The 72,089-nt window shown below is 40.7% G+C and overlaps 2 protein-coding genes and 1 long non-coding RNA gene across 3 annotated transcripts; 2 read left to right on the forward strand and 1 right to left on the reverse strand.

The window, feature by feature from the left end:
• The first annotated feature begins 883 nt into the window (after positions 1-883).
• Positions 884-34,296, forward strand: LOC133045718 (uncharacterized). Its single transcript, XR_009690327.1, has 2 exons — positions 884-992; positions 33,967-34,296. It is a non-coding gene; the product is annotated as an uncharacterized LOC133045718 (long non-coding RNA).
• A 17,594-nt stretch (positions 34,297-51,890) lies between these two features.
• C1H11orf71 (chromosome 1 C11orf71 homolog) lies at positions 51,891-58,774 on the reverse strand. The gene is made up of 2 exons (XM_061144987.1): positions 55,943-58,774; positions 51,891-55,247 (listed from the first exon to the last, which is right to left on the reverse strand). The coding sequence occupies exon 1, from the start codon at positions 58,603-58,605 to the stop codon at positions 58,207-58,209; it is 399 nt and encodes a 132-aa protein (XP_061000970.1). The 5' UTR covers positions 58,606-58,774; the 3' UTR covers positions 51,891-55,247; positions 55,943-58,206.
• Positions 58,775-58,827: 53 nt separating this feature from the next.
• Positions 58,828-65,430, forward strand: RBM7 (RNA binding motif protein 7). The gene is made up of 5 exons (XM_061144974.1): positions 58,828-59,028; positions 59,932-60,094; positions 60,761-60,848; positions 63,927-64,008; positions 64,624-65,430. The coding sequence occupies exons 1-5, from the start codon at positions 58,933-58,935 to the stop codon at positions 64,981-64,983; spliced, it is 789 nt and encodes a 262-aa protein (XP_061000957.1). The 5' UTR covers positions 58,828-58,932; the 3' UTR covers positions 64,984-65,430.
• The last annotated feature ends 6,659 nt before the right edge of the window (positions 65,431-72,089 follow it).

Below are 72,089 nucleotides of genomic sequence, written 5' to 3' on the forward strand. Positions count from 1 at the left end.
TTGATCTTAGCTTAGACTGTCTAGGTCTAATCTAGTTTCTCCAGGGCCTTGGCCTGTGGACTTGTGATCTTTTGTAGGAGAGAGGATCTGGTCCAAATGAAGAAGTGGGTGAAATCTGTCTCCTTTAACCCACACCATGCCACTCTCTTCCTTCTCCAGATACTGCCTACTCCTGACCTACTGCTCCCCAAGCCTTCATTGTTTCCCATGCAGCTTCCTTTTACTGTTATCAGTGCTGGACCCTCGAGGCTTTCACGATTAGGAAAAAATACATGAGTGCTTAACCAAAATAAAGTGTGCGAGGGCGACCAGCCTCCAATATTGTCTTAACATGGAAAACAAAAGCAAAAACAAAAAACAAAACAAAACAGCCAATCTGACTCCAAAAGAATTGACAAGTAACACGTGTGTTCAGAGGTGTCCTGAAGCAGCTGTGTGTTATACAGTACCGCATGGAGAAAGCCTTCCAAAGAATTCTCCTTTCGAATCTCCTCCTGCAGTCCCATTCCTCATGACAGCATATTTTCTCCTCTCTCTCCCTTTATCTTCCCAAACTTTTCTGCCCCCAGCGGCTGGCTCTCAGGCCTCCTGGCCCAGCCACCCCTCTGTGGGGATAGCTTTTCCTGCTGTAACAGGGAGGAGCCAAGTGACTCCATGGTGGCTGTGTTTCTTTGCCTTGAACCTTTGCTTTTCATTCATAATCATACATATTGGTCTGCCTCAGGGAACCCTGCCCCTCTGGCTGAATTGTTAAACCAAAGTGGCTTTGTTCAGCTTGCAGGGAGACAATCTGACCCAGCGCGCCTGTGATTGGCTGCAGAAAAGAAGAAATTGAAACATCCTATTTTGCAAGATAAATAACCTTTTTACTTCACTTCCTCACCTCCTTTCCCTCTCTGTTCTATAAAAGAAACTGGCATCTGGACCTCAAAAGAAGGCTTTTTGGAGACACGAGTCTACTATCATCTCGATCTGCCAGCTACCCCAATGAAGTGAGTATTCCTTGCCTCAACACGTCGTCTGTTGATTTATTGGCCTGTTGTGTTGTTGTGTTGATTTATTGGCCTGTTGTGTGGTGAGCAGAGTGAGCCTGGACTCGGTAACACGGCCTCCTGGATAGTCTTCGCTCTTTAGCCCCATAATCTGCTCCATTTTCTGGGCTTCAGTTTTGCCCAAGTCACAATAAAAGCCTTGGGGTAGGGCAACAGAAAGAAAAGTTCTGAGGTGGTGAGGAAGGTGATATATCACAAACAAGTGGAATGGGTCGCAGCCACGGTGTTATCTGACTAAGCTGGTTCTTCCCTAAAATGTGTGTTGGTGGGGGAGGTATGCAAAGTGTTTTGTTCCACTTAAAACCCTTGGCTCCTCTGAGCTGTGCTCAGATAGGTGAGTGGAGCAGGGACTTCGATGTAGAAAAACCTTCTACCATTCCTAAAATCAGCCACTGATCATGTGACTTCTAAGGTTTCAAGCTATTTTGCAAATGGATTAGTTCAGAAGCTGGCTCCGGACTTCGGTTCTAGTATTACCTTTAGCTACTTGCCCACATGTTTCCTTCGCTCTGACCTTGCTTGATTCTTAACAACCATTTTAATGTATCTTGCTGTCTTATGATGATGTTGTTCAGTCACTAAGCTGTGTCTGACTCTTTGTGACCCATAGACTGCAGCACGCCAGCCTCCCCTGTCCTTCACCATCTCCCAGAGTTTGTTCAGATTCATGTCCACTGAGTTGGTGATGCTGTCTAACCATCTCATCCTCTGCCACTGCCTTCTCCTTTTGCTTTCAATCTTTCCCAGCAATAGGGTTTGTGTTGTTTTTTTTTCCAGTGAGTCTGCTCTTTGCATCAGGTGGCCAAAGCACAGCTTCAGCTTCAGTCCTTCGAACACCCTCAGTGCTTATCTGAGTCATGCAGATCTTTTTTGTATAGTTCTGTGTATTCTTGCCACCTCTTCTTAATATCTTCTGCTTCTGCTAGATCCTTACTGTTTCTGTCCTTTATTGTGCCCATCTTTGCATGAAATGTTCCCTTGGTATCTCTAACTTTCTTGAAGAGATCTCTAGCCTTTCCCATTCTATTGTTTTCCTCTATTTCTTTGCATTCATCAATGAGGAAGGCTTTCTTATCTCTCCTTGCTCTTCTTTGGAACTCTGCATTCAGATGGGAATATCTTTCCTTTTCTCCTTTGCCTTTTGCTTTTCTTCTCTTCTTGGTTATTTGTAAGGCCTCCTCAGACAGCCATTTTGCCTTTTTGCATTTCTTTTTCTTGGGGATGGTCTTGATCACTGCCTCTTGTACAATGTTACGAACCTCAATCCATAGTTCTTCAGGCACTCTGTCTTTCCTGTCACTCCAAACAGAACGGCTCTAAAGACTTAGTTGTACTATCTTAGTCTCATTTCACTGGTAGGTACATTTGACTTGGCCCCAGGCTTCAGGCAGGAGACGGATTCTGATTCCCTTCCACCCAGAGGATGCTCTTGGCACCTTTCTCGCTGAATTGAACACCTGGCCTCCACACCTTCTTGCTGGCCCAGTTTTGCTTGTACTGCATTGCTTCAACTCCTGCCTATCTTTTTTTTTTTTTTTCAACTCCTGCCTATCTTTTTATAAAGACTTCCTCTATCTTCTCAAACAGAATGAAATGTTCCCTCTTCACATTATATTCCCTCCACATTATATATAATCTGTTACCCAGAACACATTTTATTATGACCATTTATGTACAGCGCCCATCTTCTTAACAAGACTGTAAGCACTTTGAAGGTAAAGATTATGCCCTATTTGTCTTGCTGTTCAGTGCCTGGCACAATGGCTATAGATTAGTGAACTTGAATTTGAGGGGTTTCAGGGCCTCTTAAGAAACCCAGTTTGTTACTGTAACTCAGAAGTGAGTCTCCATTGATATAACATGATGTTTGTGGAAGATAATTTACAGACATAACCAAAAGGCATGTATTTGGACTCTGAAAATGATGTTCTAATCTGTCTGTTTGTGTGCTAACTTGGGCAAGGCCTTTTATTTGCTCTCATTTTGCTCCTTTGAAGATATAATTGCTTCTTGGTTCCATATTTCTATTGCTCATTACACTGTTCCATACCATTTCATTCTGAAAATAAAACAAAATAGGATATTTAAAATTAATGATGTGGGGCACAGCATTTTTTTTTTCCTCTACCTCTAGGCAGAATTAGCAAATGACTTGAACACCAGCCATTCTTTTTATTGGAAGCATCTGGGTTTCATTAGAGTAAGAAAAATCACTGATTATCAAGGGAGAGGCCCCAGACCTACGTTTCAAAGGATCACTGGGATGTTTATTACTCCTGTCACCTCCTTCCCATGTCCAGCAGGTTTGGGGTGGCTACTTCTGTTTCAAAGCAAGTTGAAGAGGCATTGGTTTTGAAATTTGAAAATTCCTAGTATAAGGCATTCCACATTAGTTTCATCTTCAAAGATTAAAAAAAATGAGCAGTTTCTGGGATGACACATGCTCTTATGGCAGAGTTCTGTATCTTTTGTGACTGTCCTTGTTTGTGAAGAAACCAAAGTATCAGTGGGGTCTACTGATCATGTTTTTTTTTTTTTTTTAATGTTATTCAGCTTTATTTCTTTTATTTCTTTATTTTAATTGTAGGATAATTGTCATAGCGTGGTTGTTTTCACCACGCATTGCCATGGATCAGCCACAGGTGCACATGTGTCCCCCCATCCTGAATCCCCTCCCCACCCCACCCCTCTAGGTTGTCCCAGAGCACCGACTTTGGGTGCCCTGCTTCCTGCATTGAAACTGCACTGGTCACCTATTTTACACATGGAAAGGTCCGTCTAGTGAAGGCTATGGTTCTTCCAGTGGTCATGTATGGATGTGAGAGTTTCACTGTGAAGAAAGCTGAGCACTGAAGAATTGATTCTTTTGAACTATGGTGTTAGAGAAGACTCTTGAGAGTCCCTTGGACTGCAAGGAGATCCAACCAGTCCATCCTAAAGGAGATCAGTCCTGGGTATTCATTGGAAGGACTGATGCTGAAGCTGAAACTCCAGTACTTTGGCCACCTCATGCAAAGAGTTGACTCACTGGAAAAGACCCTGATGCTGGGAGGGATTGGGGGCAGGAGGAGAAGGGGGCGACAGAGGATGAGATGGCTGGATGGCATCACCGACTCGATGGACATGGGTTTGGGCAGACTCTGGGAGTTGGTGATGGACAGGGAGGCCTGGTGTGCTGCGATTCATGGGGTCGCGAAGAGTCGGACACGACTGAGCGACTGAACTGAACTGACTATACATTTCAGTGATATTCCCTTAAATCATCCCACCCTCACCTTCTCCCACAGAGTCCAAAAGTCTGCTCTTTACATCTGTGTCTCTTTTGCCCTCTTGCATATAGGATCGTTTTTACCATCTTTCTAAATTCCATATATATGCATTAATACACTTTATTGGTGTTTCTCTTCCTGGCTTGACTCTGTATAATAAGCTCCAGTTTCATCCACCTCATTAGAACTGACTCAAATGCATTCTTTTTTTATACCTGAGTAATATTCCATTGTGTATATGTACCACAACTTCTTATGAAAGTAGTTGAAGGTTTGTCCTTTCCCCCCAAGCACCATCACTAGCTTAAAATGGAATCTGCAAAAACACACAATGGAACCACCATATGAGGGGATAGAACATCCAGTGAGAGGTGTTACAAGGTTACTAATACTGCTACTAACAATAACAGTTTCTGACTTTGTCATGAGTTTACACACCAAGCCCTTTCCTTACCCTATTGTAGTGGACATGTGAGTTGGAGAGATGTTATTAAAGGTCTTTCTGTTTTCATAAGCTTGGTTCTCTCTTGCCTCCCAGCTGACTAATACAGGAAAATCTGACTTCCTCCTCTGGTGATCACCTTACCCTTGGAACACTTTAGCAGGACTAGGGGGAAACAGTGGAGTAGGTCTCCTTAACTTCTGCTTGTGTGTTGTGGTTCATGTTAATTATAAACCTGAAATTGCTGAAAATGCATCTCAAGTTGGCTTAAACATTAAAGGGCATATATTGATTCACATGCTAAAAAGCCTGTAAACACCAGGCTTCAGTTAAGGCTTTAACCACAGCAACTCATGTTAACACGGAGGAGCCCGCGGCACTTTTTTCTCCTCTTTGCCTTCCTCTACCTGTATTTCCCTGAGTGGCCACGAGATGGCTCTAAGTAGCTTTGAGGGTTAAGGATTTTCTTGTTCAAATCCAAAAGAAAAAAAAAAAGGATTCTTTGGGTAGTTTCAAAAGAAGAGTGAAGCCATTTTCTCCAGAATCCTTTAGAAAATGTGTCTTTGTTTTGACTGACTCTAATTAGGTCATCCCTGGACCAGTCATGGTGATGGGGGAGCAGTGAGACCTTCAGTCTGCCGAGGCCGGTCCCTGGAATCGTGTGGTCAGCTTCCCTGCATGGACGTGAGCTCTCGAAGGGGGAGATGGACACCCAGATAAAATCAGGGTACTGAGTCAGAGGGACTGGATGGCACGTGTTCCCAAACAGCACATTTCTTCAGGAAAGAAACATCTTCACTCCCTTCTCTGAGCTTGGAGGCAAAAGAATTTGGGGGCTCAGTCAGGACAGGAATGCGGCCCCCAGGAAAGGAAGCCCAAAGTAAGCCAGCCTCCAGTCTAGCCCAGGGTTTGGAGAGACCAAACCACTGACCTGTGTCCTCCCAGCCCACCTGGTTAGAAGCCCTCCTTAGGAGCACTGTGCCTTGGCCCGAATTCCTGTCTGCACGTGCTTAGGGCGTCATGTAGAGTAGAGTGGGTAGGCAGCTGGTTCCCAGTTGGTTCAGTGATAAAGAATCTGCCTGCCAATGCAGGTGACTCAAGAGACGCAGGTTTGATCCCTGGGTCAGGAAGATCTCTGTGGTGTAGGAAATGGCAACCTGCTCCAGAATTCTTGCCTGGAAAATTCCATGGACAGAGGAGCCTGGCGGGCTACTACAGTCCATGGACTCGCAAACAGTCAGACATGACTGAGCACCCAGGCAAGTAGTATGGTCAAGCATGGAAGTATGGCATGGAGATTCAGGATGTCAGCCACCTTCACACTATCATCACTAACCACGAAAGAAGCAGCAACAGATCAATACGAGTATTCACCAGTTTTATGGTAATAACTCAATCAATGAACTTTTTTCTTCATTTGTAAAATGAGGATAACAGGATCCTAGTAAACTCTTTGCTTATTTTCTGTTGAGGATTTCAGGACAAAACGTCTCTGCTCTTTGTCCTGTATTTTAGTCCTACCGCATAGTGGCTCAGAGGGTAAGGCGTCTTCCTACAATGCAGAAGACCCAGGTTTGATCCCTTGGTCGGGAAGATCCCCTGGAGAAGGAAATGGCAACCCATTCCAGTACTTTTGTCTGGAAAATCCCATGGATGGGGGAGCTTGGTAGGCTACAGTCCATGGGGTTGCAAAGAGTCGGACATGACTGAGCGACTTCACTCACTCACTCACCACATAAAATTGGGAACTTCCACCCCGTGCCTACCTCTGTTGGCTTCTCTTTCTTCCTCTGTACTAGCCCCTCCCAAAGGAAGAAGGAGTCACACATTTGATTGGTCAGCTATCTATCATTCATATAGTTTAACCAAGTTGGAAATAATATCCAGAGAATTATTTGTTCTTCCATTTAATATTATTTATAGACAGATCATACAAGAATAAATGGAAAAGGCCTATAGATAGGGTATGCATGAGTGCTAAATCATTTCAGTGGTGTCTCCTTTTGACCCCATGGACTGTATCGTTGCAAGCTCCTCTGTACATGGGATTCTCCAGGCAAGAATACTAGAATGGATTGTGATGTCCTCCTCCAGGGGATCTTCCCCATCCAGGGATCAAACCTGCCTCTTTTATGTCTCCTTCATTGGCAGGCGGGTTCTTTACCACTAGTGCCACCTGGGAAGCCATATTTCCTATATTTTGCAGAGAGAAAACAGGTTTGTTGCATATCCGTGATAGAAAGCTGTGGCCAAGACCACTCATACTCAAATCTCAGCCGGCCCTTCATCCTGGCAATAGGACCCACAGAAGGGTTTCTCTAGATATGGAGAAAGCACCTGGGGTGTCTGTTTAAAATGTAACTTCCAGGACTGTACCACATCTCTGAATCAGCCTCTCCAGTGATGAGACATAGCATTTGCAACTTTAACAAATATCTGGATAATTCTTAAGCATATTAAAATTTCAGAACCTCTGTTTTGGAAAGCTTAAGTCATAGAAGACAGAAAAAGTGTTCAACACTGTGAACTGGGGCTTCTGAGCCAGGCTAGATCTGCACAGACTTTACTCTGAATAGAAGCTGGATGAACAGCCGGATTCTTGTTTAATCAGAAAATATCATCAGGCCTGTCCTATTGCAACTGAACCAGTAGAAATGGATGCATTTGGTCCATGTGACTATCTGTACGTGCATCATGTGGTTCCTGGGTTTTGAGCTATAGGGAAAAAAGAAATGGCCTAAGAGAGGTTCAAGATAGCTGTTAACACCATCTGAGAAGCAAGTTATCCAGTTTAGTTGCACTAAAAATCACTCTACCTCCTGACATATATGAAGACCTTGTGTAGTCGCTAAGTCACGTGACCACATGGACTAAGGCCCACCAGGCTCCTCTATGAGATTTCCAGGCAAGAATACTGGAGTGGGTTGCCATTTCTTTCTTCAGGGGATCTTCCCCACTCAGGGATCAAACCCGGCTCTCCTGCATTGGCAGGCGGATTCTTTACCACTGAGCCACCGGCAAAGCCCAATATCTAATGGGGTATAAAAGTTTCATTCCTACTATATTACTGCCATGTTTGGCTACATTCTGGCCATGATCTTTATTGGAGCTTCCTTTAGGTGTATTGTGTATGTGTGTTTGGGGGAGGGTGGGGGTGTTGAAAGGAAGGGTGGGGAAAAAAGAGGCAGTAAGCTTTGAGTACACCTATAGATCAGCCTGATGTTTTGTAAACTGCTGGTTGTGATAGACTGTGGGTTTTACAGCAATTCAGTGACCAGAATTTTAAAATGGGGGTGGAAAGGGGTGAAATGCAGAATAGGACAGACTAGAATAGATCACCGTTTTAACCACAGTAAAGGAGGTGTGCTGCAGTTCATGGGGTCGAAGACTCGGACACGACTTAGCAACTGAACAACAAGAAGGGAGGGAGGGGTGGATAGTGAATCAGGATGTAAAATTTCTTAATTCTGATAGTGGTCAAAATGTTGAAAACTGCTGGGTTTGAGAAAAACTGCATTGATAAAAGACCAACAATTTAGAAGATTTTTATCCTTAGCCAAAGGGCACCATATTAGGCTTCTTGATTCCAAATCCAATGCTTTTTTTCTCTTACATTAAAAAAAAAAATCATTTTTGGCCGCACTGGGTCTTTGTTGCTGCACTTGGGCTTTCTCCAGTTGCTGTGCCCAGGCGTCTTATTGTGGTGGCTTCTCCCGTTGTGGACCACAGGCTCTAGGGTGCGTGGGCTTCCGTAGTTGCATCTCTCCGGCTCTAGAGCGCAGGCTCAATAGTTGGGGCACATGGGCTTCGTTGCCTCACAGCATGTGGAATCTTCCTGGACTGGGGTTTGAACCTGTGTCCCCTGCACTGGCAGGCGGATGCTTAACTGCTGGGCCACCAGGAAAATCCTGTTACATTTCAGTGCAGCATACACTTCCCTCAGTCTGCAGACTCTGTGCATTTCACTTCTAATGATTGAATAATGGGTTAATATAACTTTATTCTTCTATTCCCTACTACTATTGAGTATTTTGGTAATCTCACTTGTTAGCAATTATAAATAATTCTGCCATGAATATTTTTATAATTATAGGCTTGCTCTAATGAATTACTTATAGGGGATCCATTTTCTGCTATCTTCGTTTTTATGGCTCTTATTGAAAAAAAAAAAAAACAACCAATTTACACTTCTGCCAGCAACCATTTCCCACTAGTCTCCCAGGTACTAAATGTTATCATTTATCCTTATACTGTTATCTAATATGTGTTAAACGGTCCCTTATAATTGTTTTCATTTGGATTTCCTTAATTACTTTTGAGATGTTGGTTTATGTTGGCATTCCTGATGTACATACTGCCTATGTGTGTCCCAGACTTCGTCTCCACTGGGAACCTTGTTTGAATGACTCAATATTTTAAACTTTAAATATGCAGCCATATTTATGAGAAACTTTTATAGCAAACATTTTTCCTATTCCGTTACCTCTCTTTTTGCTTTAAATTTGAAGCATTCCCTTACATCAGTTTTACATTTTTATATACGTAATTCTATTCATCAATATTTTTTCCTTTGAATTTCTTCCATGATTTAGATCATAAAAAGAAACAATCTCCTTTCATAAAAAAATAACTTATACTTAGAAAAAGCATTCTATTTCATTTCTTATAACATGATTTTTAATTCTGATGTTACGTACATAGAATGAAAAATTCCTCACTTTTGTGGCATGTGAGGGTGTACATCATGAGCAGAATTGTTACAGCCTTTTTGCCGTTCTTCTAAATCAGTCATTCTCAATGAGTGGTCCTAAGACCAGCAGCATCATATCACCTAGGAACTTGTTAGAAATGTGAATTTTCAGGACCCGTTCCACACCTATGGAATAGAAACTCGGGGAGTAATCTATGTTTTAATAAGCCCTCCAGGTAATGCTTATTCACTATTCTAATTCAATCCTAAGGCATTTGTACTTGGGTGTAAGCGCAGTGCAGCGACAGTTACACTCACTTCTAACTTTTAATTAACTGATAGTAGAAATCAACTGCCTTTGCTAGGCAATGCTCTTGAAGCCCATAGAGTATCATTTCTTCAAGTTATCAAAATGTCTAACTACAATCTCCCCTCTACTTCCTCTTCTTATTAGTATAGCCAATTATATGCCCAAGCCTTCAATTTGCAATTTTGCTTGTAACCATCCTTCACGCAACACCCCTATTACTTCTTGATACATTTTAAAGTTTGCATGAAGCTGTTCTTGCAGCTACCCTCTTGGGTTATTAGCTTTAAGATATTATGTGTATTTTTATCTTTGCTCTTGGAGAATTTCTCAGCTGTGCTTCCTGATTATTTCCTGCTCTCACGGGTCTATGCCTCGTGGTTTCCCTGCTGATTTTCTTCTTTCTCTCAGGGTCAATTTTCAAGCACCACTTAATAATAAATATAAGATTGGCAGAGATAACATCCTTAAAATATTGTTCTAAGATATCAAAGGAAATTTCAGAATTTTTCAGGAAGAAAATAGGAAATATCAATGTTGCTAACCAAGAATGCCACTAAGTATACAGGAGGATTTTCAAAGGGCAGGATGTTGATGGTGTCACAGGAAGTAATCCAGGTATGGTTCTGGTTCTAGATATTCACAAAATATAGGAAGTAATCCAGGTATGCTCCTAGTTCTAAATATTCACAAAATACATATAATCAATTTATCTGGAGTTGACCAGGCTCTGGAGGAGCTGATCAGTAAGCATAAGTATCCAACTGCCAACACTATTGGAGACATTCTCTAGGACCATCCTTTTTCTGATCTATTTAATTGCCAGTTATCCCCATCTGTGAAGTCTCACCCTGATTAGTCAACCATTCCTGCAATGTTTGGCCTAAGCATATGCCACTCTTCATACCTCAGCTGGTCTCTACAGTCCGAGATGGATGCAGGAGAATAGAACTATATTCCTGCCGGAGTCAGCTCTAGCTCCATCACCCGGTGCATTGGAGAGGGCTTTACCCAAAGAGTGATCCTGGGGATCAGGAACACCTCACAGTGCATCTCAAGCACTGGCTAGTTGAGCCTGGCGATGTTCAAACCTTGCCAGGCAGAGGGTGTTTGAGAATGTTTAACCAGACTGGAATCTATAAGTGGGATAAGCACATCCATATTCCATGCCTTGGGCAACCAATGAAGTTAAGTTGCAAACATCCCTCAGTGCTTTTCACAGCAATGATCCAAGCTTATCATCACTTTTCCCCAACTTGCTGCTATTCTGATTCCCTCAAGGACAATGGTTCAGACTCCATTCCAGACTTTCCCATTCTAAACCTCCAGAGTCGGGATATTACATTCATAGGGTCCCTTGGGTTGCAACCCACACAGGAAGAAGCCTTGGGTGTCTTCCCAGGAGAGTTCTGAGAGGCTGCGGATATTTATTACATATATCCACCCCAGAGCCACACCTACATGGAGGCAGTGAGGATCTGGGTGTTCTGGAGTCCCTGTACCTGATAAACAGGGCACAGTGGAGAAAGTCACTTTGGTGGGCAGGTGCCACCGTAACTAGACGATTAGCGGAAGTGAGTGCCCACTGCACTCTCTGATTCTGCTCCTCACATCATTACGGAGGCCTTCTGGATAATCTTCACTCCCAAACCATTTTAAGGGATTTTAGAACAATTTCCTATCCTTCTCTTCCAGCTACAAATCTTATTATTTGTAGCCAGAACCTATGACCTATTTTGGGGGGAAAGTGAAGAAATGGGTTGTTTCATGTTTGAGATATAGCAACATCCTATCAATTGGCTGCTTAGGACTTCAGGACTTCAGTTGGTCTGAGGGCCCCACATCTGAGAGCTGAGTTTGTATGTGACCCAGAGGCTTACTCAGGGATGGGGCCAGGTAACCGGAGCCACTGACTGGGGGCTGCGGCCTTTGGCAGCTGTGCTGGAAAGCTCACCTCTGCAGTATATGTATAGTTCAGTTCAGTCACTCAGTCATGTTCAATTCTTTGCGACCCCATGGACTGCAGCACGCCAGGCTTTCCTGTCCATCACCAACTCCTGAAGCTTGCTCAAATCCATGTACATGGAGTTGGCAATGCCACCCAACCAGTTCATCCTCTGTCATCTCCTTCTCCTCCTGCCTTCAAGCTTGCCCAGCATCAGGGTCTTTTCTAATGAGTCAGCTCTTCACATCAGGTGGCCAACATATTGGAGCTTTGGCTTCAGAATCAGTCCTTCCAATGAATATTCAGGACTGATTTCCTTTAGGATTGACTGGTTTGATCTCCTTGCAGTCAAAGGGACTCTCAAGAGTCTTCTCCAACACCACAGTTCAAAAGCATCAGTTCTTTGGTGCTTAGCTTTCTTTATGGTTCAACCCTCACTTCCACACATGACCACTGGAAAAACCATAGCTTTCACTAGACAGACTTTGTTGGCATAGTAATGTCTCTGCTTTTTAATATGGTGTCTAGGTTGGTCATAGCTTTTCTTCCAAAGAGCAAACATTTTAAAATTTCAGAGTTTTTACATTTTTCTCAATGAAATTAAAAAATATATATATATTTATATATATGTAAATTTATTTGGCTGCACAGGGTCTTCGCTGAAGCATGCAGGATCTTTTAGTTGCAGCATGTGGGATCTAGTTCCCTGCTGCTGCTGCTGCTAAGTCATCTCAGTCATGACCAGGGATCAAACCCGGGCCCCCTGCATTGGGAATATAGAGCCTTAGCCACTGGACAACCAGAGAAGTCCCATCTGCATGGAATAGTTCTGAGAACAAGAGGATTCTGAGAGCCCAGCAAGTCCAGGACCCTGAGCATGATAGTCCTTTTCTTAACTGGCACCTCAGGCAGGACTTTTCTGGCCCTCTCCTGAAAATTAGAGATTTAGGCATTCACACCATCTTTCTTATATATCACAGAATACTGACGTTGACTTACAGTGGTGACTATTCTGTAACTTCCCAGGTGGCACAGTGGTAAAGAGTCTGCCTGCAATGCAACAGACATGGGTTTGATCCTTGGGTCGAGAAGATCCCATGGAGCTGGAAATGGTATCCCATTCCAGTACTCTTGCCTGGAAAATTCCTTAGACAGAGGAGCCTGGTGGGCTACAGTCCATGGGGTTGAAAAGAGTCAGACATGACTGAGCACACATGCCTCAAAGTGACTAATTTCCCCACTCATAGTACTGAGTACCTGGACACCCATATCCATAGTTAAAAGACTACTCCATGGGCAGATAATCAGAGTTTATGGTTTGGATGATCTTAAGGGATTTCATTCAGATCATGAAGGCCTACTGAGGCCATTCCCACTCTGCAGAAAGAAGAGTGACAGGAATATTTGTGCCCACCAGACATGGTCACTCTCCTTTGGAATGTACCAGATGGACACTGACACCTTACTCTTCAATTGTCTTTCTTAAAAGCTAACGTCATTATTCCGATACTGATGAAATATTAATTGACTGGATTAATGCTGCTTATATTATAAACAATTTTGTTCTGTTTATATTCACGCATCCATTCATGTAGCAAGTATTTGCTGAGCTGCTTTATGTATCAGACACTACTGTAGGCACTGCTGATATGATTATGGAAAACTGAAGATCCCTGTGCTTGAGGGGCTTTTATTTTGTGTTTCATTTTCCTCAGGAAACATACTGTTGGCTTTCATTGGATCTGAGATTTTTGTCAGGACATCTCAAAATGATGTCAGAGATCACTTTTTGAGGATGACTATCCCCAGTTTGAGGTGGCCTCGACATGGACCACAATTTTGGAAAAGAAATTTTCCTTTTGTAACTGATATGAGCATTTTCTATTTAAACATTTTTTTCCCTTTGGCAGCAAGAGATTATCAACAACAAAAAAAATAAGGCAGAATTCACTAGTAGGGTTTTGTTTGGTGACATGTGGGAAGCATAATACTTAATTTCAAGGCAATATTATGAGTTTTCAAAGTAATTTGACAGTGTTTGGAAAGTCTTCCTTGAAAATGCTTATTCTTGAAATAACCATCCATTTCACATGGTAGATGTATTTCATGAGAAAAAAGAAAGAAAGATTTCATGATTTCACGCAAGACTGAGCAAGAGTTTTCCTTCAATATCTTAGCGCTATTCCCTTTTGTAAACATGTGCATTATTTTTGTGAAAATATCCTATCTACATCGTTGTGATGGTCATAGTTGGTTCCTTACTCAAAAGTATCCTCTTCATTCTTTTTTGCTAGCAGAATTATTTACTTTGGGTGGTTCCTGCTGAACTCAGAAGATGAACCCTAATTAGTCCATGATCTCAACTTCCTTAAAGGAGATTGGTTTAGGCATGAATATTTGATGTAATATGGCCAATGAGAGATGAGAAATCTGCATAGGCACTTCTGGGAAGGGTTTCTCAAAGGAGGTGGATGAGGAGAAACCTATTTTTTCCCCCTGCCTTTGAATATTATGAGATGAGGATAGGATGCTTGAAGTTTATATGTTGCAGACATGAGAGGACAGACTAAGGACAGAAAATAAAACCATATAGAGGACAGCAGAGCATTAAAATGAAAAGAACTTGGGTCTTTGTGGTGTCCTTTAACCACTGAACTAACCATCTTGGAATTTCTCTGAATTTACTGGAGATAATAAATCCCCTATAATTTGCGTTAGTCATCTCCAAAATGGATGGAAGAAAATAACAGAACATCTATTTCTATTTTAGCACACACATGAAAACAAAAAAACGTATTTAAAATAGATAGTTTGAAATTAGTCACTTTATTCAATCCATCATGTGGCAGACGCTGTGTCTCCAGACTGACCCTGGAGACAGGAGTGGGAGTTACACAACGTAGAGCGGTGATTTCTTCCACGTTTTCTTTGTTTGCTTGTTTGCTTCCAAAATACTGTGACATACTATAATTTACACATGCCCTGTTAAGTGGATTCAAGGATTGTATTATTCTAAATAATAGCACTTGTACAAAATCTTGGGAAAGCATTCTCTAAAATTAGTGTTTGGAAGTGTTTAAATTATTATGTATTCTGTTAATAAAAATCGTTCAGTGTGGGGCTTCCCTGGTGGTCCAGTGGTTGAGAATCTGCCTTTCAGTGCAAGGGAAACTGGTTCGATTCCTGTTCCAGGAAGATCCCACATGCTGCAGAACCACTGAACTCATGTTCTACAGCTACCGAGCCCAAGCTCTGGAGTCCGCAAGGTGCAACTACAGAAGCCCAAGCACCCTCAAGCCCATGCTCTGCGGCAAGAGAAGTCGCCGCTCGGAGAAGCCTGCGAACCACCGCTAGGGAGTCGCCCCTGCTTGCCACAAGCAGAGAAAAACCCGAGCAGCAATGAAGACCCAGTGCAGCCGATAAATAAATAAAGAATAATGAAAAGTTTTTTTAAACCTTTAAAAAGTTATGTCAGGGTGTTATCACCAGTAAGAACATAGTTACCCATCCTAAAATTCTTTAATGGAGCATTTCAATAGGTTTTGAATCCATTTGCTAAAAATTGAAACTAAAATTCCGGTTGGTTTAGAAGACCAATAGTTTTCATCAGGAACGGCAGTAATATATTGCCCAGTTTCATAGTTTGGATGTGGGACTGGAATAGTTTTTCATGCTTTAGAAAGCACAGCCAGTTATGAACATTTGTTAGGGATCGTTGTCTATACAGAGAGCCACCAGAACCTAATGTAAAAACAAACAACTTAAAATGAGACATCCACATTGAGTTTTTCACAAATTTCCAAATAATATTTTCAAGTTTCAAAAATAATAAAGCACTGTGCCTGCCAAAAATACTAGTAATAAAATATAATTATTTTTAAAATATTTATTATATTTTTATTTACATTGTTAGCAATTCTACCTTTGTATATGTTTATAAAATGTGTAGAATATTTTGGTATGGATAATGTATAGACTTTATAAATAGATACATATCATTGTATAAGTTGAATGTATTCTCCAACATTTTTTACTATTAGGCATGAATAATCAAAAGACATACAAAATACACACTGGTTTAAGCTACTTTTAATTAGGTCTTCTGTTACTTGCAGCCAAAATAGCCTCAGACAGTGCTTTACTTTCTAAGTGAAGCCATTTCTAATGGCTTTTGCATACACTTTTTAAAAATTAGTACTTTATTTCTAGAAGAGTTTTGTTTTTCAGTTACAAAAGATAGACCCGAAACTGCAGTGAGTTCCTATAGAGCTTCCTACATCCCGCATCCCACATAGTTTTCCTTATTACAATACCTTGCATTATTAGGATGTATTTGTTACAAGCCAGTATTGATACATTGCTGCTGCTGCTAAGTCGCTTCAGTCATGTCCAACTCTGTGCGACACCATAGATGGCAGCCCACGGGCTCCCCAGTCCCTGGGCTTGTCCGGGCGAGAGTACTGGAGTGGGTTGCCATTGCCTTCTCCAGATACATTGCTATTAAAGTGCAAAGTTTACAATAAGGTTTACTTTTTGTTTTGTACGGTCTATGGACTTTGACAAATGTACGGCATGTATTCACCGTTACAGTATCAGACAGAATAGTTTCAGTGGCTTAACATTCTTCTGTGTTCTGCCTGTTCACCCCTCCCTCCTAATCACTGGTGACCACTGATCTTTGCACTGTCTCCATACTTCTGCCTTTACCAGAATATCACGTAGTTAGAATCGCAAAGTATGTAGCCTTTTCAGATGCCTTCTTTCACTTAGTAATATGCACCTGTGTCTCTCCGTGTCTTTTTGTGGCTTGATAGCTCATTTCTTTTCATCACTGAATAATATTCTATGGTCTATATCTAGTAATATCCTATTGGCTAATACTAATTTAATAATAACACCGGGAACTTGGCTTGGAGCTCTGTGACAGCCTAGAGGGGTGAGTGGGAGGGAGGCTCCGGAGGGAAGGGATATATGTGTATTTGTGGCTGACTCACATTGGTGTATAGCAGAAGCCAATACAACCTTGTAAAGCAATTATCTTCCAATTAAAAATAAATTTTGAAAAATGAAGTGAAAAAAAATTTAAATGATATTTTCCTGTCTCATATTTGTCTATTGATGTACAATATTTATTTATGTACAAATTTGTTTATCTATACACCTTTGGAAGACATCTTGGGTGCTTCCAAGTTTTGGCAATTATGAATAAAGCTGCTATAAACATCTGTGTGCAGGGTTTTGTGTGGACCTATGTTTTCAGCTCCTTTGCGTGAATACTAAGGAGCATAACTGTGGGATAATATAGTAAGAGTATGTTTAGTTTTGTTTTAAAAAAAAAAAAAAAAAAGCACCAAACTGTCTTTCAAAGTGGCTGTGCCATTTTGTACCCCCACAAGCAATGAATGCAGATTCCGGTAGCTCACATCCTCTCAGCGTTTGCTGTCAGTGTTTGGATTTCTGCCATTTCAATGGGTGATTACGATATCTCAGTGTTCTTTTTAACTTGCAATTTCCTAATAGCATATGATGTTGAGCATCTTTTCATGTGCTGTTTGCCATTTATACATTTTTTTTTGGTGTCGTGCCTGTTCAGACCTTTTGCACATTTTTAACTGAGTGGTTTGTTTTCTTATTGTTGGATTTTAAGAGTTATTTGTATAATCTGGATGACAATCTTTTATTGGCTATGCATTTTGCAAATATTATTTCCTTCTCTGAGGCTTATCCTTTCATTTTCATTGTAGTATCTTTCATAGAGCAGAAATTTTCGTTTTAATGAAGCCCAACACATTGTTTTTTTTTTTTTTTTTTCTTTCATGGATCCTGCTTCTGTTGTTGTAGCTAAAAAACTGTCGACAAACTCAAGGTCACTGAGGTTGTCTCCTATGTCTTTTTTCTAATAGTTTTATAACTTTTAAATGTACAGTTAGGTCTATGATTCATTTAGAGTTAATTTTGGCGTGGGCTGTGAGGTCTGTGTTAGGATTCCTTTTTTCGTTGCATGCCAGTATTCATTTTGTCCCAGGGCCATTTGTTGAAAAGATGGCCATTCTCCATAGTATTTAGTTTGCTCCTTTGTCAAAAATCAGTTGCCTTTATTTGTGCACGTCTATCTCTGGTCAATCTATTCTGTTCCATCGACCCACTTGTCTATTCTTTCTCCAGGGCCATACTCTCTTAATTATTTAGTTCTATAGAAGTCTTGAAATCAGATAGTGTCAATCATCTGACTATGTTCTGCTTCAGTGTTGTGTTGACTATTCTGGGTGTTTTGCCTTTCCATATAAAATTTAGACTCTTTCTGTCAATATCACACATATACTTTTTGAAAGTCACAGTTCTGTCACAGAGGTATGGAAAAGATCATTCAATTTATTGGCTCGTAGCTGAGCTGAGTGAGGTCCTGGGGATTTAGGGACTTGCCCAGTGTCATGCAGATACTCAAGTGCAGTCTTCCTTGGCCGTGTTGCCAGTGTTTTTCCCACCACTGTATAGATATTGTTTACAGATGCTGTCTAGATAGCAGGATCAAGCGTGTGTATCTCCTGGCTTCAGAACGAGCTGATTGTCTACAGTATGCCTGGCCTGTGTGTAGAAGAGTACCTGGTATTTATCAGGGGCACAGGTCTCCCGCACAACTTCCTGCTTAAACAAAGCTACCGACAGTGCAGAGCTACTGAGGAAATGAGTTTGTAGTGTCCAGAGTGCAGGAAGTGGGGAAGTTGGCAGCCCTACATGCCAGGATGAGAGCAGTCAAGCCATTAGGATGTAGCTGTTTGAATCTTCCTTCAAAGACCAAACTTAGTTTGTGGGAACTATCACCGAAATACTGAGTCCAAGAATGTTGTCCGTACTGAAACACAGCTGTCCCTTGATCTTAAATCCCTGGCTGTTTCACAAGTGTATCTCTAAAGCTGAGTCAAAAATATTCTCTTGTAGCATGTTTGATGGGCTTCCTAGGCGGTGTTAATGGTAAAGAATCCGCCTGCCAGTGCAGGAGACCTAAGAGACTCAGGTTCTATCCCTGGGTTGGGAAGATCCCCTAGAGAGGAAATGGCAACCCAGTCCAATATTCTTGCCTGGGAAATCCCAAGTACATATGAGCCAGGTGGGATACAGTCCATGGGGCCACAAAGAGTCAGATATGACTAAGCATGAACACACACAACATGCAGCATGTTTGATATGTGACAAATGTCTCAAAACAAGTCTTAAAAAGTCTATTTTAAATTATTTTTTCTTGTTAGAAAAATAATCTGGTTTAAAAAAATTTAAAGTATAGAAAATTTTCTAAGTAGAAAAACAAATCATGTAAATTCTTATTACATGAAGATAACCTCCATTACCAATTTGGTGATTCCTTTCTACTATTTATTCTATCCATATATCTAGTATCTGAGGGTTGTTCATTTCAACTTTTTTCAATTATTTTTCATTGAGCCTCCACAGTTGAATGTATGTGTATCTGGATTATTCGGTCACCTTTTGTCACGGGTACTTCTTATGATATTGCATATACGTCATGAATATGACTTTCAGTGATTGCATTGTTCTCTATCATATGGCTCAATAATTATTTAACAATTCTGCTGCAGCTAGAAAATTTGCTGATATAATTGTATTCTCAAAACATAGCCTTGTACATATATCTTTGTCCATATCGCTGATTTCAAAATTGTTCCTCCTAAGTAAGGACAAGGTTGCTTTTTGTCTTAGAAGGCAGACCTCTTCAAAGATTTCATGTCAGTTTTGTCAAAATATGTGTGTTTTTTAACACATTAGTGCCATATTCTGCCCACTGTCTTCACCTCTGGAAACAACATGAGACATTTATCTTGTCTCTTTTCCATCAATTTGTTTGTTTTTATCCTTCTGCTAGTTCTTAGCTGGATGTAAGCATATTTCCCCCCTAGTTAACATAGTGATGTAGAATAGTGGCCTTTCAAAGGAGGTCCTCAAATGAAAACTAAACTGAAAACTGTCAAAAAAAAAAAAAAATCAAAGAAACTCGAGATTTGTCACTAATAAGGACCTGCCAGCCAGAATATGCCAGTGTTTTAGATACTTCTCTAAATATGGATTACTGAGATGACCCCAAAACTTTCTCTCCCCATCCCAATAAGTGAATTTCCTCATTTTGACATTTAGAAATCTAAATATAAGAAAGTGATAATGAAATGGGGGAGGATGTTCACCTATCTATTAATCTAGCTAGTTAGCTATCCATCTATCTGGATGAATCTTTTCTTTTGCCAGTTTAGTGACAGGTTTATGCCTGATTTATCAAATCTTCTGTTCAGTAAATTGGGTGAGTCATTGAAATCACCTAAGACATTATACCAACTATGTTTTTATAGCAATGTTTAAACAAATAAAATGCATCTCAGAGTAGAGTGATTGATTAATTGTACAGTGGTATAATTTGAGAATCAGCAAAAAGCACACCAACCTCAACATACCTCCCCACAGGCTGAGGCATGTCTGTGTTATTTATTCACAAAAAGGTGGCCCTTATTACAAGAAAAGAAAACTAAAGACTAAAATTCCTCAAGGATAAATGCAAAAATCCTCAAAAACATTAGCAAATCATATCTGGTAATAAACATAAAGGATAATATATAAAGAGAAAGGGGGGTTCAGTGGAAGAGTACTGAAGTTTAACATTTTAAATCCTCAGTGTAATCCAATGTAAACTGTTAATACGGTACCAGAATAAAGAAGATGGATTATGATTGTCTCAGTAGATGGAGAAAAAGCAATTAGCAAAAATCAGCATCCTTTTATTCACTTACATTTTGGCAGCCCTGGGTCTTTGTTGTGGCATGTGGGCTCTTGGCCCAGGTGCAAGGGCTCCTCTGGCTGCATCTTGTTTTGGTTGCTCTTAGGCATGTGGGATCTTAGCTCTCTGACAAGGGATCAAACCCATGTCCCCTGCAATGGAAGGAAGGGGACTTTCCCCTGCAATGGATTAACCACTGGACCACCAGGGAAGTCTCTGAATATTCATTTGTAATAAAAATAAAAATTGCTAGAAAATTGGGAATAGAAAGAAACTTCATCAGTCTGATGGAAGGCATCTGTGAAAAACCTATAGCTCAAATTAACTGAACTCTGAATACATTCCCACCAAGACTAAGAAAGGCAAGGATGGCTGCTCTTACCACTTCCATTCAACGTAATAGAGTTTCTCACCAATGCCAAAAGTCAAGAAGAAAGAAGAGACACAAACATTGGAAAAGAAGTGAAACATCTACTGTTTGCAGACAACATGATTGCTTATGTAGAAAGTCCTAAGGATTCAAAACTTAAAAACTGCTAGACCTAAAATGGGCTTCCCTGATAGCTCAGTTGGTCAAGAATCCGCCTACAATGCAGAAGACCTGGGTTCAATCCCTGGGTTGGGAATATCCCCTGGAGAAGGGAAAGCTACCCACTCCAATATTCTAGCCTGGAGAATTCCAAGGACTATATAGTCCATCAGGTCACAAAGAGTCGGACAGGACTGAGTGACTTTCACTTTCAGACCTAAAACATTATTTATGCAAGGTCTTAAGATAACAAGGTTAACACCTAAAATCAATTGTATTTCTATGCACTAGCAGCAAATAATTGAGAAAATTTTAAATACAATAGTGTCAGAAAATAAACAAAATACTCAGGGATAAATGTAATAAAAAGCATGTGAAATATCTATGTTGAAAACTATAAAACATCACTGAGAAATTAAAGAAGAGCTAAATAAAGAGATACAGCATGTTCATGGAGCAGAAACACAACAGTGTTACCAAGCCAGTTCTCACATGTTGGTTTATAGAGCCAATGCAACCACAAAGACCATTCCAGCAGTCTGTTTTATAAACAATAGGCATTCACAAGGTCACTCTAAAACTTATATGGGAATGCAAGGAATCTAGAACACCAAAACAAACCCAGTGATCTCCCTTTGGGTTTAAAGTCTTAATCCAGGTGCCCTAAGGCCTATCTATCTCAAAGTCCTTTTGATAATTTCTCCCAATAGGCTTAAGTGCCTACATTAGGTCCTTATGCAAACAGGCCTCCAAACAGTCCATCCTAGAATGTCAGAATTTCTTAACTGAATACATAGGTAAGGCTTCCCAGATGATAGGATTATAGAACCCTAAGAAACAAAGTGGACTTCTCCTCAGCCAATAGACTTTGTCAGAGAGGTTGGGTGACTTGTAATGCTCTATAACTGGAAGGAAAACTGGAATTAGGATGTCTTAACTGCCATCCCGGAATTAAAAGTCTTATCCATAAAGATGTGCTATCATTCAGGAATTTTTGTTGTTTGAAAGAAAAGAAACCCAATGCAAACTGACTTAAGTCCCAAATGGAATATACTGAAAGGATATTGAGGTAGTTCACAGAATCAAGGCACAATTTCTGAATTCAAGGATGCACTGGAGACCATAGGAACTAGAATTGTGGACTCACATACCATTGACAGGCTATGTCTCTCCACTCATTTGTGTTCTTTTCTGTCTGTGAGAGTCCCCCAGAAATTTGACACTGATGATAAAGTCCTGGAGATTACAGATGTGTTTTAAAACTAATGAGAGAGGATTCATGATTATTATTTTAAGCTAGTCAGAATTACATATATTTATATTGTGGTACACAGATTTCTTTCTCTTTTCTTTCCTGATGAGTATTATTGTTAGAAAATTTACTTTTTAAAAATTATTGTATATTATGTAACAACCTAAATGGGGACAAATTTGAAAAAAGGACTGATATATTAATATGTAAAAAGAAATCGTTGTAAAAGCATTCTTGATACTTAATTGTATGTTTTTACTAGGGCAAGTTATTGCCTTGATTTTCATCTGTCTTCCACTGGTTTACTTATTAGATTCTTCCAGTAGAAAGCATCTCTTCCAGCTTTGGATAAACCACTGCCCTCAAGTATCCCTGCGTCTGTCCTCACCAGCGAGGAAACGTACATTGACCTTCACTTTCTGTTGTTTAGACTTATAAAAACAATAGGTATATATATATATTTCACATGTATCCTGCCCAACAAGCCAACATATGCTGTGGGGGGATGATGGGAAAGGCAGTCATGTGTAATTTACTATACCCTCGCATGGCTGCATAAGAGCATGCCTTGGCTTAAAGAGCAAACTCCTGGTTACCAGTGAGGAAGGGTGGGTGGGAGGGATGGTTAGGGAGTTTGGGAAGGACATGTATACACTGCTATATTCGTCTCTTGGTTTTTTAGATCTCAGTCCCCCAACTAGGGAATTGAATCCAGGCTCTGGCAGTGAAAGCTCTGAGTCCTAACCACTGGACCACCAGGGAATTCCCATACCGCTGTATTTAAAATGGATAACCAACACGGTCCTACCATATAACACAGGGAACCCTGCTTAATGTTATGTGGCAGCGGGATGGGAGGGGAGTTTGGGGAGAATGGATACACGTATATGTATGGCTGAGTCCCTTCACCATTCACCTGAAACTATCATGACATGGTTAATTGGCTATACTCCAATACAAAATGTTGAAAAAAGAGCATGGCTTGGGCCGACAACATTTCTTTCAATGGAGATAAGGAGCCCTCATAGGCTCACTTGGGAGAATCTTTCCCTGTTCTGGGCTGGATGTGTACCCTTTTTTCTGCTCATGCATGTGTGTTATATTGGGAGGAAACGGGGTCCTTTGCCTGCAGTACAAGAGGGGTGTGTGCAGACCATCTCCCTGCCATGGGATGAGACCTGCCAACCACGGGAGACTGACCCACACTACTGAACCTGGTATTGCTCGGTCCGTTCTCTAAGTGAATAAAGCATCGTTCCATCCAGTGCCTGTGTGAGTCATCTTTCTTGGCAACACCACCAGCTGTGAACCGTGCAGTGGGTTGACATCCAGGACTGCTGCCCCCAGTGGCAGGGATCGTTATGCTCTTTGCCATCCTCCACTTAGTGGGACATGGCTCAGCTGGTAAAGAATCCCCCTGCAATGCGGGAGACCTGGGTTCGATCCCTGGGTTGGGAAGATCCCCTGGAGACGGGAAAGGCTACCCACTCCAGTGTTCTGGTCTGGAGAATTCCATGGACTGTATAGTCCACGGGGTCGCAAAGAGTGGGACACGACTGAGTGACTTTCACTTTCTCCTGGAGACAGTAACAGATGTCACTTGCTTAACAGTGGAGAATGTTGAGTGACACTTGACAAACACTGTCTTAAGGACATGTTTATTGTTCTAATCTCTCACCATTCCTAGTCCATGACAGATGTCCAATACATGTTGAGAAGAGCTGGCTGGTAACAAATACCACCCCAGAGATCCCACTGTGCCACCCTGAAGGGCAGTAGCCACACCCCTAGGATGGTTTCTGTAGCACCTTTCTAGGGACAGAGGAAGTTGCTCCCTCACCACGGCCCTGTGTCCCCAGGGACAAAAGGGGCTAACTGAAGGCAGCCAGCCCACGCTGACCACCACCGCTGCTCCGGGAGATGGAGTCACTGATCCAAAGAGGACAAGAATAAGGGGTCTAAGCCCTTCACCACAGTTGCATTCTCCATAACAGTCAGGACTGGATTTTTGTTTGATTATAGCCAGGTTCTGAACCAATGGTACATTCAGAAATTTGACCCAGGCAAATCTTGGAGGAGAAGGAAAGTGAAAGAAAGTGAAGTCGCTCAGTCGTGTCTGACTCTTTGCAACCCATGGACTGTAGCCTGCACCAGGCTTCTCCGTCCATGGGATTTTCCAGGCCAGAGTACTGGAGTGGGTTGCCATTTCCTTCTCCAGACCTTGGGCTTGAACCCGGGTCTCCCGCATTGTGGGCAGATGCTTTACCCTCTGAACCAGCAGGGAATCCCAGGAGGAGAAGGGGATGACAGAAGAGACCCTGATGCTGGGAAAGATTGAAGGCAGGAGGAGAAGGGGATGACAGAGGATGAGATGGTTGGATGGCATCACCGACTCCATGGACATGAATTTGAGCAAGCTTCGGGAGTTGGTGATGGAAGCCTGGTGTGCTGCAGTCTGTGGGTTTGCAAAGAGTTGGACATGATGGAGTGAAGGAACTGAACTGAAGGCATCTAATGAGGATGATCATGAAATCAATCAATTATCCAGTTTTCAGGACAATCTTTACTTGCTTGTCCAGTGGATTAAAATGAAAAGGTCTGAAACGCCAATTTTTATTGAAAGTTCTACACTGTCTTCTACATGAGTGCAAACAGAGAGGATATGCATGCCTCCCCCTTCTTTTTTTTTTTTATGCCTCCCCCTTCTTAACTCTTTAGATTTGTTACTTGAATACAGCTCTGTTTATGCCTGTGTACCTCCCATTTTCTTTTTTTCTAATAACTTAAAATATTTTTTATTTATTTGGCTATACCGGGTCTTAGTTGTGGCATGTGGAATCTAGTTCCCTGACCAGGGATCGAACTCTGTCCCACTTCACTGGGAGTGTGGACAATTCACCACTGGACCACCAGGGAAATTCCCCTCATGTTTTAACTCAAGCCTATCTTTTTTCTTCCTACCACAGATGCATGACTTACTTGCTAGAACAAACCGTGGAACCAGTATACAAACGCCTTGCTAGAGGTTTCCACAGAAAGACAGAAAAAGCTGTTTCCCTGCTGAGGGCAGATGTCAGCCAGCACCGTAACATTCAGAGAATGTGATGGAAATTGCATATACAGAAAAGTGTGCTTTTAGGGTATTAACTAGGGTGACCTGTTCTTTTAGGCTGTTCAGATAAATAACTGTCATTTTCAATGGTTTCAGTCAACTGCTCTCTCTATCATTTTGTATAATTAGGGACAGCCATTTTCTTGAGGGTGGTAAAACATGCAGACACTCCGGTTTTCCTGTTCTTTCTCCCCAGCCCCCAGCCTCTGCCCCAAAGAATAGCTCCATATCTGTAGCCCTCACAACGTTAATGGTCTTTGGACAGAATTAGTCACCGAGGCAGCAGCGTCAATGTGGAAACACGGGGAGCCCAGCAGAGAGACAGGCACAGATGACATATGCAGTCAGCACCTCAGACGGAGGAAAGATGAGTGACAAAGCTGTTTGCTGGATGTCTTAGCTGTCCATCACTCGGTGCCAAAATGCCCTCTCAGCTACCCAGCCTCTTATTTTTTCCACCAGAGAACAGAGGCCCTAAGGATGCAGAAGCTTATGTGTTTTGACATGTCAGAGGAGAAAGTGATGAAATAAAATTTTCCTGCCACACAGGGTGAAGGAAATTTAAATATGTAATTGTTCTCAGCTGCTTTGTTCTAGACCTGCCCTTTCATCTACTGCTCTTAGAAATGACTTCATTTAACCAAACTCTCCCCCTCCTCCCTCCACCATGGGCATTTTCAAAGCACCAGCCACATGGCTCTGCTTCATTAGCGCCTTTGTGTCCCAGCATCGTTGATGCTATCGGTTATAGCTCTGGGAGTTGGGTTTGTTCATACATTAACCATCATTAGGAACAAACAGCAAACAGCCTCCCTCAGGAGCAAAGCCCATTCCTGCCCTGACAGTTAGAGCCTAAGAAACAGAGCCCTTCTAGAATACTGTTTATGCCTGGTACAGAAGTTTGCTTTTACTCTAGCTCTGGTGTATTCTCCTGAGTTTACACGAGTACCTAGACCAGTGGAGAAAGAGCTGTTGATTTTTATAAGAATCACGAACAGCATCCTTGTCACAACCAGTACCCTGGATATCTCAGAGTTTTTACTTTTCACGCTTTTTAGCTGAGTAGGGTTGTCATCGTGTCATGGACAATCTTGTCTGTGGTATCTTGAAACTAAGTAAAGACTTGGTTCTCAATATTTCCATTCATACAGCTATATATATATTTTTAAAAAGAGCATATAGATTAAAAAATTGATCTCCTGTTGCAGGTCTGTAGTCTAATAAATGATCGATTTTGATGATAAAAATCAAACCACTCTATTGCTAACATTTGAGAGATGCGGTTGAAAGCAATTCCAAAAGCAGTTACTTTTCGAGTGAATTTCCTGTGGTTCTATTTACCTGAGTGCTGAACTTCTGAGAAGTCCCAGACTATGGATATGGCACCAGTGAATGAAATCCTTCAGCTGGTTCGCTTTCCCAACTGCCCAAAAGTCACATTGCCTGGCAATCCATCAATTCCCGAACTGCAGTTCTTTTTGGTAACGAACTCATGTTTCCTTTGTCCTTGATTTCTTAGGGCAAGGCCAGTGATAAAACAAAAAGTTTCTAAAATAGTGGATTACCTGAAACACACCCTCATGTGGCCAAAAATCTCACTTCCTATCTTTCCAGTTTAACTTTGATCATCTGTAAATGGTGGTTGGGAAGATCTTCTGGAGGAGGGCATGGCCACCCACTCCAGTATTCTTGCTTGGAAAATCCCATGGTCAGAGAAGCTTGGCGGGCTACAGTTCATGGGGTGGCAAAGAGTCGGATACGACTGAATGACTAAGCACAGCACACGGGGTGGTGGAACACTTTTATCTGTGAGCTGAACTGCCCTGTTAAATAATGACCCAAAGGATGCGGCATGCTTCTTTTCTAGTTCGATACCTCAAGTACCGTAATGACGGTAGGAGCAAACCTGCCTTCGGTCAGCAGTCCATATCTGCTCCAACTCTTCCTTACATCACAGCCTGCAGGCAGAATATGAAAGATGTCCTTAGGGAGAACCTTCCTAGCCCCAGGGAAAATTCTGGGTTGGTGCAGAACCCTCTCTGCAATTTACCAGTTGCTGGAGTAACTCTCCTCCCCAAGGAGAAGCCAATGCTTGGGGACAAGTGAAGTTTATGTTCCCGGTCACAGTGTCACAGCCTTATCCTCTGGTGGGTGTGGTGTTCACCTCAAGTCTGTGACGTTTTTCCTCGCAAGGCTTGATTTTCTGAGGTTATCTGATTCATCTTAGATTTGATGTCCACAATTCAACTAAGCTATTGGCAAAGAGTGATCTAGACTAGAAGTTAGCAAACTTTTTCTCTACGGGACCTAACAGTAAATATTTTCAGCTCTGTGGGACATGTAGCTTCTGTCACTGCTACTCAGTTCGCGTGTTGTAGTGTGTAAGTGGCTATAGACAAGGAATGAGGGTGGCTATATTGCGATTAATCTTATTTGCAGAAATAGGCAGTGAGATGGACTGGGCCCAGGGGAGATGGTTCACCAGCCCCAACTCTATAGAAGTTGTCTCTAATGTTCTTGATTATGTTTGCTATCAGTTGAAACAAAGCGAAACACTCATTCAAACCTGAAACACTTAAGAATATATACCCACAGTAAATGTTTAGTTATGTATTAAATTATATGTAAGGACAAATTTGCTAACATATTCTGAATATTATAAAACATACACAAAAATAGAACTTTAAAAAATGAGACATAGATACAACAGTGCTTAATTGTGATGACTGCATATTATTACCCAAGATCTAAAAGTACAATATATAGGGAGGGCTAGGTTCATAGTTAATGACAGAGAGTGGACTTAAATCCATAATGTAAATGGTCTTCCTGGTAATTTCAAAATTGCTTGGCTAACTTATTAGATTCAAACAGATCTTTATTTATATCTTGTAATGTTACTGGCAAAGAGTTAAAATTATTTTTCATTTTAATAAGCTTATATTGTTTGTGCTGTGTTCCAAAAATATTATTTGCCATAAAAGTCCTGTGGGGGTGCATACTGTTCTTATCCCATATTTACACTTTTGAAACCTATAGCACAGAGAGTTAGGTAAATTGCCCAAAGTCACACTTCTGCTAGGTGGCTGGCTCCAGAATCCTTGTTCTTATCTACTGAACTAAGCTGTCTCTCCCACTTTTTTACTGTTCCCTTAAACTTTCACTTTTACAATTAAACTTCAGTCCACATTTTGTTTCAGGGATACTTGAAAGCTATTTGTCTATTTAGGGTATGGTGACCTTAGCTAACACTAGACAATATAGTCCAAAAATCCACTTAATCAGACACATGCAACATACTAGAGTATATTGTAACCTAATAAATGGGACAGGATGAATCCCTCAGTTTAAGGAATTCCTACTTTCCCTCTAGGAAAACCAGAGAAATCTGTTCATTGACAGATGGACTAACCAAGGAAGGTTCAATTTGTGTTGGTGGTTGTGTTCAGTCTAAGCTGTGTCCGACACTTTGCAACCCCATGAACTGCAAAATGCCAGGCTTCCCTGTCCTTCACTATCTCCCAGAATTTGCTCAGATTCATGTCCATTGAGCCAGTGATGTCATCTAACCATCTCGTCCTCTGCGGCCCCGTTTTCCTTCTGCCTTCATTCTGTCCCAGCATCAATGTCTTTTCCCATGAATAAGCTTTTTGAATCAGGTGGCCAAAGTATTGGAGCTTCAGCTTCAACATCAGTCCTTCCAATGGATATTCAAGGATGATTTCCTTTAGTATTTACTGGTTTGATCTCCTTGCAGTCCAAGGGACTCTTAAGAGTCTTCTCTAGCCCCACAATTTGAAAGCATCATTTCTTCAGCACTCAGACTTCCTTATGGTCCAACTCTCACATCCATACACGACTACTGGAAAAACCATAGCTTTGACTATACGGACCTATGTTGGCAAAGTGATGTCTCTGTTCCATTTGCATATAAAGAATTACTTTTTTTTTAGATATATAAGTTCTAACATATTCTTTCCATTCCTTAGTGGAAGATCTTCCACACCTTCTGGAATATGCTATCTGGGTTTGTCTAAAAGACTGACCTTATGTTTTAATTATTTTATACTGTGTCCCTAATAAAATGTTGATCTTGTTTATGCTAATAAACATAACGAAGACTAATCTATAATAGCTATGATAGCCATTATAATTATTTGATATATAAGGTTACAATTAGATGTCATTGAACTAATCTTTAGCTGTTCTTAATCATTCTGTAAGCTTAAAACTGCTTCTCTGGACTTAAAGAGAAAATAATCTTCAAAGCTCTGAACTTCACTGCAGGGCAAAAGTTTAATGTGTAATATCCCATTCAGCAATATTCCTCTTTCCTTTAATATCTCAGTCTGTGAACTGATGCTTACCACTGTCTCCATCAGTGGTTCCCAAGTTTTCATGCAAATCAGGGTCACCTGAAGGGCTTACTATAACACAGATTCCTGGGCTCTGGCCTCAAATTTCTCATTCAGTTGGTCTGGGGTGGGACCTTAGAATTTGCATTTCTAATATCTGGGACCACCCAGATGGGGCTGCTGCTACTGGTCCATGGAAACACTGCTCTGGATAACTATCAGCCATGCTCATTCCAGGAAGCAGAAATCGTCTTTCTGTTCTACACATGATTTTCTATGACATGTGATTTTGCTATTACTCAGAAATCTTGATCCCATATCCAATCCCATATCCCTAGCTAGACCACTTAGGGCTTATCCTTGCTGTGAGCTTTTAACCCATGCCAATTCGCTTCAATCCTTACTCAACAACTACCATACTCAACGACTACCACCAAACCTACCCTCAATGATTCTTGGCTTGTCCTAGAAGAGAGGCTGACATTAATTGTGAGAAGAGTTCAACAAAGTTGAATCCTTTTTCTTTTTCTTTTTTCACTCTATATTCTTTCTCTGACCAATTTCATATGATCACTCCCACGTTTCAACTATCACCTTAAATATGATGATTTTTCAACCATAAGTCTTGGCTCTGACCTCTATTATCTTCATTTTATGGATCAAAAAACAGGTGCTCAAGTGCACAAAGCTATCAAATATCAGCTGTCAATATCAGGGGTACGAAGTCTTACCTATTTTCTATTCTCCTTGTAGCCCATCACAGCACTTTCTTAAAATACAAAGTACTGGAGTGGCACTCAGGCCTCAGAGCTATTCCTCCAGCCTTGTTTCCCTACACGTTCCTCTACAACCCTCAGCTCCGTTACTCATCATTCTCTGGCTTTACTTTCCTGCTTTGGTCCTACAGTTCCCTGTCTAAAATCCAACAAATTTTCACCCCCAAAAACCCTTCACATACCTCAGTGTCAAGCTTAAGAATGACCTCTTTCACCCACACCCCAAGTTAGGATGAACTATTCCTTCTTCTGTGTAGCTTACTTAGAACTTACACTATTCCACCCTGCTTTATACTAGCCATTTATATGTTTATTTCCACATAGTCATCTCTTAATTCAAGGACGACCATCTCATTTAATTTTTCCTTTATTTTCCTCTCATCATTTGTAACAGTGATGTTAATTTGAATTGCTAACAGCTGCAATAGCAATCATGGTAAGTAAGGAATGGGGCTTCCCTGGTGGTTCAGTGGTTAAGAATCCGCCTGCCAATGCAGGGGACACAGTTTGATCCCTGTTCCTGGAAGATCCCATATGCTGCCGGGCAATTAAGCTCGTATGCCACAACTACTGAGCCCACACGTTCAAGAACCTGTGCTCTGCAATGAGAAGCCAGCACACAGCAATGAAGAGTAGCCCCCACTTTCTGAAAATAGAGAAAGCCCTCAGGCAGTAACAGAGACCAGCACAGCCAAAAATAAATAAGTAAAATTAAAAAAATAAAATAATAAATTAAAAAAACTCATGGTAGGAATGTTAACAAAACTTTGCTATTGTTACACAACAGTTTCAGCAATACTTGAAAACTAAAGTCTCTTATTTAAAAATACAGTATCAAAAAATAAATAAAAACATTGTATCAGCTTAATCTGTTTTTTAAGATTGTATTTAATACAATTTAATAACATTGTATTTCTTAATTTGTTGACATATTCTGATATAATATGAGAGCTTCATTTGAAATATCTATTTCTATTCAGCTTGATGCTCTGTGTGATAGACTCATTTATTTTGTGATAACATCAAAATCTGTCCATTATCCCTTAGAAATAAAATGCTTCCAAAGGAGGCCAGGGGTAGGGTTAGAGGGCAATCACTTTGTTTTCTCCTCTCCGAAGGTATTCCCTTTGTTCCTGGATTTTGAAGCAGGTCTGCTTTGTTAGAGATGTTAGGTGATGTCCTGGCCAGTTTAGAGCTAACCTAGGACTCAGTTATATTTCATGATAGGGAATCAGTAAGTGCATCTCACTGCCCTCACCATTTGGACAGCTTGAATCCAGCCCTTATTTATTTTGGAGCCTTTGAGAACTGACATAAAATCAAATTCCATACTTCTGGGCAAGCAGAAGGAACCCAAAGAAGAAAACAGAGAAGAAACTAAATGAGCCCCGTGGGAAATAAAGCCAGAGTGGACATTCAGTCCAAGTGGCAGAAATAACTTTCTTCTTAGAGGAAAAACTATTTAGAAATCAGTCAGTCACGTGTGGATGATGAACCAAAATGGTTCTAAATGTGACTGCTTTAATAAAGAACAGAAGAAAATTTAATAAGGACTTAAGAACACTTAATGAGGATGGAAGAAAATGATTAGGAAATAATTAAAAGGAAAACAGTGTATTCTACAAAGCAGAGAAATGTGATGAAAAATTAAGTGATCATTCTTTCCCCTTGGGCTTTTTCATTTTTTTCCAGGCTGGAAAAATATCCCTGCTTCTGCCCATACTTTGAAATATCTAGAACACTGAATTTATTGATGGAAAGTGTGCTTACCAACGAATCAGAGAAATTCTAAAGGGAAAAGAGTGTTGTACATATCAGGGGTACCCTAGAGACTCAGCTGTTCATAACTCTGCATGAACAGGGGGAAAGTGCTATAGTCCCATTAAAGAGCAACATAGTTGTTTAAAGAATGAACAAAAAGCAGCATTTCTTCATTAGTGTCATTGCAGGAAGCTGATGCTGTGAAAGCTGGAGGCCATCAAATGGAATATTGCAGCAATAAACCAGAATGAAAAAACGAAATGCTCCATTCTCTTGTCAATCTCACATGCTTGTCTCTTTCTTTTTAATATACTCGACACTACCCTGTTCAGCTAATGCATATTTGCAGTTTTGTTTTGTGCTCACTAATTGTGCTACAGGCGCTTATTCATTTGACAGAATTTGCTTTAAACGAAAGGAAACTGGCAGGTTGGAAGGAAAAACCCAATGTTGCCAAATCACCAATTAAGGAAACCGCCAGAGGGAAAACTGGTCCTGAGACTTGGTATCTGTAAAAATGATGTAAGGATGCCACACTTCAGAAGACGTTTTAAAGAGACACTTAATGAAGGACGTAAGAGAGGGGTGGCTGGCTAATGGATATGACTGCCAAATGTAGACCATGAAGATGGATACAATGGGGTACAGTCATATTTACAAAAATCTGGACAAGGAAACAACAAATACATCCAATTGTGATGCAGTTGACAGGTAGACTGATTCTCCCTCCATAACTGGAAGAAGTCAGCCTTATGATCAATTCTGTTCAAAACCCCTGTGACGGGATGTCACCTTGGTAGACAGTGCGTGTGTGTGTGATCAGTCAGTAGAGACACGAAAGTGAAGGGGCCACATGGCTCTGGCCCACCTTCTTGGATCTCATAATCTAGCAAAGGAGTAGGCAGGCACACGGGTTAATTGGATGAAGGGTGAAGCATGAAAGTGACAGCTTTTCCCACCGAGTCACCTGCCAGTATCAGGGTGACTGCTCCTCCTCTGGTCTCCCTCACCCTTCTTTCCTACAGCATCCTCAATTTTGTTCAATTTCTCCAGTATCCCCCAGTATCTGGCTCCTCCTGGAGAGGCAGCATCCAGTCCTTCATGTCTTGGAATTGCTGAAGAAGCTTTTATTCCTTCCTTCCTTCAAAGTCTTAAATAAATACATTTCTCTTTCTCTTGCTAATATGATCACTTCTATGGATTAATTTCAATGAACTGTTTCACATTTGATAATATACATGTTTCAATGCTATTCTCTCAAATCATCCCACCCTCACCTTCTCCCACAGAGTCCAAAAGACTGTTCTATACATCTCTGTCTCTTTTGCAGTCTCGCATATACAGTTATCATTACTATCTTTTTAAATTCCATATATATATAAATTCCATATATATATATGCATTAGTATACTGTATTGGTGTTTTTCTCTCTGGTTTACTTCACTCTGTGTAATTCAATGCCTGAGACAGGGTGCTCAGGGCTGGTGCACTGGGATGACCCAGAGGGATGGGATGGGGAGGGAGGTGGGAGGGGGGCTTAGGATGGGGAACACATGTACACCCATGGAGGATTCATGTCAATGTATGGCAAAACCACTACGATATTGTAAAGTAATTCGCCTCCAATTAAAGTAAATAAATTGAAAAAATTAATTTCAATGAACGATTATGAGCCACATCCTTGTCTCTTCATTCAGTTTTACAGAAGGCCCTCTCCCTGAGAAAGTGTGGAGGAGGAAGGGATGAGAGAAGCCCCACCTTGCCACAGATAACAGGCACCAGAATAGTGGTGTGAATATAGTTCTGGGAAATGACTGAGAACCTGGAGGTAGCATCATGGAAGACTTCATGGAAGAGGTGATGTTTGTTGAGTGGGATACTTGTGCTCACCACTGGGCTGTATACAGTCAAGTTATGGTTATGTACACAGTTATGGCTGTATACAGTCAAGCTATGGCTCCTGTCCTGAAAACATTCTGAGTCCAGCCAAGGAGATAAACATGCATGAAATAAAGAACAGAACAACCTATGGTTGCATGTGTGATACAAATGCATTGAAATTTTTGGAACTGAAATTTATTTTTCCATCTCTGTGCTACATAAGACATTTGAAAAACAATCAGGACTAGGCAAAAGCAACTTAGCTATTTGTTCTGGAAGAGACTTGCTTCTGTAACTTAGCACTGAACAAGTACAATAGCTCACTTTTCAAGATGAAAACCTTGCTTGTCGATACTCTAAGGCTCTTGATTTGTGGGGTTATCAATCAAAAGCTCTTGTGTCATTAACTCTCCTCAGTCCTAACTAGTTCTCTGCCTTGCAAGACCTGCGTTAAAACATCCAGCCCTGGCCCTGAAACACTCAAAATATCCTTCCCTGACTCCCTGCTCTGAGATACAACTAAGATACTCAACGTGGTACTTCCCTTTAGTGAAGTGAGTTCAGTAAACTTAGTTTTTCCAGTGGCCTTTTTGAGAATTGACAGAATTTAATAATTTTCCATAAAGACAGGTATCTAGGTTATCTGGTAATTTCTGTAGCCATACAGTTTGTATATAAATACTTCTTTATCTCAGGGTATCTGAAGATGGAGCCTAGAAATAAAGCAATGTTGTTGTTTAGTCACTAAGTTGTGTCTGACTCATTTGTGACCTCATGGACTGTAGCCCACCAGGCTCCTCTGTCCATGGACTTTCCAAGGCAAGAATACTAGAGGAGGTTGCCATTTCCTTCTCCAGGGGATCTTCCTGATTGAGGGATTGAACCCATGTCTCCTGCACTGCAGGCAAATTCTTTTTGACTGAGTTACCTAGGAAGCTAGAAATAAAACAATAACAGTGACCAAAAGGTCACATGGCTAAAACATTAATAAATCACTGGACTATGGTAAAGCATTCATCTTAGCGGTACCCAGAGACTGGTGGGAGTGGCATTTTTGTTTCCTGGGGGCACTAATGAACTGGAACTGAGATTTAAATTACAGCTTTGGGTGAGGTTTTATTTATTTATTTATATTTTTAAATTTATGGCTGAGGTTTTACAACCTTACCTTATTCCTTAATCTCTAGTAGCCAAGATTCCTCCTGGAGAAAAAGCAAAAGCTTAAGACATGTCAGTGCCTGGGAATCAGATGTACATTCAGTTATTCGACAAACTAGGCATAGAAGGACTCTCCAAGGTGGCCAACTTCCAGATAAAGGGAGGGAACAAAACTCATTGTCAAGGCATGTGCAGGGGGATATACAGCCCTTGGTTCTTGGTCGTACCTGGGCCCCATCATTCTAGGAGTGCATGTATACTCTGGGCAGTGCTTACAACTACAAACCATCTTACTGGACTCAGCAAGAACTTACTGGGGCCCAAACAACTCTGCTGTGGTGAAACAGCCCGACTCTTGGCAGGTCAGGGGGCTTAAAGGCTCAGAGGATCAGGAGCTATGCCAGCTGGGCATCTTTACTTTGGCAGGGCAGAGGCTCCCAGAGAGGGTACTTGTCAGAGCAAGAGAAATCAGAGAGGCTGGCCCTAAAACCTGAACACATATAAGACACCCTAAGCTAACCTGAGAAGGTAAAGAGACAGTCATCCTGCTGTCTGATTCTCTGTGTCTGATCACATCCACACTCGGGGGGCTGGGACCACAGCAGGCAGAGTATTCATCACCTCAGTGCTTTTGTGCTTGAGAGTCAGGAAGGAAGGCAGAGGAACTGGACACAGTTCTGTCACTACCTTGTATTTTCCCCACTGGCTGCACATATTGAAGTTAATTACACACCCTAGTTTTTTTCAGGGCAGTGCTAATTTCAAATGATCTGCCCCACTGTCCAGGGAGGGCAGTAGGGATAAAGAAAAGAACTGAGGAGCCCCAAAACTATTAGTACGATAGCTCCAGTGCTACTCCTAACCAGCTATGTCTTTGAGGAAGTCCATTTCTCTCTCTCAACCTGCTGCAGAAAAAGGAACTAATATGAACCATATGGAACGATGACACAGATTTCTGGCTTTAGTGTCTCGCTTTTCCCCAGAGTAATCAAAGTGTGATAAGGCACAGGGCTGACTGGCTAGTGGACCTTTCACCACCTTCTGTGCAGAAGATGTGACAGCATTCTCCCCAGTGATGTGTGACAGAAGTGATGAGTCCCCTTCCCACCCTGGTGCCTTGAGACCAGACCAGGCGAGGTCGCATTTCCCTTTTCCATTGGCTGCACGCCTGACAAGGTATCCACTCAAAACTGGACAAAGAAGACTTCCCTGACAGTCCGGTGACTAAGACTCCACGCTCCCAAAGCAGGGGGTCCGGGTTTGAACCCAGGTCGGGGAACTAGATCCCACATGCTGCAATTAAAGACTCCATATGCCACCACAACAAAGACTGAAGATCCCACATGCTGCAACTGAGACCTGGGGCAGCCTAAATAAATAAATATTTTTAAAAAACAGAAAGCCAACAACTGGACAAAGAAACAAGATGGAGAGGACCCAGGGCCCAGAATAATTACAGGGAAGAGAGCGGCCTACCAGTTCAGTTTATGTGAGGAAGAAACAAGGCGTCTTGCTTGAGCTACTACATTTTGGGGGGTGGATCTCATAGAACTGTCAGAAGCCAAAGAAAATAAAGGATGTGACATCCCCTTGTAAACTCACGTGTTTTACAGAGGGATTACTGCAGCCACATAATTGAATGAGCCATCAGTGGAAAAAAGAATTCTGAAAACTGAGAATACTCCAAACTCGGAAAAACTGCCAAACTGCATTATCCAGCATACCCTTCCTACATGGAGCAAATTAAACAAGGGTAGCAGGCCCAATTTTGCTGCCTGAATGTTTGGTATCCATCCTGTCTTGGACGTAGTGGCCACAGAGCCCGAGTAGCCACAGCCCTGCTCTCTGCTTCTGCGCATGCTCAGGCTCCTAGGCGAATGGCCAGAGTTCACGTCCATCCCTCCGCGAAGTGGTCTTAGGACTCTGGATCGTGCCTGGGGCCTGCCCTCCACTTCCAAGCTCACTCACAGATACAACTTAAGCAATTAAACAAGATCGACCACCAGAATCTCCCAGTTCCCTTCGTTACAGACCTTCACCAACCCCCTCAACATCCGTGAGAAAGCGGAAAGCAGGTGTAGCGCTCTTAACCTGACAGCAAACAGATGTTTGAGGACGGAATGAGCCAGCCCACGGGGGACCTACGGGAACAAAACAGAACTCAGCACAGCTGCTCCACAACTGCATCTGACCGGGGCTGCCAGGCCCACTGTCCACCTAGAGAGAGTGTCACTGCTGCCCCGTCTTGGGCCAAGACACTTGGCGGTTCGACTGTCAGAGATTAAAGACTGTATTTCCTAGGAATTATCTTTTCAGAAGATGCAACAAGTCCTGGGGGAGGGGCCCCACGTGTTTCATTATTACTTGCGCTGCTGAGTCACAATGGAGGCTTTGAGCCCTCACCGCGAGTGGCACAGAGAGCCTCCAGCTACAGGTGACAGAACTGGGTGGGTGCCTGCGTGCTCAGTCGCATCTGACTCTTTGTGACCTCACGAATTTGTAGCCCAGCAGGCTCCTCTGTCCATGGGATTCTCCAGGCAACCTACTGGAGTGGGTTGCCATGCCCTCCTCCAGGGGAATCTTCCCTACCCAGGGATCTAACCCGCACCTCCTGCAAGGGCTCCTGCATTGGCAGGCGGATTCTTGACTGCTGAGCCACTTGGGAAGCCCCTTGACAGAACTGGAGGACAGAACTTTCTCTCCCATCCTACAGCCCAGGCAGGCCCTTTCCATCTTACTGCACTTGGTCCCCAGAGCTGAAAAGGACAGAAGCTGAGAACATTAATTGGGTCCAATTTCTGAAACCCTCTTTGTTTACTGCAATTTAACCTCCTGAGGAACTGAGTTTTGCTTCAGGGCCTTCTCTGCCTGTCTGATGGCCCCTGTGTTACTGTCTGCTCGTCAGGTGTTCCCCTTTGTCACTGAGCAGTACAAATGACAGAAATTTTCCAGGAGCTCCGGCAATGTGAAAACGCTGAAGAGGGAAAAGAGCTCAGGCCTCAGAATGTAGTGAAAGACCATTGTGTTTCTCACCCTGGCACAGCACTGCTGCGGCTCTGTCCAAAAACGTTGTACACAAACTTCACCTTTGATTCACAGGCCATCCACCTACTGACGAATTTATACCAAACAAGGCACAGTCTGAATGCTTTAGACCAATTTTGGAAGCAGAAATCTTTTTCTTTCCCTCCAACTTTCAATGTGACACAGTTAGGTTGGTTTCTGATCTTTAAATTCTTCCCCTGCTGTAGGCCTCGATACTCCTAAACACCAGTTTCTCCTCCCAGCCTATGATCATTTGACCTTTCTTGGAGGAAAATGTCATTTACTTCTTCAGAGAGAAAAGGAAGATCTAAAAGCCTATTTCTAACTTGTACTTTCACCGTATTCCATATCAAGATAGAAACTTCCTTATCAAAGGACCATGTCAGTCAGACAACCTCCTGCCTTGACTTGAGGTAGGTGCCCTGAAGGAGAAATTCTGGGAAAGCAGAACCTGAAATAAGATCAGTAATAGGTAGACCTGGAGACGGAGCCCAGCTTGGATACTCACTAGCTGTAACAACACAGGCTAATCAATTCGTGACTCAGTTTCCTGCTCTGTAAAGCGGAGATAAAACCCCCTTTCTCAGGGGTTTGCTGTCATAATTAAGAGAAATAGCACATACTAAGTGCTCGGCTGTTGTTGTTTAGTCACTAAGTCATGCTGACTCTCTGACCCCATGGACTGTAGCCTGCCAGGCACCTCTGTCCGTGGAATTCCCCAGGCAAGAATAGTGGCATGGGTTGCCGTTTCCTTCTCCAGGGAACTTCCCGACCCAGGGATCAAACCTGAGTCTCCTGCATTGGCATGTGGGCTCTTTACCACTGAGCCACCAGGGAAGCCAAGTGCTTGACACTAAATAATTATTCATTCCCTCATTTTCCAACACTCTGTAGACTAAAAAAATTGGAGAGGTTAGTAGCTTTCAGACTGTGGTTTCTTGAAGTATCATCCAGGACTGTTTCCATTATAAAATACAAAGTGACATAACAGGGAATTCCCTGGTGGTCCAGCGGTTAGGACTCCACAGTTTCAACTGCCAAGGGCCTGGTTCAGTCCCTGGTTGAGGAACTAAGATCCCATAGCCTTGTGGCACAGGAGGAGATAGGAGGGGAAAGGGTGGCTTTAGAGAAGAGATCACATTCTCACACACTCCCCTTCAGCACTTGGCTTCATGCAGTGGACACTCTAGTCTCAGGAGGATCTGGTCATATGAAAACAAGATAGTGATAACAGGCGAACAGAGTCAAAGCATAGTAAACTAGACTTGGTTTTGACTGAAGGCAGTATGGATAGAAGGTATCAACGATGACTTCCAGGGGACTTCCCTTGGTGGTCCAGTGGTTAAGATTCTGTAGAGGGCATGGGTTTGATCCCTGGTTGGGGAACTAAGATCTCACATACCACAACTACTGAGCCTATATACTGAACTAGAGAATCCTGTGAGCTAGGAAGATCAAGCACAGCCTAAATTAAAACAAAAACCAAACAAAAAAAACCCAACCATGACTCTCAGGTTTCTGATAGGAGCAATGGGATAGACAGTGGGGGTAACCAGCCTTGAAGACAGCCCTAGTGATCCTTGTCTCCTGGCATCCACACCCTTGTGTAGTACCCTTTCACACTGAATGGCTAGTCAGGGTAACCAACAGAATACTGAGAACCTGATGCTGTTTGCTTTGTGAGTCTGAGTCATGATGGATATAACAGCTTTCTCCTTGTTCTCCTTTGGATCAACTTGCTCTGGAGGAAGCCAGCCTCTCTATGGAGCCCAACAGAAAAGCCTACAATGGGGAGGAACTGAGGTCTTCTACAGACAGATACCATTAACTTGCCTGTCATATGAGTGAGCCATCTTGGAAAGGTCTGTACAGTCAGAGCTATGGTATTTCCAGTAGTCATGTATGGATGTGAGAGGGGGACCATAAAGAAGGCTGAGAGCCAAAGAATTGATGCTTTTAAACTATGGTACTGGAGAAGAAACTGGAGAAGACTCTTGAGAGTCCTTTGGACAGCAAGGAGATCAAATCAGCCAATCTTAAAGGAAATCAACCCTGAATATTCATTGGAAGGCTGATGCTGAAGCTGGAGCTCCAATACTTTGGCCACCTGATGTGAAGAGGAGACTCATTGGAAAAGACAGTGATGCTGGGAAAGACTGAGAGCAGGAGACAGAGGTGACAGGATGAGATGGTTGGTTCACCGACTCAATGAACATGAGCTTGAGCAAATTCCGGGAACATGAGTTGAGCAAATTAGTGAAGGACAGGGAAGACTGGCATGTTGCGGTCTCTGGAGTTGCAAAGAGTCAGACATGACTGAGTGACTGGACAGTAACAACATCTTGGAAGGTGATCTTCCATCTCCATTCAAGCCCTCATATGACTGTAACCCTGGCCAACATCTTGATTGAAAATTCATGAGAAAAGTTGAGCCAGAGTCAGTGGTACAGTGGTAAAGAATTCACCTGCCAATGCAGGAGATGCAAGAGACCCCGGTTTGATCCCTGGGTCCAGAAGATCCCCTGGAGGAGGGCATGGCAACCCACTCCATATTCTTGCCTGGAAAATTCCATGGGCAGAGGAGTCTGGTGGGCTACATCCATGGGGTTGCAAAGAGTTGGACACAACTTAGTTAAGCTAAGCCCAAACCCTTGACCCACAGCAACTGTGAGATCATCAATGTTTATTGTTGTTTTAAGCCATTAGATTTTGCAGTGATTTTTTTTTTTTCACATCAATAAATAACTAGTTAAACATTAATGCCTCACTGGGGTTTTTTGAAGGAAGAGTGATGTTTGGTTTGGGCATGTTTTAAGATGCCATCCAAGTGGAGATATTGAGTAAACAATTATATTAACACATTGGTGCCTGAAGCTCAGAAGAGAGCCAGGCTGGAAATTTAAATTTGGGAGTCCTTAGCATCATGGATGGAGGAGCCTGGTAGGCTGCAGTTCATGGGGTCATGAAGAGTCGGACACTGAGCGACTTCACTTTCACTTTTCACTTTCATGCCTTGAAGGAGGAAATGGCAACCCACTCCAGTGTTCTTGCCTGGAGAATCCCAGGGACGGGGGAGCCTGGTGGGCTGCCGTCTATGGGGTCGCACAGAGTCGGACACGACTGAAGCGACTTAGCAGCAACAGCAGCAGCAGCATGTGGATGATACTTGAAACCAAGAAGAAGTGTGAAGAAACATAAGAGAACAAGGCCTCTGGGAAGCAGTGACAGCTGAAATAAACGTTGCTGTAGGAGGAGTAGTAGTGAGTCTGAAAAAGGAGCTGGGGACGTGAACTGAACTGGGCAGGGGGAGAGAGCAGGAATTCCAGGGCCTTCAGGAATTTAGGGTGTAAATAAACTACTTGTGGAAAGTGGAGTCTGCTTGAATTGAGGCCATGTCTATTTCTGAGTATCTCCTGAGTGGATAATAAATTTCTCAGTCCATACAGGCATCCCCTCCAAAGGCCATTCCTGGTTTAGTATTAAAGGAAAAATGAAATTGAAACAAAAATATAAATAAAATATTTGTGGTTAATAAAAGACACACATGCAACAAAGGAGTCTGTTTTGCAGATGGAAAAATTAGAATTAGCAATAACAAAGGAATTGGTAATATATTCTGTACTTCCTCAAGCCCCTTTTCACAAGCCACGTGGTTTGGGAAATATGTAGTCCACCCAGCTAACTTGTTCATTTCTATGTGTTCTGGTTGCTACATTGAGTCTGTATTAAAATGAGGTTTTCATGTTTATATATGGAATGATATATTAAAAATGGTATAGAAAATACCTGGAAATATTTTATAAATGTGTTAGATTATAAGACTCAAGTTAGTACAGAAGTAGCAATCAGAAAAAAATGTATAGATATTTACAAGTACTCTATACTATTAGATTGGCCCAAACAGCAAAGGTCTATATACACAATCCCTGTGTTCAATAGAGAAGAGGAATATGTTTTCTTCTCTGACCATAGACACGTGAGAAAGGATTAACTCAGCTACCTGACTTTTGAAATGTAATGGATGTATTTATGGAAGAATATTAAAGGTGACTGGTCTTGGTTCAAAAATGCTAAATTTCCTGAACCTGGACTATGTTTTCTAAAATTCAAGATGCATTTAGCAAAGCAAGGAAAAATAAATTCAGGCTGCTAGCTTGGCAGCTGGTCTGGATACAGTATTTTGCTCTGTTTACTCTGTCAGGAAGCCAGTTCCATTTGATTAAATTCTGAAATTAGAATGCATGCACTCTGGAAGATACCAAGCAGCTTCATGCTTTTACCCGTATGGAAAATGTGATTAAGGAAATGAACTCAACGGCTGTAGCATCCGAAGAGATCAATGCAACAGCTGTATTCAACTAGGCTCAATGGGCTAGACCTTTACTTTATTAAAATGGATGGCTTTAGCATAGAAACTGTGTCCACACCACAGAGCTGCTGCATTGCTCTGAACTCAGGCCGAGAGAGGAGCCAAGTGGAACTGCCATCCAGTATTATGGCAGCAGTGTAAAATGCAGAACCACTGCCACACCACACAGCTTAAAATTAGCCAAAAGAAGAGATAATTAAAGAATTTATATGCAGTCTTCCCACATCAACGTATTGGATTATTTTCAAAATCGCTGGTATGTCCTAATTTGGCAAGTTTTACAGAATTGCCCCACAACAGTCTTAAAATTCTCTGTGCTATGGCAACATCTTTTGCTTTGCCTGGATGAAGTAGGCTATGAATAATAATTTATATGTGAAATACTGTCAGAGGCCGGATATAACCAGATATCTCAGGCAAAAAAATACCTCATTGTGTTCATTTACCTAGTTAACATGAGGTAAATGGTAGGATTTTATTGGAATATACTTAAAGTGCACCTGTGATTGCCAAGTCTTCACTTTGGCCATATAGGCTTGTTAATAATTTTAAAAATGGAAATAGAACTGAGTATTGTCATCACACCCGTGAAGCAAAGAAGATATGAAGTGAATGTGATCTAAGAGATGCTGACTGAGAGAACTGTCTAGATAAGACTTCCTAGATGCAGCAGTACATTGATATGGACCCCAATATTCCAGGAGCTAATCTTCAGGTTCATAGTCAAGGAACTCTGTGTAAGGGACTTCAAGTGTCATCAGATTCTCTGGACTAACTTTCATGCTAACCAAACTCATAAAAAGTAAATGCATAAAGCAGAATACCAACAATCATGGGACTTGTAAAACTCAAGTAAGTCGATAAGTACATTCTCTTCCTAAGGACATACTCCACAGCTGTTTGCTTGGTCAGCTTGGAGCCAGAGCAAAAAGAGCTGATGGATCTCACTTGTCAGTTTTATCTGACTTTGTATTCATCTCTACAGATTAGATGTTCATGTTCTTATATCGGTGCATACTCCTCAACAGGAGAAAGCCTGTTAAATTCTTTCCTCTTGTACTGCTTTTTCAGAAGTACCACATAGGCTGTCCTTTCTATTAATGTAGTTTTTGAAACAGTTTAAGACAAGTGATTCAATAGAGCTGATACCCCTATGTTTTATATCCTTACATTTCTCATATTTTAGTTACATACCTGGTCCCTGAAGTCATCTGAGTTTGCAATCTTTGATATAAGATGGAATTCCATTTAGTCACTCAAATATGAAGATTCAATAGAGCTGATAGAGTTGTTCATTAACCTAGACTGTACCTTGTACCTGGCTATCATCCATGATTATTTTGAAAGGATCTATCAGGAGAACAACCAGACATTGATGGATTTATGTTATGTCTTTTAAAATATGAACATAATCTAATTGAAGTTAACATGATTAAAGAATAAAGAGAACAATAATGTCTTTATTAAAACACTTTACAGATGGGATTTCCCTAGTCATCCAGTGGTTGAGAATCCACCTGCCAATGCAGGGGACATGAGTTTGATTCCTGCTCCAGAAAGATCCCACATGCCTTGGGGCAACAAAGCATGTGTGCCAGAACTATTGAACCTGTGCTCTAGAGCCTGCAAGCTGCAACTAGTGAGCCCACGAGCTCTAGAGCCCATGCTGTACAATGAAGGAAGACACCACGATGAGAAGCCCATGTACCACAACTAGAGAGTAGGCCCCTGCTTGCCACAACTAAGGAAAGCCCATGTGCAGAAACCAAGACCCAGTGCAGCTAAAAATAAATAAAAAATTTAAAAACATACTTTACATATGATTTAAATTTAAGCAAATATTTTCCGATAAAAGTTAAAAATTATTTTGTAAATTCAAAAAAATGTAACCAGCAGGTATTACAAATTTTACAAAATGTCACCACCCAAAAATAACATTTTGGAAAAATTATTCCTAGTCTTTTATATATATATATGTATATGTATATATATTTATAAAGGTTAGAGCATATCATATATACAATCTGATATCCATTTTTTAATCATTTATAACTGACATTATAACACACTTTAACACATAGAAATTATTATGTTACTAAAACTTTGTATTTGAATGACTAAATGGAATTCCATCTTATATCAGAGATTGCAAGCTCAGAAGGCTTCAGGGACCAGGTGGGTAACTAAAATATGAGAAATGTAAGGGTGTAAAATATAGGGGTAACTGAAAACATATGCCCCACTAAAGGCATTCAAATTTCATATTATTTTTAAATATGTGCTGGTAAAATCGAGAGGTGAAAATAAGAAAGCCACAGAAGAATATGTACAGTATAATAATGTTGAAAAAAATTTGCACAACCTGAGGTTGTGAGTTAAGTTTTATGTGGGGCAAAATGAGGCCTGCAGCCCAGGAGAGAGCATTTCAGATAGCTCTGAGAAACTGCTCCGAGGCAGCAACATGAGGAGCTAGGATATACAGGAGTTCTGTAAGAAAGGGCACAAAGGAGGGATCAAAAGATTACTCTTAAAGAGACCAGATATGTCAAGTTAAGGGATTTAGCACTTTTCTATGTATGGGAAGATTCAAGAGCCTGGGATCACTGAAATCATTCCTTTGATAGACACCTTGGCTATCTAGGGCCAGTATCCTATGCTTTCCCATCCTGAGGGCCCTCTTGGGTGACCACTGGGAGGCTACAATGGCTGAAGGCTCAGCAGTGGGCAGCCCGGTGGTTCACATTCTGAGTTCCCCAAGAGCTCATTATTGGGATGGCTGTCATGCTTGACGACTGCAGCATCCTTTGTTTACTGATATGGCAGGATTCATTTTTCATTCATGTGGGTAGTGGTTGCATTTTACTTACACTTTCTTGTACATATCATTGTGTATTTTAAAGGGGAAAACCACCACCTCCCCCAGTCTGCTAGTTAAAGAAAACTTCTGCCTGGATTTGGCCACCAATCGCTAGCTGGCTACCCCAGCACAAGGTGTATAGTGTAGTCACCGAGAGTACAGACTCTGAGGCCAGGCTGCCTGGCCAAACTTCAATCTCCACTCCGCCACTAATTAGTTTTGCGCCCTTGGGTATAGGAAATGCAGTATTTCCTACCATATCAGTAAACAAGGATGTAACAGTCAATAGCGATTGCAGCTCTCTGGTGTGAGTTGGTGAACTCTAAGGGAATACAGGAAGGAGAATACCTGCTAAAGGCCACTGGACTGCCACCACTCCCTACAGTGAGCACAGAGGAGTGGGAGGGGGGAAGGGAAAATACGAGAAGACAGGATACTAGCCCCAGATAGCTGAGATGCATATGAAAAGAATGATTTTACTTAGGAGTATATCTACCTAAAGAAACAAAAGACCTATACATAGAAAACTATAAAACACTGATGAAAGAAATCAAAGAGGACACAAACAGATGGAGAAACATATCTGTTCATGGACTGGAAGAATCAATATTGTCAAAATGGCTATTCTACCTAAAGCAATCTATAGATTCAATGCAATCCCTATCAAGCTACCAACGGTATTTTTCACAGAACTAGAACAAATAATTTCACAATTTGTATGGAAATACAAAAAACCTTGAATAGCCAAAGTAATCTTGAGAAAGAAGAATGGAACTGGAGGAATCAGCCTGCCTGACTGCAGACTCTACTACAAAGCCACAGTCATCAAGACAGTGTGGTACTGGCACAAAGACAGAAATATAGATCAATGGAACAGAATAGAAAGCCCAGAGATAAATCCACGGACCTATGGACACCTTATCTTTGACAAAGGAGGCAAGGATATACAATGGAAAAAAGACAACTTCTTTAACAAGTGGTGCTGGGAAAACTGGTCAACCACTTGTAAAAGAATGAAACTAGAACACTCTCTAACACCATACACAAAAATAAACTCAAAATGGATTAAGGATCTAAATGTAAGACCAGAAACTATAAAACTCCTAGAGGAGAACATAGGCAAAACACTCTCCGACATAAATCACAGCAAGATCCTCTATGACCCACCTCCCAGAATATTGGAAATAAAAGCAAAACTAAACAAATGGGACCTAATGAAACTTAAAAGCTTTTGCACTACAAAGGAAACTATACGTATGGTGAAAAGACAGCCCTCAGATTGGGAGAAAATAATAGCAAATGAAGAAACAGACAAAGGATTAATCTCAAAAATATACAAGCAACTCCTGCAGCTCAATTCCAGAAAAATAAATGACCCAATCAAAAAATGGGCCAAAGAACTAAACAGACATTTCTCCAAAGAAGACATACAGATGGCTAACAAACACATGAAAAGATGCTCAGCATCACTCATTATTAGAGAAATGCAAATCAAAACCACAATGAGGTACCATTACACACCAGTCAGGATGGCTGCTATCCAAAAGTCTACAAGCAATAAATGCTGGGGAGGGTGTGGAGAAAAGGGAACCCTCTTACACTGTTGGTGGGAATGCAAACTAGTACAGCCGCTATGGAGAACAGTGTGGAGATTTCTTAAAAAACTCGAAATAGAACTGCCATATGACCCAGCAATCCCACTTCTGGGCATACACACCGAGGAAACCAGATCTGAAAGAGACATGTGCACCCCAATGTTCATCGCAGCACTGTTTATAATAGCCAGGACATGGAAGCAACCTAGATGCCCATCAGCAGATGAATGGATAAGGAAGCTGTGGTACATATATACCATGGAATATTACTCAGCCATTAAAAAGAATTCATTTGAATCAGTTCTAATGAGATGGATGAAACTGGAGCCCATTATACAGAGTGAAGTAAGCCAGAAAGATAAAGAACATTACAGCATACTAACACATATATATGGAATTTAGAAAGATGGTAACGATAACCCTATATGCAAAACAGAAAAAGAGACACAGATGTACAGAACAGACTTTTGAATTCTGTGGGAGAAGGTGAGGGTGGGATGTTTTGAAAGAACAGCATGTATATTATCTATGGTGAAACAGATCACCAGCCCAGGTGGGATGCATGAGACAAGTGCTCGGGCCTGGTGCACTGGGAAGACCCAGAGGAATCGGGTGGAGAGGGAGGTGGGAGGGGGGATCGGGATGGGGAATACGTGTAACTCTATGGCTGATTCATATCAATATATGACAAAACTCACTGAAATGTTGTGAAGTAATTAGCCTCCAACTAATAAAAATAAATAAATAAATAAATGAAAAGAATGATTTCAATGAGCCCAGACTCTTGCATCTTCCCATGCATAGAAAAGTGCTAAAGTCCTCAACTTGAGACATCTGGTTTTCCTTAATTAACAATAATTTATTGATGTTCAGACTATTTGACCCTTGCTGCAAACTTTTGTATCACCTGATTCCTCTGCAATCCCTTAGGAGCAATTTTCTCGGGTATCTTGAGAAGCTGTCTCCCAGACTTGAAGTCCTAACAATTCCCACCAAATAAACATAACTCTCAACTTTAACGCAGGGTTCATTTATATATTTAACTTACATGCAGAGTAGATCATGCGAAATGCCAGACTGGATGAAGCACAAGCTGGAATCAAGATTGCCAGGTGAACTATCAATAACTTCAAATATGCAGACAACACCACCCTTATGGCAGAAAGCGAAGAGGAACGAGAGTCTCTTAATGATGGTGAAAGAGGAGAGTGAAAAAGTTGGCTTACAGCTCAACATTCAAAAAATGAAGATCATAGCATCTGGTCCCATCACTTCATGGTAAATAGATGGGGAAACAATGGAAACAGTGACAAACTTTATTTTCTTGGGATCTAAAATCACTGCAGATGGTGACTGCAGCCAGGAAACTAAAAGACACTTGCTGCTTGGAATAAAAGTTATGACCAACTTAGATGGCGTACTAAAAAGAAGAGACATTACTTTGCTGACAAATGTCCGTATAGCCAAAGGGACAGTTTTTCCACTTGTCATGTACAGATGTGAGAGCTGGACAATGACAAAGGCTGAGCACCACAGAATCGATGGCTGTGAACTGCGGTGTTGGAAAAGACTCTTGAGAGTCTCTTGAATAGCAAGGAGATCAAACCGGTCAATCCTAAAGATCAACCCTGAATATTCATTGGAAGGACTGATGCTGAAGCTGAAGCTCCAATACTTTGGCCACCTCATGTAAAGAGCCAACTCACTGGAAAAGACTGATGCTGGGATCTTTGATCTCTGATCCCTGATGCTGGGAAAGATTGAAGGCAGGAGAAGGGGACGACAGAGGACGAGATGGTTGGATGGCATCACCAAGTCAATGGACATGAGTTTGATCAAGCTCCAGGAAACAGTGAAGGAGAAGGAAGCCTCGGGTGCTGCAGTCCATAGGGTGGCAAAGAGTCAGACACAACTGAGCGATTGAACAACTCAACTTTTAGGTTGCATGTTTTTTTTCAGTTGACATGTGGTTGCTAAAATTCTCTGCAAATTAAGGCTCAAAGGCCTCTGGCATCTTCCCATGCATGGGAAGATGCAAAAGGCCAGCCCTTTGCCAATTTTTACAGACACCTTCAGCTAAGAATGGTTCATACTTGCTTTTTTTTTTTGGCCATGCAGCATGTGGGATCTTAGTTCCCTGACCTGGAATCAAATCCAAGACCCCTGCAGTGGAAGCGTGGAGTCCTAACCACTGGACTGCCAGGGAAGTCTGGGTTTGTATATTTTTAAGTGGTTAGAAGAACTGCCCTAGACCACTGTTATGGAATTATGAATGACTTTGGAAATTAGCTTTTGCTGGAGGCTTAATAATGTTTCTCTGTGAATTAAGCCTAAAGTTATAAAGCAAAATAGAGTTTATACACCACACCTATTCTGTGGTAGAGTTATTTCCACAACTAACCTTGTTTGAATCACAATTTCAAGCTGCTTTATATACTTTACTGCAACTTAGCAGCAGCAGCAGCAGCAGCATGCTATTAATAAGTTAAGAAGTGAGTTCTCCATATTCAAGCAAATTAATAGAAGACACATTTTCTGAGTTCAAACTACAATTCCATCAGTCTTTTGGATCTAGATCTAAGTGCAAAGATAATTTTCATATAATTGAGGAGCTTCTGCCTAAACTTCAATTAATCTACAAAGCAATGACATTCTAAAAGGCAAATATCCAAAGAAGAATTTAATAGAATTATATAAATGCTTTCCAGTGAATACGTTCAGTTAAAACAATATGCTGATGGGCTAATATCAGTATTTGGTGGTACAGATGAAAAGAAAATTTCAAAGATAAAATATATACAATTTATTAAAAGACAGCATTTTCAGATGAGCTTTTGCTTTTGATTCTGATGATAGGGAAGACCAACTTTGAATTCCAGCTAAGCAAAAAGAATTCCATCTTCTCAATATTATTAGTGCTACTGAACCAAACTTGGGTCTGCTTGCCTGTGAGCAGTAAAGCCAATCTACTGACACTTGGTTGTGGTGATGAAAAGTGCAATGTTTATTGTAAATGCACTAATACAAGGAGGACAATGGCTGGTGATCTAAAACCCCAAACTCCTCAAAAGCTTTTAACAAAGCATTTTTAAAGGCCAGGTGAGGGAATTACCAGGCAGTTCAGTGATTAGGACTTGATACTTTCAATGCCCATGTCCAGGTTAAACCCCTGGTGGGGAAACTAAGATCCAGAAAGCTGCACAATGTCATGTAGCTAAAATAAAATAAAAGCCAGGTGAGGGAGGAGGGGTCACAGGTTATGTGATTAGCTCATGCACAATTCTCTGACTGGCTGATCATGAGGTAACAAGGGTGGTGTCACAGGGGTTAACATTATCAGTCCTTAGGCTCCAGTAGGCTTGGGGCTCTGTGCTCATGGTTGTCAAGTAGTTAACATCTTCCATTTGATTCGGGGGCGGGGGGTGATGGGGGGGGGTTCACATCTGTAAAACAACTCAGGAAATGTGCATAAATACTGTTATCCAAGTACTTCAGAAAGGAACTAAAGTAGAAGATATGAAGGACTGACCATAGGGTCCTGCTTAGTTACAGTAGTGACCTGGCATATAGTAAGAACTCTGTTTTTTTTTTTTTCTTTACTTGTCTAAACATTTCAGTTCAGTTCAGTCACTCAGTTGTGTCCAACTCTTTGCGACCCCACAGACTGCAGCGCCCCAGCTTTCCCTGTCCATCACCAACTCCCAGAGCTTGCTCAAACTCAAGTCCATCGAGTCAGTGATGCCCTCTAACTATCTCATCCTGTCATTCCTTTCTCCTCCTATCTTCAATCTTCCCCAGCATCAGTGTCTTTTCCAATGAGTTTTCACATCAGGTGGCCAAAGTATTGGAGTTTCAGCTTCAGCATCAGTCCTTCTAATGAACATTCAGGACTGATTTCTTTAGGATTTCTTTAGGATCCAATCAGTTTAGGATTGACTGACTGGCCCTCCTTTTAGTCTAAGGGACTCTCAAGAGTCTCCAACATTGAAGTTCAAAAGTTCACCTTTCTTTATAGTCAAACTCTCACATACTTACATGACTACTGGAAAAACTGTAGCTTTGACTAGATGGAACTTTTTTCATATTTTAAAATTATAAGAAGGGAATTTTTAATTAAATTAAATATTTATGTGCATAAATGTGCATGCATGTGCTCAGTCGCTTCATTCATGTCCAACTCTTTGTGACCCCGTGGACTGTAGCCTGCCAGGCTCCTCTGTCCATGGAATTCTCCAGGCAAGAATACTGGAGTGGGTTGCCATGCCCTCCTTCAGGGGATCTTCCAGACCCAGGAATTGAACTTGAGTCTCCTGTATCCCCTGCACTGCAGGCAAATTCTTTACCCAGCTATCCACTTGGGAAGCCCCATCTGCATAAATATTTGTCCATATCTTGGATTAGGTGTAGGATTTTGTAGGTTATTGGTAAAGAATCCACCTGCAGTGTAGGAGACTCAGGTTTGATTCCTTGGTCGGGAAGATCCCCAGGAGAAGGAAACAGCAACCCACTCCAGTATTCTTGCCTGAAGAATTCCATAGACAGACGAATCTTGCCAGCTACAGTCCATGGGGTTGCAAAGAGTTGGACAAGACAGAAACTAACACTTTCACTTTCACTGGATTAGGTTATGTTCCTAGAGACAAACTGATTTTAAATTGAAGCAAACCTTCAAACAAAACTCATTTGTTTTACTTATAAACTGAGATGTTTATTTAAGTTATTTAATAGAGTGAAAAATTTGAAAAATTTTAAATACTCAGCTCTTGGAGGATGATAAAATAAATGCTATATAATCAGAATAATAGTCACATTTGGCCTCCAATGAAAATATAGAAAGTGAAGAGCATAGTTCTCACTCTTATAAGAACAGACCAAGTAAGCTACAAAGACATGGCTTTTTTTTTTTTAATTGAAGAAAACTTAGTCTTATCATTTTACTCTAATTTGCTCAAGCAACTGGATACCTAGACCAGAGACTACTGTCAACTACAAATTCACACTTGCCATGGGCACTTGCCATTGATCTCTAGAAAGACGAAATCATGTGCTGTTGCAGCTGCTGAAAGGCGTTCAGGGTGGACAGCAGAAATGACACCCTCCATACCCAGGAGGACATGGACTGGCAGGACAGGTCTTCAGATAGTTAGATATTTTCAGGATCCAAGTTTATAAGCCCAATTCTTATATTTTCTCATATCCAGAAAAGTACTAAAACCCTTCATGGTGGTGACTGCTTCTCATGACTAGCAAAAGCTTCACGAGAGCAGACGAAACCTTCAGGAAAAATATGTGCGTCATTGCATGTACTCCCCTTACACCAAAATCTCATATAAACTGACCTTCCCCCTGCTTCTTTGGAGCACTTTCTCAGAGCTACCTGGGGTGCTGTTTCCCAGGCTGCAGTCCTCATTTCACCCCCAAATAAAACTTAACTCTCAACTCTCATGATGTGTGTGTGTGTATGTTTTTAAGTTTACACTACAGTTCCTGCACTTCCCTTCCTGGAGTGTTCCATTTTTGGATTTTGAGTCCATGGAGAAATAGCCAATCTGTGAAGTTCATTCATTCATTTAACAGGCATTTGTTAAATTTCTACTTTGGGGGCACTTAATAGGTTCAAATATATATATAAAGATTAACTTAGACAAGTGGTCTGCCCTGAGACAATGTAGTAAGGGAGATAAGACCTAGATTACACCTCTATCCCTGGAGCTAGGTGTGAAGCCTTATTGCAAACATGTGAACAGAGGATGAAGGAGGTGGTTCCAAAGAAAGGAAGAACCAAGGTGTTGCTATAGACAATGATAGTTAGTTAGGTAGACTATTAGAAGTTACCACACTTTTCCTGTTCTGTGAGTCAATACAGTCCATGTTTTGCTTAACCTGGTTAAAAAGGGTGTGTTCCTTTGCAACAGTAAAGAACTTGAACCAATCTGGATGGATAAACTTAACAGGCAGAAAATGTGAAGGACAAGTAATTTAGTTAAAGGGATTAGGATAGGCATAGATATAGAGGCAAATTAAGAACAGGAGGAATTAAGAATAAGAAAGAAGACTGGCAATATAATTTGGTCAGATTATGGAAAGTCTTAAAAGTCAGTTTAAAGAACGTACAGTTTTTAAAGCTTCATTGCATCAGCTATTCTCAGGTCTTTAGCTTACTGTATTCATTGGAAAGACAGTAAAGACAATTATTTTTCTCCTCTGATTCAGAAGTGTATTGTGAAGTAGGGCTACCTTCAGATATTCTAGTGAAATAAAAGCCAAGTAAACCATAAGTTTTTTTTAACATTACATTATTAGCACACTTAATAATTGCACCTACCCATATACATTAGGGGATGTTCCTAAATGCCCTTTCTTAGTAACAAAGCCAGTCTTCCTCCTCAGTGGCTGGGAATCTGCAGCTGCATGTTTGCCTCCATTCTCCCACCCACTCACCAAAGACATAGACAGATACCAGAAATCATGTGGAATAAAGATGCCGGCTTGAGGGACTTCTCTCATGGTCCAATGGTTAAGACTCTGAGCCTCCAATTCAGGGCGCATGGGTTTGATCCCTAAGCAGATAACTACAATCCTGCAAATGAATTGCCAGAAATTTTAACAAGTTATTACACATTATGTCTCCTTAAAAAGGTGATAAAACATGCACTTGTCAATTTCACTGTGTCTTTTTTCAAAACAGCATCTTGTATTTCTCATACAGATTCTGTGGGATATACTATGGTTAACACTGGAGTAATTTACAGTCAGTACTGTAAAGTTATAGTTTAACTACGGGATCAGAGAGATATGCTTTGAGTTTATTGGTCTGCAGCTATACACACTTAGGATGCAGAGAAACAGAGCAAACAAAACAGGATAGGTGTTCGGGTAAATACAGTATAGGTGATGAGATACATATAAATGTCAACATACATACATTGTGAAAATAAAAGGAGCAGGACTTTGCAACTGAATGGACACAGGCAATAAAGATAGGAAAATAGGTAGTATGGAGTCATAGGCATTCAAACTTACACACTGGTCGGCTAGGGAAATAAGAGTACTTTTCATGGAAATTGGGATTCCCAGGTGGCGTCAGTGGTAAAGAACACACTTGCCAACACAGGAAACAAGAAACATGGGTTCAATCCCTGAGAAAATCCCCTGGAGGAGGAAATGGCAACCCAATCCAGTGCTTTGCTTGGAGAATCCCATGGACAAGAGGAGCCTGGTGGGTTACAGTCCACAGGGTCACAAAGAGTTGAACACAACTGAAGGGACTTAGCATACACACTCATGGAAATTGCAAAGAAAAAAGTTGCACCTGAGTGTGATCTGGATAGATTCACCAAAGGAATAAAAGACATAATTTTGTTTGAAATACAGCTAAGCCTCAAAATTAAAAGTCTACCTACTCTTCCCTCCCATAGGACTCTTTTCTTTCTGCTGAGTTACTCCTCTCAGAATTAGGCTTAGCACCAAATCCAGCTATTGAGAGAGCCTCCTTTTTCCTGTACCCCAATCAAGCATTCTTTTAAAGACTTTTAGAGCTGATGAATAGAGGAAGTAAATATGCTAATAGAACTTACCTTCAACACATACTAGTCAGTTGCCTAGTATGATACAATAAACAAAGGTCTATAAAAACAAAAAGGAAGTTACCATGGCTTTTTTAAAACTTACAATGGAGTACTGAGGGACTATTTTTTGTTTTAGAAAATTCATCTATTTTAGAATGGTAACATGCTACACAGGCAGTGATACTTAAAAGTCATTTTGTATAACAACATTTGGATTTTTAATAACATGGACCACTTTTGGGAAACTTAGTTGTTCCTGCTTTAGATCATTTCAAGAGGTTTCTATCAGTCCTTGCTTCCATAACAGTCTTTTTGATTCTAGGAAGATGTTGTAACTTGGACAGTTCCAAATGTTAAGAACCAGGAGAAATTAGAGATTCATCAGCTCAGATTTAAAATTATGAAGCACTGGGACTTCCTCGGTGGTCCAGGGGTTAAGACTCTGCACTCCCACTGCAGGGTGTGTAGGGTTGATCTCTGGTCGTGGAACTCAGATTCCGTAAGTCTGGTGGTGTGGCCAAAAAAATAAATAAAATGATGCAGAATTTATGTGAACAAGGTCCTACTCTTATCAAACAATTTTTGTATCATTTTCTTTATTTCTGGCACATGTAGACTATTTATTATTTAATCAAATCCCTACTTCTGATGACCCTATGTGAGAGCAAACAGAAACCAACTCACTTCCACTGGGTTCTCTTCCTCTCGCATGCTTCTGTGCGCATTTATGCCACATTTTTGTCCCTTCCTTCACAAATCTCAGCCTTCTTTCCCTGAAGCTAAGGAATATGTCTCAAAGATGTATTTAATGTTGTAGCATCTCCTAGTGTGATATGATCCAACCTGGCTGCCTAGGACAGCCCTTTTTTATGCCTGTTGCTAAAGTAAAACATAATTGATACCCACCACCCTTTCCCTCCTAAGTGCCCTGGTTTGCACGGTAAATATGGTCATCCCATGTATCATACTTCATTTTTCTCTTCTCACCCCCCAGTTCTCTCTTTTCAATTTTAATCAAGTTTTTAATTTAGAGTGTAGAATTAGAGGTCAAATGGGAAAGAACTGAAGATGTCGTCTAGTCTGATTTCAAAACTGACACAATTTAGCCTCTATGAGAACTTTGGGCAGTTAATTCATTATCTTGTAAAGTGGTATTTTCCACCATTAGGCATCTCTAAGTTTTATGAAAATCTTTCTTACCTTCAGTCTTAATTTTACTATTCTTCTCCAAACTCTTCACTTATAGGTTTGGGATTCTCAACCACATCCAGCCTGAAGTGAAGTCACTCAGTCGTGTCCAACTCTTTGCGACCCCGTGGACTGTAGCCCACCAGGCTCCTCCGTCCATGGGATTCTCCAGGCAAGAATACTGGAGTGGGTTGCCATTTCCTTCTTCAGGGGATCTTCCCAACCCAGGGATTGAACCCAGGTCTCCTGCATTGCAGGCAGATGCTTTAACCTCTGAGCCACCATAAGGAATCCATATATTATGAACTAACTTCTTTTCGGCTGTCTAGAATAGCATTAGTTAGATACTATCTTTGGGAGAATTGAGAAAATAGTCACTCAAGTCCTTTTTGGTGTTACATGATTCTAATGAGGAACCTGTGTTGAACGGCTTCAAGGTTCTACCTAGCTGCATGACCTTGGAAAGTTTATTTCAATTCTTCGTGCCTTGGTTACTCAACAATGAAATGAAGTATAATACTTTTGTTATGGGCTGTTATGAAAATTAAATGACATATATAAAGCTCCATAAGAGCAGAGACCTTATCTATCTTGTTCACCACTTTATTCTATACCTAAAACAGTTAGTAGCAGGCACAGAATAAGTTCTCAATAAATATCTGAATAAACAATAAAAGCCCCTAGCACATTGCCTTGCACACAGTACTTAATAAAATGTAGCTATTATTACCCTGTCAAACATTTTTCTTAAGAGGTGGTTTCTAGACCTCTCACTATATTAATCACTCATATGGGCACTCTTTGGTTTATCAAAATTCTTCTTAGAATGTAGTTTTCACAATTCAATTGTTTTGTGTGTGTGTAATTTTGTTTTATCTAACACAATTATAGACCAGAGTCCACTGGGAAAAAGCTAAACTCTTACCTGCTTAACATTAAGATTTGCCACTTACAAAACCCACTTATTTTCTCCCAATATCACCCTTTAAACCTTGGGGAATATATGATTAAGACAAAATTATTAGCAGATTAAAGAGTAGTTTTCCCTGGTGGCTCAGATGGTAAAGAATCTACCTACAATTCAGGAGACCCAGGTCAATTCCTGGGTCAGGAAAATCCCCTGAAGGGAATGGCTACCCACTCCAGTATTCCTGCCTGCAGAATTCCATGGACAGAGGAGCCCAGCAGGTTACACAGTCCAAGGGGTCGAAAAAAGTCAAGGTGGCTGAGCAACACTTTCAAAGAGTAGTCAGCCAGGTTAAGAGAAGAACCAGGATAGTGCAATATTATGGAAAGCCATGGCAACCAGGGTTATTTTCATCACTTGACCTAATGGACAATCCAGCCTGGTGATTTGTTAGCCACTAAATCCAAAGTATGCTTGATCTCCTTGTTAGCAGGACTAGGAAAAGTTCATCTAAAGTGCTTAGCACTGGGAAGATCTTCAAATATAATTTAATGTTTGAACGGGAAAAGACAAACAGGAAAGTTTAAGGAAGATGCTGGAGTGAATACATGATCAGCTTCCTAACAGTAGTAGACTGTAAGATGAAGGTTTCCAATTTTTGCCTATTTGGGGACAAGATTCAGATTAAGGAAGCTGGGATTGACTGCGAGTAATAAAATGACAGTGTAAAAATTAATTTGGAACCTTTGGCACATAAAGAAATGTAAATCCGTTTAACAATTTAAAGGAGCAGCAAGGTTTAGGTTTTGCTTTTGTTGCTTTAGTGTAGTAGAGACTGAAGTCTATAGACATTCCTTAAGAAAGGATGGAGGATGGGGATGGAAGAAGTGTAAGGGACAAAATGATAGGATTAAGTGTAGGACCATAGGTGGGAGGACATGCCAGAGTAATAAACCAACAGAAGTAAAGGTAATATTAGCCAGAGGTGGAAAGGTAGGCAGTTAAGGAAGCTCGGAATTACAAGTCTCAAAGTAGGAGAATATGCCAGGGAGGTCCGTAAGACTTGTGGAAAGCGAGAAAAATGTGATTCTTTGTTGGGAGGATAAAGGGAGTATTGACCTCTGGGAAGGATGATCCAATCAGCTCAGCTTTGTGACCACCTCAATAGAATCTCTGCTCCTCCTCCCTTCCAACCTAATCATCATGGCTATTTAAAACCGTGTGACTCAAGTAACTGCAAACATTTTCTTCTGCGCTAGGTTAGAGAAAAGACGCCCCTCTAAAAAGAAGACTTCGGTTGCACCAATGAAGTATTTTAGAGAGAGGGCTTGTTTACACGCTAATTGAAGGGCCGAGGAAGGTATTGGTTTTAAGCCGAAAGACGGGCTACGATAACTCCTCCAAGTGCCACCAGACGCTGTTGCAGGACACTTCTTAGAAGGTCGAGTTTCACCGCAGGGCCCGGGTAAGGTGAGAATCTGGCCTGTCGGCTTCGGCTCCGCGCCTCCAGTTCCCTTCCCTCATTAAACCGGGTCGGGCTTCGGCCGCCACCAGGCGCCCGACGGCTCTCGGTCCGGAAGTTCAGCCGCACAGAGGATGGAGGAACAGATTCTGGAAGAATCGCCTCGGGCCTGGTAACGAGGAAGCTGTCTCCGGAGACCATCGCCAACGCTAAAGCCGATGAGCTGAGGTCACCGTGGGAAGAGCTGAGGTAAGCCACCCGGCTCCTTCGATCGCCGGCGGACAGGGACACAGAGTTCTGCGCCATCTTCAAACACTGCCCGTAGTTTCTAATGTTACGTCTTTCGGTCAAGGTAGGCCCTTCGCGACTCCGCAGATCAATTCAGCGGATCTCGACAGCGGAGACCGACTTCACAGGAAGCCATCACTACAGCACTGGCGACCAGGAACCTTCTCCGAGCCCTCCTCGGAGCATGCGCAGTCCGTCAGGGCACGTCAACACTGCGGAGAGCCGGCGTGATTGACGTTTACGTCGGTGACGCCTGGGTGCGCGAGGACGTGAGGTTTCTGAGAGTGCGCAGTGCGTGCGTCGGCGGCGACCCTTCGGCCTTTTTCGGGAGGGGGCGACGCTGAGATGGGGGCGGCGGCAGCCGAAGCTGATCGCACTCTCTTTGTGGGCAACCTTGAAACGAAAGTGACAGAGGAGCTCCTCTTCGAGCTTTTCCACCAGGTAAGCGGCTGGGATAAGCCTATTCCTTTCGTTTTCCGGCCCGCCTAGGGTCCGGCCCAACGGCGATCCGCGCTTCCTTGGCGGAAGCGGGACGGTGCGTCCCGGCACCCTGACAGGTGGGCGGGCTGGAGGCGGGGGTCACGCTTAGAAAGGGAGGCGCTCGCTACGTGGGGCTTTCTGAGAAGAACCCTAATTAGTTCAGGCCAAAGTGAAGACTAAAGGTGGTGGTGGGTTCTCAATCGGGCATTCCTGTGGTAAAGATTCAGGCTCTTTAAGGAGCCTCAAACGTGTGGGTCCTTCGTTGAGCTGCACTTTTCCTCCTTTTCTCATCTTCTGCTTGTAAATTTTATTTCAATTTGTTATTATCCATTTTCCACTTAAGTTTCTTACAAAGTTTCAGCAAAGACAGACTCAGAAGGAAAGACTCCATAGAAAAAGCTCAGACTCAGACTCCGTAAGGAAAGCGGCATTGTAGTGTTTCTGTATTAAGATCTGTATTAAAACGTGTTAAACTTGTTCCCTCCAGTTGTACCCTCCAACAGCTGGTAATAGTTTGATTGATCAATGCAAAAGTGAACTTTTAGTCCAAGAAAACTTTCTGTTGCTCTTGATAAACGTTAATTTCCACAAAGTGGGGAAACGATGGGTGTTGTCCGCGACATTAAAGTCATAAAGTGCAGTGAAGTGTAAATTCAGTGATTGGGTTTCCAGTTCCTTATGGGCTCCCTCCCCCGAAGTAAGTTAACCTAATTTTCAGTCGTATCTATAGGATCTTTAACCGTGAGGGAAATCTGTGTGTATCCGTTTTGTAAGAGTCCATGGTTACATTATAAACTTTGTGAAATTTGAGTATTTTCCTGAAACTGCCTTACTGAAATTATGAACAATTTTTTGTGTCTGTAGGCTGGTCCAGTAATTAAAGTGAAAATTCCAAAAGACAAGGATGGTAAACCGAAGCAGTTTGCGTTTGTGAATTTCAAACATGAAGTATCTGTTCCTTACGCTATGAATCTGCTTAATGGAATCAAACTTTTTGGAAGGCCTATCAAGATTCAGTTTAGATCAGGTAACTATTTACTGATGGTTTGGGCAGAGAGATTGTTCACTGCTTTGTTTTTTGTTTTTAATTTTGTTATTCCGTTTTAGAGAACCTCTCTTTTTGAGAACCTGTTTTTGGGTGAAAATGGTTTAAGCTTTATAAACAGTAAACTATATATATATATCGCTAAAAATGGGTATTGACAATAAAAATATTGTCAATAAAAATATTGACAGTATGGATTTTGAAAGTGGTAATTTTCAGAACATAAACCTTCATTGTTAGAATGACCGATTTTGGGTTCATGCTCTAAAAGCACAAAGATTATTGCCTGAAAGTCTTCCTGACTGCTTTGTAATTTACTTTTACAAATTTTGATATGTGATCATGTAAGGATGAAACTTTCCTTGTATTCAGTTTTACAATTTAGTGTGGGGATCAGAGTACTATGGCCAGATTGGGTATTTATTACATTGTTATACATTGGGTAGTACCTTATTTGTAACGCTTTGTTTTAAATATATCTGGTATTAGACACTTAGTTTTCTCTCTGAACTATAAAGCAATTTACTGAAATTTGAGGTTTTCACTTTAAGTGTTAGGTCTACCTTTTTTGGAATGATTGGGCTGAGGAATACAAAACTTCAAGTTAAACTTTCTAACAATAAGAATTTCTCGAATTGTTTCATTTAGGAAGTAGCCATGCCTCACAGGAGGTCAGTTTGTCATATCCCCAGCATCATGTTGGAAATTCAAGCCCTACTTCCACATCTCCTAGCAGGTAATGTTTTGCACCTATTTTAAAAATCATTTTTTAGGAATTTTTTTAGGTTGTGATCTCAAAAAACACATGAGTGATTGGCTTCCTTCATGATGCTCCTACCTCTTTCTGCTGCTGTATTTGCTATTTTGGGTTATAGTTACACATAGTATCTATTCTAAGGGGACTGTAGGCCCATTGTGTATAGTTCCCTTAAAATAAATACATGTATAACTATGTTCATTGTAAAGACATATACCCAAGCCCACATACATGTATATACTGGCACAGAATTTCTCAGAACATTACTTAACCCTTGCTATTTGTACTACCCTCTGTTTTCTGCTTTATTTTTTAAAATTCACATTAGTTTTATGACCACTAATTGGTTGTTACTTGCATATTAAAAGTACCTATTAGTAAACAGACTAAGAGTTCATAAAGCTGGATTCTAAATATGTCTGTTAATAATTGTGTAACCTTGAGCTAGTCTCTGGTCCTGTCTTTCCATTTGTAAGGAAAACAAGTTGATTCAGATGATCTCTAAAATCCCTCTTAGTTACTAAGGATTAGAAAAGGTACCATATTTATTTCTACTTAAATAGTTTTCTTTGGGGAGGCTGATGTTTTACTAGGAATAGTTTTTTCCTGGTATGTCCTTAGAGCAATTTATCAATCGTATTGGGGTTCATTCAAGAAAGAGTTAAAAAATCCTGTCACCTGTCAGATTTGTCACCAAGTCCTTTGTATTTATGATCTCATTTATCCCTCACAGCAGTCTTATGAGGTAAGAATTATCTCTACCTTATGTATGAAGAAAATGAGGGTTGTAGTTAACTTGCTCAAGTGTGAACTGCTCATAAGCATTGAGCTTGTTTTCAAACCCAGGCAGTGTGATTGAGCACACCCACATGATATGAGTAGAAAGTGTTTAGAAAGTTTTAATAAGGAGAGATAAGTGAATGAGAACCTGAGAGAGGCCAGTGTACCTGGATCGTAATGAATGAAAAATGGAGAGTTGTTGGTGTTCCTGTCAGAGTAAATAGAGGCCAGATGGCATACGGTCTTTCTTATATGTCATAATTAGGATTTTGGAATTTCACCTTAAGAACAGTAGGAAGACATTGAAATATTTTTGGTAGGATAGTAAAAGGAACAGGTTTGTATTTTAGTGAGTTACTTGGTTGCACTGGGAGAGAATGGATTGAAGGAGACAAGGGTGAATATAGACCAATTATGAATCTGTTGGTAGCAAAGTATTGGTATGAGAAGCAAGGAAGCTGTTGGGGTTGAGTTGATAGTTTGGATTAAGATGGTGCCAGGAGCTGAAAAGAAGTGGGTGAATGAATATGAAGAGTCTGGAAGGTGAAATTCTAAGAAAGCAGAAATCTGGAAGGGTATGCTCTTCTTGCCAGCTGAAATTGTGTTTAAATGCTTTTCAGTACAGTTGAAATTTGAAGCATCTCTAACCGCTATGATAGAAACTTGTAAGTTATCTTAGGTGGAGGGGGGAAAAAAAGTTTTTAACCTGTTTTAGAAATTCCCTTTCACTTTTCACTTTCATGCATTGGAGAAGGAAATGGCAACCCACTCCAGTGTTCTTGCCTGGAAAATCCCAGGGATGGGGGAGCCTGGTGGGCTGCCGTCTATGGGGTCGCACAGAGTCGGACACGACTGAAGCGACTTAGCAGCAGCAGCAGCAGCAGAAATTCTTGGAGGGGGGGAAATACACAAGTAAATAGTTATAATCAAGTGTTAGTATGTATCTGATTTTTATACTCTCTACAAGTAAAATTATACTTTTTACCCCATTGGCATACAGACACAATATGATTTAAGAAAACAAAATATGAGACTTCCCTGGTGGTCCAGCAGTTAAGACTCTGCCCTTACACTGCAGCGGGCATGGGTTTGATTCCTGAACAGGGACCTGAGATCCCATGTGCTCAGTGGAATGAATGAATGAACGAATGTGTAAATAGCTTTCTTTGTAGAGTATAAGTAAAATAGTTCTGCTTTAGAAAAGTAAGAAAAAAGACCCCTAAATAAAAAGATCTAAACTATAAGATAAATCAATTGGTGGTTTGATTCCAATGATGTATTTTAAGATAAAATTAAAACCTTTTCTGAACTTTTCTGTAGAGCAAGTTACTTCTTTAGGAAGTGGGAAATAAGGTTTAAGTCCTTAAAATTAATATTCTCTTTATGTTATAGAATTCCTTATTCCCCAAAGCCTATTATTATTTCCTGTCTCAGTAATTCTTTTCTTTGAAAGGCACTCAGTCATGTCTGACTCTTTGTAACCCAATGGACGGTAGCCTACCAGGCTTCTCTGTCCATGAAATTCTCCAGGCAAGAATACTGGAGTGAATAGCTGTTCCCTTCTCCAGGGGATCTTCCCAACCCAGGGATCGAACCCAGGCCCTCGGCAATGAGAGCGTGGAATCCTAACCACTGGACCACCAGGGTATAGCCCTAGATTTTATCTTTTCTTTCTTCTGTTTCCCTCACCTGTTATGTCTAATTGATCAAATCCTTTTCATTTTAGTGCTCAGTCTAGGCCTTCACACTGTTGGCCCAGGGATTGACAATTTTTTTTTCCTCTGTAAATTGACAGGTTTTTTTTTTTTTTCCCTATAAAAAGCTAGTTTCTTCTGCCATTGTAGCACCACACAAAAACAAAAGAGGTTGGCTGTGTTCCAATAAAGCTTTGCACAAACTGGGTTTGGCCCACAGACTATAGTTTGCTCACCACTGCTAGTCCTTCCCTTAGCTGGAATGTGTTGCCTTCAGGTAATCTTGTTCAGCTCTCACTTCAAATAGTTCCTTTTTAGAAGGGCCATTCCTGACCAGTTGGCTAAAATAGAATCCCCTCTCTCTCCCCTTAGCTTGCTCTATAGTTGTATATTACTGGGTATTTATAACCATGTGAAATTCTCTTATTGTCTGAATCCCTACCCCTGGCTCCTTGAGAGCAGATACCTTGTTGGTTTTATTGATTCCTATCTTTGAAGACTGTGTCTTGCTCATGATTGACATGTTTATTTGTTGAATGAATGATTATATGTTGATTTTCTTATTTTTCACTTTTCATGAAAGGACGGTGGATAACATGACTCCATCATCACAGACAATTCAAAGATCTTTCTCATCCTCAGAAAATTTTCAGAGACAAGCAGTGGTAAGCTGATTATTCAACTTGAGTTGCTAAAAAAGAAAAATCATACTTAAAATTCTTTTTTAACTTCTTAAATTTTAGTTAGACTAGCATGTTCTTTGTAGATTTCAGTTTTCACTAGGCTGAAATATATATTTATAAGATCAAAGATAAATAGAAGAGCTGCTTCTCATATTTGTATTTTTCTTTTCTTTGCCCAAATCACAACTTGGCTCATGGTACCTAGACTTGTGTATTTCATAGTCTGCAGAATAAAATACAAGAGTGAAATAAAATTAAATTGAGAAATTAGTATAAAGGTATATGACCTTTTATAAATGTATTTTTTTCATTTTGCTATGAACCATTAAAAAAAAAACATCATTGCCTTATATCTTCCCATAGGCAGAATTTGAGAACCAGTGATCTAGTCACTTAGTACTTACCTCTGTTTTTCTCCTCACTAGTCCATTTCATTCACCATTTCTACTATTTTTAGTTGTGTTTAATTTAAAATTCAGATAGGCAAGAATGATTTTGCTTTTCCATTATTGTGTTTAAACATTGGCTAGATGTCTGTTGCCTTTGATACCTAGAAATATTTGTGCTTAACATTTTCTTCTTTTCCTCTTCGCTCAGATGAACAGTGTTTTGAGACAGATGTCATATGGAGGGAAATTTGGTTCTCCACATCTGGATCAGTCAGGATTTTCCCCATCAGTTCAGTCACATAATCATACTTTTAACCAGTCTTCAAGCTCCCAGTGGCGCCAAGATACACCATCATCACAGAGAAAAGTCAGACTGAATTCTTATCCCTATGTGATGGATAGACATTACAGCCGTGAACAGCGTTACAGTGATCTCTCTGACCATCATTACAGAGGAAACAGAGACGATTTTTTCTATGAAGACAGGAATCACGATGGCTGGAGCCATGACTATGATAACAGAAGAGACAGTGGTAGAAATGGAAAATGGCGCTCATCTCGACACTAACAAGTGTTATAAGGATTTTCATAGGGTCATTTTAGGTCCTTTTTTTGTTTCTGAGAATGTTTTCTTAAAAAACTATACAGCAGCTTTACAAGTTGCCACAATTTCTTTGTAAAAATTTTAAAACCCAGTAGCAATTCAATACAGACATGAGAAGAATTGTGGTTCTAGTTTTATTACATTCATAGCCTTTCACCTCAGGGTTTTAAAAAGAGGAAAGGGTTTTATGCAAAAGAAGTGCCACAATTCCTAATCATTTTAGACAATTGAGTAAAGGATGTATTATATGGATTAGTTGTATTATGAAGAAAATATTTTAATTATCTTATTTTTTTGTATTGCAAGAAGCTTCTTGTTGGTGAATCAGATTTTTGGTGTATTATAGTGAAAAATTTTCAAGTTGATCATCAGAATTGACTCAGTATTTTGTTAATAAATGAGAAAATGTTTAACTTCAGTGATTCATTTTACTAACAAAGCTTTTTGATAAAGTTTGGGGATAAACCATATTTAACTTTTCAGAGAACTTAGGTGTAAGTTCTGTGACATGATCTTGAGCATAGAAGTGTACATCTACACATGCTATTTCGTTGTAAAATTTTAGAATTTGCTCATTAAATCGATGTATGACTGAGGCCACTCAGGAAGTTAAATATCACTAAATGTATTTTTTTACAGTAAAAATACAGTGTTAATATAAATCCCCTATTTCTGGAAGAACAAAAATATAAATGCATAGTTGGATAAATGGTAAAATGTTTTACTGAAAATGTACTTTTTAAAGTACTGCCTCTATGACTCAAACTTTGAAAATTTTAACATTGTACCCAGGACAAGTGTACAGGGACACATCTTACTATGGAGATTGTACAGGTTACTTTTTGTTTTTGTTTGAACATTTGAAAGAATTTAATCTGAAACATTTTCTGATTTAAAAATTTTTAAATCTTGTTTAACAACACTTTTATGTATCAAGATGCTGTTTCCCTTTCATTGTAGAACTTGTTTATAAAAATTAATTCCTTGTAAAATTTGGATCCTTTTTAATATTAACTACAGCATTTGTACTATGTTGCTTTTTAATATATTGAAAACAAAATGAAAGAGTATGTCTTTTTTTTTTGACATCACTAACTTTAGGGACATTGCACACAAAAAAGTGGCAACATACTTTTATTCAGTGATTGCCTGGTGTTAAAAGTGTCAGTTTTTAGAGCATCCTGAAATAAACCTTTTGAACATACCAAACTTAATATGTTACAATCAGATTTTCAGTAACACATGGTTTATGTTTCTAAGCACTGTAAACTAATATGGTTACTCTCCCTAGTGTCTAGGAATTTGTACATTTGTGTTTCTCTGTTTTTAAATATGCACACTTTTGTGTGCCTCGGTATGTGAAGCTGTACAGTTACTAGCACACAGAGCATTACGATCAGAGGTTTCTGTCCTTCTAAGCAGTTCTTGAGAAGAAAAGGCAACCCACTCCAGTATTCTTGCCTGGGACAGGGGAGTCTGGCAGGCTACGGTCCATGGGGCAGCAGAGGAGTCAGGCACAACTTAGCAACTAAGCAACAACAAAGCAGTTCCAGTAAAGCGTCTGCCTACGATGCGGGAGACCCGGGTTTGATCCCTGGGTGAGGAAGAGCCTCTGGAGAAGAAAATGGCACCCCACTCCAGTACTCTTGCCTGGAAAATCCCATGGATGGAGGAGCCTGATAGGCTACAGTCCATGGGGTCTCAAAGAGTTGGACACAACTGAGCAACTTCACTTCATGGCTGATTCATGTTGAGGTTTGACAGCAAACAACAAAATTCTGTAAAGCAATTATCCTTCAATTAAAAAATTTAAAATAGAAGTCTTTAATGAAAGTGAAAGTTGCTCAGTCCTGTCTGACTGTGACCCCCCCACCATGGACTGTACAGTCCATTGAATTCTTCAGGTCATTATCTCTAATGAGCCTGTAGTTTCACTTGTCTTACCTATATGGAAATTTATTCATTAGCATTTGTAGATAGTAACAAAAATTAATACTATATTGTGACTTACCTGTGGGTCAGATCCCTTCATATAGATTTACCGGTCACTGGTTCAGAATAAAATTTTTCTTTTAATGGTTTTTGGGACACCCCTTATGAGGTCCCAGTGAATCTTTTTTCACTTTTTTTTCACCCAGTTGAAAGTAACCTAACTAAATACATGTGCTGTATAAGGCAGTGGTTCCTAACCTTTTTGACCCCAGGGACTGGTATCATGAAAGGCAATTTCTCCATAGACTGGAGTGGGTAGGGGGGATGGTTTTAGGATGATTCAAGCTCATCACATTTACTGTGTACATTATTAGTGCATCAGCTCCACCTCAGATCATCAGGCATTATATCCAGGAGGTTGGGAACCCTGGTATAAAGGGATAGAAGAAGACAGCCATGAAGAATTGAATACAGGTGGTGAGACTGCACTGAGATACTGAGACTTGCAGGAGCAGAAAGGAAGAAATTGTTTTTATGGAGAGCAATTTCTCCCAGTGTGTGTTACATGAAACTACTCTCATAAGTTGTTCTGCAAAACAACAGGGTTCTGTAGTCCAGTGTTTCGTAAACATTATATACTAACACTGTGACTTTCTCATAGTGACAGAACAATGCCATAAAACTTGCTGCAATAATGTTTATACCTTTTTCAAACTTGACCCTTATTTTACCATTTTATGTGTAATAAATGTATAATACATTTATCTGAATACCTTAAGATTCCCCCTAAAGAATCTTGACTCCACCCTCCTCCATCCAATCAGTAGTCAGGAAATTTTATACCACTCTATGTTGTGTGGGGCCTTTGTCTCTGTATACGTTGCCACCATTCTAGAATAGGCAATCATCTCAACAGGGATGTTCTAACAGCACCCTAAAGTTTACATACCAATTTATGTGTTCCCATCAGTTCAGTTGCTCAGTTGTGTCTGACTCTGTGATCCCATGAACCACAGCACGCCAGGCCTCCCAGTCCATCACCAACTCCCGTAGTCCACCCAAACCCATGTCCATCAAGTCAATGATGCCATCCAACCGTCTCATCCTCTGTTGTCCCCTTCTCCTCCTCCTCTCAATCTTTCCCAGCATCAGGGTCTTTTCAAATGCGTCAGCTGTTCTCATCAGGTGGCCAAAGTATTGCAGTTTCAGCTTCAACATCAGTCCTTCCAATGAACACCCAGGATGATCTCCTTTAGGATGCACTGGTTGGATCTCCTTGCTGGCCAAGGGACTCTCAAGAGTCTTCTCCAACACCACAGTTCAAAAGCAATTCTTTGGCACTCATCATAGCCTTTATATTGTATTAAAACTGTCTTTTAATTTGTATCTCACTAGACATCTCCATGAAGGCCAGGACCTCATATTTTCACCACTGAATTCCCAGTATCCAGTGCCTGGCATATATACAATGCATGGTAAATTTTTGATGAGTGAATAAAGAACACTGCTCAAATAATTGAATAGAAAAGGGAGACTTCCACATCAAAAATTTCTCTGGTATAGATTTCCTAACCCTGAACCATCATTGTATCCTATTATAAAAATTGTATCACAATATACTGTGCCTTTAATACACTCTAGAATGTTGTTTTTCAAAATTTTAAGTTATTGGGTCTATATTCTTGAGATTTCTTAAAATAATTGTTTAGTTTGGTTTTAGAATTATGATCCTGCTGGTGTTATAGAATGAATTAGTAAGCTTATTTTTTCTTTGCCCTGGAAAAAAATGGAATAATAGGATTACCTGTTTCTTTAGAACTAGTCAAACTCCTTTATTAAAATTATCTGAGTCTTAGACTTAATCAGTTTACTTCTCAATGTCTTTTGTGGTTATTGATCTGTTTCGATTTTCTACTTTCTCAAAAGTCAGTTTGGATAATTTTTATTTTTATTAAAAATAACATTTTCTCTGTCTTTCCAAATCAAGGGATATAGAGTATTAGAATTTTTGTAACCTTTGTCTCAAGTTATAGTCCAGGCTTAGGTAAAGGAATATTTTACTGATAAAGGAATATTTTACTTCCTTCCCACACTCTGTTCAGGCTTGCTAGAGACTTTTGCTGCTATTCATTTCACATTTGCACATGTGTATACACATATGGGGCTTCTCTGACGGCTCAGATGGTAAAGAATCTGCCTGCAATGTGGTAAATCTGGGTTTGATCCCTTGGTTAGGAAGATCTCCTGGAGAAGGAAATGGCAACCTATTCCAGTATTCTTGCCAGGAGAATCCCATGAACAGAGCAGCCTGGTGGCAGTCCATAGGGTTGCAAAGAGTTGAAGTGTTGAACACGACTGAGCAGCTAACACACACACACACACACACACACACACACCCCACACTTAATTGTTTTTATTTGTTGTTTTGGGTTCTTTGTTGTCATTGCTGTCATTATTTTAAATAGATTTTCTTTTAAGAAGATTTAAATAAGAAAAGAATCTTAACATTTTTATGAAAGTTACTATTTCTGGAGCTCTTCATGCTTTGTGTAATTCCAAATATCCATCTGGTATTTGCCTGCTTGATAAACTTGTTTTGATGGCTCTTACAGTACAGTCTTGCTGGTGATGAACTCATTTAGCTTTTCTATGACTGAAGAAGTCTCTTTCACCTTTGCTTTTGAAATATAATTTGGCTGGGTGTAGCATTCTAAGTTGACAGTTTTCTTTTCCCTTTCAATGCAGGCATACCTTGGAGATACTGTGGGTTCGCTTCCAGATCACCACTAAAAACTAAATATTATAGTAAGTGAGTCACAAACTTTTGGTTTCCCAGTACATGCAAAAGTTATATTTACATTATGCTGTATTCTATTAAGTGTTTAATAGCATTATGTCTAAAAACACCCCCAATGTATATACCTTAATTAAAAAAATTTTTGTTACTAAAAAATGCTAATAATCTGAGCCCTTATCAAGTTATAATCTTTTTGCAGGTAGAGGGTCTTCCTTTAGTGTTGATGACTGCTGACTGATCAAGGTGGTGGTTGCTACAAGTTGGAATCGCGTGGCAATTTCTAAAAATAAGCCACAATGAAGTTTGCTACAGTGATTGACTCTTCTTTTCATGAACAATTTCTCTGCAATGTGCAGTGCTGTTTGATAGCACTTTTACCCAGTGTAGAATTTTTTCCAAAATTGGAGTCAATCCTTTGAAACCCTGCTACTGCTTTATCAAATAAGTTTATGGAATATTTTACATCCTTTGTTGTCATTTTAACAATCTTCACATTATCTTCACCAGTAGTAGATTCATCTCAAGAACCACTTTCTTTGCTTATCCATAAGAAGCAACTCCTCATCTGTGAACGTTTTATTAGATCACAGCAATTTAATCACATCTTCAGATTCCACTTCTATTTCTAGTTCTCTTGCTCTTTCTACCACATCTGCAGTTACTTCCTCCACTGAAGGTTTGAACCCCTCATTCATTTGAGTTGAAATCAACTTTTTCCAAACTCCTGTTAGTGTTGATATTTTGACCTCTTCCTCTGAATCATGAATGTTCTTAATGGCATCTAGAATGGTGAAGCTTTTCTAAGTTTTCAGTTTACTTTGTCCAGACCCATCAGAGGAATCACAGTATCTATGATAGCTGTAACCTTATGAAATGTATTTTATTTATTTTTGTCTGTGTGGGTCTTCATTGCTGTGTGGGCTTTCTCTCTAAGTTGAGCGAGGGCTACTCTCTAGTTGCCATGCACATGCTTTTCATTGTGGTGGCTTCTCCTGTTGCAGGGCACAGGCTTCAGGTGTGTAGGTTTCAGTAGTTATGGCTCCTGGGCTCCAGAGCATGGGTTCATTAGTTGTGGTGCACAGGCATAGTTTCTCTGTGGCATGTGGGATCTTCCCAGACCAGGGATCAAACCCGTGTCTCCTGCACTGGCAGGTGACTCTTTACCACTGAGTCACCAGGGAAGCCCCTGAAATGTATTTTTTAAATAATAAGACTTGAAAGTCGAAATTACTCCTTGATCCATGAGTTGCAGAATGGATGTTGTGTTAGCAGGCATGAAAGCAACATTAATCTTGTCTCTCCACCAGAGCTCTTGGGTGACCAGTTGTGTTGTCAATGAGCAGTAACATTTTGAAAGAAATCTTTTTTGCCTGAACAATAGGTAGCAGTAGGCTTAAACTATTTAGTAAGCCATGTTACAAATAGGCAAGCCATTGTCCAGGCCTTGTTGTCCCACTTATAGAGCATAGATTTAAATAATTAATTCTTAAGACCCTTAGGATTTCCACAATGGTAGAGAAGCACTGGCTTCAATTTCAGGTCACCAACTACATTATCCCCTAACAAGAGAGTCAGCCTGTGTTTTGAAGTTTCAAAGCCATGCATTGCCTTCTCTCTAGTTATGAGAGTCCTAAATGGCATCTTCTTTCAATATAAGGCTATTTCATCTACATTGAAAATCTTTTGTTTCACATAGACACTTTCATTAATTAACCTAGCTAGATCCTCTGGATAACTTGCTGTAGCTTCCATATCAACACTTGTTGTTTCACTTTGTAATATTGTGTTATGGAGACAGCTTCTTTCTTTAAGCCTCAGAAAGCAACCTCTACTGACTTCGTACTTTCCTTCTGTAGATTCCCCGCCTCTCTTAGCCTTCATAGAATTGAAGACAGTTAGGGCCTTGCTCTTTTGTCCCAAGGGAATGTTGTGGTTGATTTGATCTATCCAGACTTTCGTAAATTAAAATTTTATCCTAAAACTTTCTCCATATCAGCAATAAGGCTGTTTCACTTTCTTATCATTCATGTATTCACTGGAGGAGCACTTTTAATATCCTTCAGGAACTTTTCCTTTGTATTCACAGGTTGTTTAACTGTTTGGTGCAAGAGGCCTTACTTTAAGCCTGTGTCAGCCCTAGACATTCCTTCCTCACTACCCTTAATCATTTCTAACTTTTGATTTAAAATGAGAGATGTTTGATTCTTCTTTCTCTTGTACACTTGGGGTCATTGTAGAGTTATTAATTGGCCTAATTTAAATATTATTATGTCTTGGGAATAAGGAGGCCTGAGGAGGGAAGAGAGGGTCTGGGGAGTGGCAGGTAAGTGGAGCATTTGTA

Source organism: Dama dama, chromosome 1, assembly GCF_033118175.1.
Source record: "Dama dama isolate Ldn47 chromosome 1, ASM3311817v1, whole genome shotgun sequence".
Taxonomy (NCBI): Eukaryota; Metazoa; Chordata; class Mammalia; order Artiodactyla; family Cervidae; genus Dama; species Dama dama.

What these genes read in the sequence shown, in the direction of transcription:
- C1H11orf71 (XM_061144987.1), bottom strand. Translation starts at nt 58,605, where the DNA reads ATGGCGCAGAACTCTGTGTCCCTGTCCGCCGGCGATCGAAGGAGCCGG.
- RBM7 (XM_061144974.1), top strand. Translation starts at nt 58,933, where the DNA reads ATGGGGGCGGCGGCAGCCGAAGCTGATCGCACTCTCTTTGTGGGCAAC. An exon ending in CAAGATTCAGTTTAGATCAG is followed by an intron (nt 60,095 to 60,760) that starts GTAACTATTTAC and finishes TGTTTCATTTAG; the next exon opens with GAAGTAGCCATGCCTCACAG. An exon ending in ACTTCCACATCTCCTAGCAG is followed by an intron (nt 60,849 to 63,926) that starts GTAATGTTTTGC and finishes TTTTCATGAAAG; the next exon opens with GACGGTGGATAACATGACTC.